Here is a 72089-nt window from a genome sequence, read left to right as displayed (position 1 = left end):
CCAAAAATGAAGGGAGAAGGATGTGTAATAATCATATCTTACAACTAAACCATAGCTTTAGGTTCAGTACTTACGTTTCTTTATAGCAATGCTTCTAAAAACCATAGAAGTGGCTAACAAGTTTTCTGGCAACCCTGTTTATCGCATGGAGAAATTACACAAAACGATTAAGTAAGTGGCTTGTTCAGAGAGACTTAGTAATACACTCTAGGCTTTCATGAAGATGAGCTCATGGATAAATTTGGTGGTGTGCTCATTCTGAATGAAAGTGGTTCAGCTCGGCCAGATGTTTCACTGAGTGCCACAGAGCCTGTGCAGTTACACCCAAGAGAGCTACAAGATGCGTTTGTTTCGTGAGAGACGGGCACTGGAGCTTGTTTTGTTATCTCCGAGAGAAACAGTGACCTCAGAGCCTGGGCATACACAACCTGGCCACTAGTTCTGTCCATTGCAGACTTCTCCCCCTCGACCTTTGCCAGCTGGGCTTCCATCCAGATCATCCACTGACCCCGCTCCTACCCAGGTCACCAATACCCATCTCCAACAGTCACTCCTGGTTTTCATCTCACCTACTCTCTCAGCAGCAGCAGCCGACTAGTCTCTCTTTCTTGAGAGGTTTACTTCTCTTGGCTTCTACGGCACCACATTTTCCTGGTTTTCTAACTACTATGTAGGCTGCTGTTGCTCAGTCTTCTCTGACAGCTTCCTTGCCATCCATCTGACCTCTTAAAGATGGAGGGCCCTATGGCCCACGGAGATTTCACCCAGTATCTAGCTCACAGCTCTCCAGGCCCTCTTGCTGTTTCCATACCAGCTTTGAACTGGCTCTGCCTAGAACACTCTTCTTCCAGGGATCCACAGCCCTAACTCCTCACTTCTTGGAAATCTTAAAGTTCACCTTGTCAATGAGGCCTCCCCGACTTCCCTATTTAAAAATCACAAACCAGCTCCACCCTCACAATCCTAATCCTCCTTATCCTTCCCTTTTTTATAACACTTGTCACCTTCTAAGATAATTATGTATAAAATCTAAACCCTAACCACCGTCTAGACGGTCTTTCACAAAATGTCCCTCCCCGCAGCCTACCTCTCTGACCTTCTCTCCTACCATTCTCCCATCACTCCTCCAGTTCTGTTCCTTACAACAAACTAAATTCATTCCCACCACAAAGCCTAGACCTCTGCGGTCCTCCATACCTGTAAAGCTCTTCTCTCAGATCTTCAAATGGCTCGGACCTCATTAGGCAGGTCTCAGTCCAAGGTCACTCCACCAAGAGGCCTCCTCTGACCACCCAGTCTAAAGAGGCTCCCCAGTTACTCTGTTATATTTGTTTCATAACATTTAGCACTCTTTGAAATCATCATATTATTTATGCTCATTTATTCATTGTTGATTACTTACTGTCTGCCCTTTTACCCAATATGAATTTCATAAGATCAAAGACTATGGCTGTTTTGCTCATCATTGTATTCTCAAAGCTTGGCACAGTGTCTGTTATGCAATAGGCGCTCAGTTTATATGTCTTGATTGAATAAATGCTGAATGAGGTTGAAGTAATGGAAAGGCAAGAAGAGGGGAGGGGAGGAAGGCAGAATTTTATTCTATTATTCTACTGTTCTAAATCTTAAAACTATTGGGAACTTTGATAGAGAAAAGAGAAGAAGGAGTGAGCAAAAACACAAATAATGATCAATTCCCCAGGTCAGATTTTCTCCTAGCCATGGCTCTCTTCCTGTTTAGTCCTCATTTGCCACTTAATCAACATTCTCTTGTTCCTGAATTCACAACAATTCCTGTGTTGTGATATGATATGACCCCACCTCTTGACCACTCAGCGTGGGTGCTTTAGTTGCTGATAAAACCTTGTATCAAGAGGAAAAGCAAGGGCGCCTGACTGGCTCCCTTGGTTGAGTAAGTGACTCTTGTTCTCGGGATTGTGAGTTTGAGCCCCATGTTGGGTGTGGAGATTACTTAAAAATTTTTAAATCTTAAAAAGAAAAAAAAAAAGAGGAAAAGCAAGGATTCCCTGCACATTAGGATTGTGTACCCTACCTTCACATTCTTGAAATTTATGAATAAGACATTTAAAAAAATTAGACATTAGAGGGAGGCCAATCCAAAGCTAATTCCTATGGCATAGTAACAGCCCTAGGTTTCCTGACTGTACTCACTACTCTAAGCTGTAACTGAAATGCCAAAATAATTAACTGATAGTTATTACCCAATTTACCACTAAAGAGGATGGGAAGTATTTTAGAACCAATTACACTCTAGGACAATACAAATGATATTTCATTTAATCCTCAAAATAACTCTAAGAGGTATACATTATTACCATGTGACGTGGGTTGGAAACTGAGGCTCAATCAAATTACAACCTTTGCTCAGGGTCATGCTGTCAATGAGTAGGGAAGGGAAGTGTCTGAGGCCCAGGGCTACATTTTCCTCTCTACCCAGACTGCCTCCCAAGCAAACATCCAGATTTGACATATCCTGTGAATGCGAATGACTACCCTGGTGAGCAGGGTATGTGGGTGGAAAGAAAGGGTAATAGAGTAGTCCCCAGTTATCTGTAGGGGATCTGTTCCAGTAATCCTGGTGGGTGCCTGAAACCGTGGTTGTATCAGACCCTATATATACTAAGCCTTTTCCTCTATACACATACCTATGATAGTGTTTAATTTATAAAGCAGGCACAATAAGAGATTGACAATAACTAATAATAAAATGGAACAAGTATGACAGTGTACTGTAATAAAGTAATGGGGAACATGGTGCCTCTTCTCTCTCAAAACATCTTATTCGCTGTACTCACCCTTCTTCTTGTGATGATGTGAATAACAAAAGGCCCAGGATGAGATGAAGCGAGGTGGATGAGTCAGGCTACTCTTGACCTTCTGCTGATTCCTCGGAAGGAAGATCATCTGCTTCCGGAGCAGGATTGACCACAGGTAACTGAAGCCGAAGAAGATGAAACTGTGTGAGCAGGGACTACTGAGCTGAAGAATGAGAAGGGGTCTGGAACTTATGATTTGGGACCGGATTGGAGTTGGGGGAATCGAAATTCACAATATATTTTCCCATGTACTCGGTATTAATTTTAAAATATATTTCAAGTTCAGGGGTGCCTGGGTGGCTCAGTCGTTAAGCGTCTGCCTTTGGCTCAGGGCGTGATCCCGGTGGGATCGAGCCCCACATTGGGCTCCATGCTCCACTGGGCGCCTGCTTCTTCCTCTCCCACTCCCCCTGCTTGTGTTCCCTCTCTCACTGGCTGTCTGTCAAATAAATAAATAAAATCTTAAATATATATACATATACACACACACATATATATATTTCAAGTTCAAATATTTGACTTAAAAAAAAGGTTTTTCACACATAAGCCATTAGAAATATAGGGCTATGGTCTATGCCAATTCTAAAAAAATAGAAAACAAAACCAAAACACTAATTTTCCTGTAATGATGTGTATCTTGAATTTTTAAATCTATCAACTTATTTAACTTCTCTGAGGCAGTTGTCCATCCCATAAAGTGGAGATGTATTTCACATGAGTGCTGGGAGACAGATGAGTGTGAATATGTATGACTAAAGGGCTGGACAAGTATTAATTTCTCTTCCTACTACTTACAGTAATCACAAAAACAGTTAAAGTAAGTTGACAAAACGTTGAGCAAAAAAATCTTTTTATCCAGAGAGAGCTGTTTGTGTTGAATTTAGAAACTGACAGCTGTGGGGCACCTGGGTGGCTCAGTCAGTGAAGCGTTTGCCTCCGGCTCAGGTCATGATCCCGGGGTCCTAGGATCGAGTCCTGCGTGGGGATCACTGCTCGGGGAGCCTGCTTCTCCCTCTGCCAGCTGCTCCCCCTGCTTGTGTTCTCTCTCCCTCTTTCTGACAAATAAATAAAAAAATCTTAAAAAAAAAAAAAAAGAAAAAGAAACTGCCAGTTGTGATACTCTGAAGTCTCTGATCCCTTTAGCTGAATCTGATCAGTTGTCAAAGGAAGAAAAAGACATTAAAACAATCCTAAGTAATTTAAAACTACTCTAAATATACTGTTATTGAGGAATGGCCCAAAAGAAAATAAAAATATTCTTATTTGGTATTAGGGAAAAAAGATATTCTACATATCTGTACTTTTACATTTTCTCTTGGAACTATTTACTTATTGATGGTTGAGACCTGGTTTCTCACAGTAAACAAAAAGTCATATTTTAAATTCAATTTCTAGATTTCTTCATAACCACAATATTCTATAAATGAACAAATGTCTATTTGAGTGGTTCTGAATGTGAAGTTTAGGTAAGTTCACAAAAGTTAACAACAGGTTGAGAAAATGAAAATTTTTCTTTTCTTTTCTTTCCTTTCTTTTTTTTTTAGAAAATGATTTTTTTTCAAAAAGGAAGCTCAACAACAAACAAAATCGTAAAAAACAAACTATAGGACTACATTCACAAGGACCAAAAGTTAACTTTACTTCTTTAAAAATGAATCCCTTGCAATCATTGTTGACCATTTATTGATTACTTATTAGGCAAACGACCTTGTCTTGTTAACATATCTCCTAGAGGTAACCTACTTTGCAATTTTATGGTTCTTCTTTCCCCCTTTGAAAGCAGTTTCACTTCTATTATCTTACTTCATAAGCTCTGAAGACTAGAGTAACGAATTGAATTTTAGATTGTCTTTAGCTTAAAAACAATTAAAAGTTAACAAGAACAAAAAGGAAGATTATGAACTGATTGTTTACAAAGACTACTTACAAGGACAATTCTTTTGATTGTGCAGATTGATAAAGGGTGGTGGGGCTGCCTCCCGAGTAATCCTTACTTTCTGTCTCTGGTGGGTGTGTTGAACCAACTGTAGTGCCATTAGAAAGACGTTAATTGTCAGGAAGAGCAAAACTGAATTGTTCCTTTAAGCTTCTACAAGGTGCTAGAGCAAATCCAGAGGAGAAACTTTGCTGTGGAGGGGAGAAGGATTTGTGTCCCGGGTAAGTGAGGTTTAAGATGTCTGCCCTCTGGTGCCCAAGAGGTGAAGGACAGGGTGACAATTTATACATAACCAGTTCGTAAATGTGAAACTAGTTGAAAGACTTCAATTGCCTGATTCGGTGTAAAGAAGAGGTAATGGAAGAGGATATTCATATTTGAAGGTAAAGACATAAAAATTCAAACATTTGGAAGGTCTGACTTAAGTGGAGATTTAGGAAGACTGTAGTAATTTGTGAGTATTCAGACCTTTTCTAAGCGTTGATGTTTCTCTACAGGATTTTATATCACTGTTAATAAAACAAGTAACATTATTATTTTTTTTTTAAGATTTTACTTATTTATTTGACAGAGATAGAGACAGCCAGCGAGAGAGGGAACACAAGCAGGGGGAGTGGGAGAGGAAGAAGCAGGCTTATAGCAGAGGAGCCTGATGTGGGGCTCGATCCCATAACGCCGAGATCACGCCCTGAGCCGAAGGCAGACGCTTAACCGCTGTGCCACCCAGGCGCCCCGTAACATTATTTTTTAAAGATTTTATTTATTTATTTGAGAGGGAGAGAGAGAGGGAGAGCATGGGGGAGGGGCAGAGGGAGAAGCAGACTCCCTGTTGAGCAAGGAGCCCAATATGGGGCTCGACCTGAGCCAAACGCAGACCCTTAATTGACTGAGCTACCCAGACGCCCCAACAAGTAACATTATTACCCTCATTTTTGAAAGAACAGAAACTGTCATATCATGAAGGCTGGATTTATATGGAAAAACAAATGAACAACAGGGGGAATTATACAAAATTCTATCCCTAAAATGCCTATTCAGAAAAACTGGACCATCAACCCAAAAATATCATATAATTGTTTACTCTTTTACACGATGCCTCTGTATCAATATCATTAAGTTACTAGGCCCCAGAGATTTTTTTAAGTCTATGTGACTGTCAGAAAATTGAAGTACTTTCCATTAGTAACATCACACTTTTTTTTTCCATAATCATCACATCAAACTTGGCATTTAAGATCTCAAGAAAGTGGGTTATTCTCTCAGAAAGGCAGAGCAGAAAAAAGGAATTGAGGAAGAAAAGGAAGCAGATGGTGGGGAGATCATTACCAACCACTCAGCCACAGGGTGACATGGGCCATTCACCTCTGCTCTCAGACAAACTAAAGGCTCTCAGGGACTTTTTCTCAGGGTCTTCTTGCTATCTCATCTGGGGCCCTTTATTTAATTTTTTTCTCTATTTTTTTTTTGATTGTGGTAAAATAAACATAACATAAAATTTATTATCTTAACCATTTTTTAAAAAAGATTTTATTTATTTATTTATTCAACAGAGATAGAGACAGCCAGCGAGAGAGGGAACACAAGCAGTGGGAGAGGAAGAAGCAGGCTCCCAGTGGAGCATGGAGCCGGATGTGGGGCTCGATCCAAGGACCCTGGGATCATGACCTAAGCTGAAGGCAAAGGCTTAATGGCTGAGGCACCCAGGCGCCCCTATCCTAACCATTTTTAAGTGGTATTAAGTACCATTTTGTTTTTAAGTGGTATGAAGTACCGTATTGTTGTGCAACCATCATTTACCATCCATCTCCTGAACCCTCTCCATGTTGCAAAACCAAAACTCCACTCTCCATTCCTCCCTGCCCCTAACCCCTGGTGACCACCATTCTGCTTTCTGTCTCTATTATTTTTCTGCTCTCTATTTTGTTTATTTCTGCTCTGATCTTTATTATTCCCTTCCTTCTTCTAGCTTTGGGTTTAGAGTGCTCTCTTATTTCTAGTTCCTTAAGTTGTAAATGAGGTTGTTGATTTGAGATATTTTTTTTAAAAAAATATTTGAGAGAGATGCATGCATGTGCATGCTCGTGTACAATGAGTTGGGGGAGGGGCAGAGGGAGAGAGAATCTCAAGCAGACTCCGCCTGAGCATAGAGCCTGACATGGGGCTGGACCTCATGACCCTGAATTCATGACCTGACCGAAAATCAAGAGTTGGATGTTAAACCAACTGAGCCACCCAGACGCCCTGAGATATTTCGTATTTTTTAATGTAAGCATTTATAGACATAAATTTCCCCCTTAGCACTGTTTTCACTGTATTCTGTAAGTTTTGGTATGTTGTGTATTTGTTTTCATCCATCTCTAAGTGTTTCCTAATTTCTTATGTGAGTTCTTGTTTAATTTCCACAAATTTGTGAATTTTCCAAAATTCTTACTGAGTTCCAGCCATTATTTCTTCAAATATTCTCTCTGCTCTTTTCTCTCTTCTCCTTCTGGTACTTCCACAATGTGTACTTTGGTCCACTGATGGTGTCCCACAAACTTTGTTTCCTTCTATCTTTTTTCTTTGTTCTTCAGATGCTGTAATTTTTATTGTCCTCACCTCAAGTTCACGGACTCTTCTACCTGTTTGAATCTGCCTTTGGATCCATCTAACAAATTTTTAATTTCAGTTATTGTACTTTTTAGCTACAGATTTTTTGTTTCTTTAAGATGTCTATCTCTTTATTTATGTTTCCATTTTGTTCATATATCATGTTCTTGATTTTCTCCACATCTTCTTTTAGTCTTTGAGCATCTTTAAAACAGTACTTATAAAGTCTTTGTCTACTAAATTCCTATCAGATACTTTTCAGGGACAGTTTCTGCTGGTTGTTTTTTCTCTTTGAATGGGCCATACTTTCCTATTTCTTTGTATGACTTGTGATTTTGTTGATGCTGTTGAAAATGGGACATTTGAATCTGATAATGTGATACCTCTGAAAATCAGATTCTCCCCCTTCCCCAAGGCTTGCTGTTTTTTGTTTTCATTTTTGTTGTAGGCTGTCTCTGTGCCAAGGATCAGCCTGAGGTATAAGCTTAAGGTCTTCTCAGGTTTTTTTATGAGCCTGTGCCTTCCCCTGAGCATGTGTGGTGACTTTCTAATTTCCCCTTATATGCAATTACTTTTGAATGTCCTAGTTTTCAATGCCTGGCTCCCAAAAGGGAGAAAAGAAAAACTGAAGGGTGGGAGGAAGGTGCCAGCCTTCTAAATCCCTTGGAAGTCACTTCAGCCAGAGGGGTAGGGGCTTGCAACAAGGACGGGTGTTACAACAATGGCTGCCTGCCTCTTTGTCTTGCACCTCTGTGATCAGAAACAGCAATCTACAATCAGAGCACAGATCCTTGGTATTTGGAGGACAGAGTCCTTTATTCCCATCCTGGCTCCTAGAGACTGTGTTCAAACTGCTCCAGAAACACGCTGGGCAGCCTGTCAAGGGGCTGAGGGTGGGAGATGAGTAGCTGCTACTCTATTCAGAGCTGAAATTGATCAAAATTAACCTCAATTTACCATCCAGCCCTTCTCCTGGAATTTGCAAGCCTTCCATAGACTTGACAGTTCTAACATACTTACATCAGACCAATTCTGCTAGTGCAGTTGTTGTCTAGGTAGAAAGATAGATTTCCGGTGCTTCCTACTATGGCATCTTCCCAGAATCCTCTCTGGGGTGCTTTATTTTAAAAAAAAAAGTTTTATTGTGGAAAATTTCAAACCTAATTAATCCCTGTGTACCCTCATGCAGTTTCAACAATTACCAACTACCTGCTCTAGCACCTTGAATTTCCATCTATGGTTTCTTATCCACTTCTCTGCCTTTCCCCCCATGGCAGGCTTCAAACGATGTGATTACCTGCCTTCTGCTCCAGTTTCAAGAACCAATGGGATCCCTCCAGATAGCTGACTAAATCAATATGACCTCTTTTCTATTTTCTTAACTTGAAGATTTTATTTCTTCATTTGTCAGAGAGAGAGAGAGAAAGAGAGAGAGAGGGCACAAGCAGGGGGAGTAGAGGCAGAGGGAGAAGCAGACTCTCCACTGAGCAGGAGCCGAGTGTGGGACTCGATCCCAGGACCCTGGGATCATGACCTGAGCGGAAGGCAGATGCTTAACCAACTGAGCCGCCACATGGTCTGTATCTTCCTAACTTGAATAATTTTTATACCATTCATCTCTACCCTCCAGACTCTTATTTTTTTTTAATTTTTTGGAAAGATTTTATTTATTTACTTGACAGAGAGAGAGCACAGCAGGGGGAGTAGCAGACGGAGAGTGAGAAGCAGGCTCCCTGGTGAGCAGGGAACCCGATGCAGGGCTCGATCCTAGGACCCTGGGATCATGACCTGAGCTGAAGGTAGATGCTTCACCGACTGAGCCACCCAGGTGCCCCTCCAGACTCTTTTAAAAAATTAAGTAAGGAAAAAGGAAAAAGAAAGCAGTATTTAATCCTTTCCAATGGTTTGAAATTTTGATAAAAGCCTTGGACCATTTCTCCAGAACAAAAGGGCACATACACAATTTTTTATGCACTTTCAGGAGGTTCATGGATACGCTGAAGCTCTCCAAAGACTGCAGGTTGAGAAGCCCAGTTTAGTTTACTCTATAAGGTAAACTCCACTTCCTAGGCCTCATGTGCCTTCTTACATGGTTCTCTTTCACAGACACACAGAGCTCTTTTTTGTTGTGCTATTGAGGCAACTAGACATGAAGAACTAATGTGCTAGCCCCAAATCCTGGAGAGTGAGCAACAGAACTAGAGGCTTCACCAACATTTTTCACACTAACCATATGCTACCTCCGTTTGAATATTTTCCTGCCCCTTTGAAGTGAAGAACAACTCCGAAGTAATCCTAAAACCCACTCTAAAAATATCTCCTTTAGCATAGCCTATTCTCTCTTCTCCTTTCTGTTTATTCCTGCATTGTATTTTCATGAAATGCAAGGGGAAAAAAAAGTACTAATAGACTCAAAAGCCAGAACAGATTAATTAAAAAATTAATTCAAAATAATTTCTTAACAAATATATTTTAGCTACAAGCGTGTCCGTGCTTCTTTGTCAAGATTCAGTTTATGTTTGGCTCTGCTATTTGCTCATCTGTGGGGAATCTTCGGGATGGACCAGTCAACTAATGCCTACTCACATTGTGTAGAAGTTTGGCTTGAGTCCTCTAGGGGTGTCCCCTGTATATTCTCTCCAGTTCTTCTAATGCAGGACCTCAACTGTGGCTGTACGTCAGGATCACCTGCAGAATTTTGGATAAGAAAAGAGGTGGGCTCACATGAGCCTACTACTGCAGGCTTACTGATATTGGGGCCAGGCTGCAGGTGGGGGCCAGGGATGAGAACCCTGATCCAAGGCCGCATGCAAGGAATTAACATCATTACTAGTGGTGTAAGCCTGGGGGAATGCTAAAATTGTTCCACAGCTTGTAGTTCAGTAATAGATATTTTTTTCCTCTTTTGTTTAAAAAAAAAGGAGGGGGGTGGAATTTCAGAAGGAAAATTTAGAAGGAACTTGGCAAATGTAAACCACCCTGGGGTAATATTTAAAATATGCCATTTTTCTCCCTTATTTAATTCCTAATGTAGCATAAACTTCTGGGCTCAGCTGCAAAATGGTTTTAGGTAATATATATATTTTAAATATACATTTCTTAGTTAATTTATATTATAAAAGTAATATATATATTTTATAAACTTTTTTTTTTAATGTATAGAAGAATACAAAGTGAAATCCCAAAGGGAACCCTGTTAACAGTTTCCTTTTTTTAAGTAGGCTCCACACCAAGCATGGAGCCCAATGTGGGGCTTGAACTTACAACCCTGAGATCAAGACCTAAACCAAGATCAAGAATTGGATGCTTACCAGACTGAGCCATCCAGGTGCCCCCGCACTGCCACCCCCCTCCCTCAGGTAACAGTTTCTTATGTAACCTACAAATTTGCTATCCACATCGACTATGTATATGACATGTTAATATTTATTTATCTCTGGTAGGCTCAGGACTCACAGGTCATACTTCTTTACTTCCATCCTACCCATGGGGTAACAGGAATTCCAATCCAGTTTTCTTCAGGTTCACCTCCCTAATAACCCTGAGAATCCTTAGGAATATCCCACTGTCCCATAGGACCATCATGGTCATCATTGCATTTGGCTTTGAGGGGTGAGGGACGGACCTCTGTGCAAATGCCTCCTGAAATGTCAGGACTGGTCTCTCATGGCAAGTTGTGCTACTATTGTACTGATTTGTCCTATGTGTGTACCCAACCTCTTTTCTTAATTTAACACCAGCCTGGTGAAACCAGAACATAACTTTTAATATGACTTTGTTGAAGATGCAGAGATTATAGAAGGAAAATACAACACAGAAGACCACCTACAATTCTTATTAGATGTGGCCTCCATCAGAATGTTTAGCCTATGATCCTAGACCTTCTCTGCCTAACTCCCAGCCAGGCTGAAAAACGCAAGGGCCAGGTCTCCTGCCTCTTACAGGTGGCCCTCTAGCCTGTTTCTCCAAGCCCTCAAATTCCCTCAGCCCGTGAAAGAAAGGCATGTGTGTTAACATCATTCAAAGCCCACTGTGGCTATCCAACTCCAAATGACAATGGGAATGTCTACTCCCTTCAGGGAATGCCTTTACCTTTTCACTTAGGGAACTGTGGTTTTGACTCAAAAGGTGGTCAGGACTCAGGATATATTTTCCACAGTCTGGAATCTTCAGTGGTAGAACAAAACCGCGTTTGGCAGCAGGAGTCTCCCATGGCCCACCGTCCTGAGTCAAACCCAAGCCAGTTCCCTAAGACTGAAGGTGAGGACATGGCCTGTGCACCTTTCCTGAAGTGCTCAGACTTGCTCTTGATTTCCTGTGGTCAACCGCTTAAATAACAGCACACCTTACACTCCACCAAGAACAAGTGAAATTTTACTGGGATAATGCAGCCAAATCCCATACTTAGCAAGGATACATTACTGTAAGGGAATCGTAATCTGAAGAAATGTAAGTCTCCTAATTACAGTGACCATTTTCATATTACCATCCAAAACAAGTTAACTTTCTGACAAAAAAAAATCTCCATCTCAGAAACGATGTCTGAGATTTGATTCAAAATTATGTGGGAGTAGAAGTGGGTGCCAGAGAGCAAAGCGGGTGGGGTTTCAAGGAAACAAAATTGGCCATGAGTTCATTGTTACGAAAATTCGGTGATAGGCGTATAAGGAGGGTTCATTATACTACTCTATCTTCTTTTGTGAATGTTTGAAATCTTCTGTAGCTAAAAACAACTGCATCTCTGCAGAGGCTTGCCCATGATGTTTTATCACCGTAAGACCATCAACGTGTTTTAAAGAAGAGCAGAACTTGAAGCCCTGCAGATGAATTTGGTCTCCACCTCTTGCAAATAAGCTTCTTTTCTCCCTCCACAGATGATTCCAGAGATTTTATGGCCAATATTTACTCTGTGCTCACATTCTAGCTACTCTTTCAGGGAACTTCTAGGTTGATGATGACACTGGAAGGTCTTGTTATCTCTTCACTATGTCGAGGGATGTGTGCTATCTTGCTAGGTATACACAGAATTCAGGCACTGCATTTCTAAATGGTAAAAAAAAAAAAAACAAAAAAAAAAAACTCTACCTGTGCTATTTTATGCTTCTCTTTTACAAGGATTTTACTGATACAATTTGAACAGAAAAGAGTCTGGTGAGGGTGGCTTGAATGACTGGCCACCAGGACAGGATAACATCTCTGGTCTTAGTAAAGTTTTTGTTCTGGAATGTGGTCTTCAGTTTTATAAACTCAGAAATTTAAATGTTAGCACACGTAGACACAATGTGTGGTGTCTAAGGTCTGATGAACACCAATGAATTAACTTGCAATGGGAAATATAACTATAAGCAGACTCCAAATCCATGTGTGCTGGTTAGCACATTTTCTGTCTATGGGAAACTTTTTATACAAAGCCACATTATAATTAGAAGGATATTTGGTGAGAGTAAGCTCTAGAACAGTAAGTTTCCAACTAGGGAGAGTTAGCATCCCCGGGGGAAGAGGCAGAGGGAGGAGAGCTTTTTAGGGAATTTGGGTGTGTGTGTGTGTGGTGTTATTTTCTTATTTAGCATGTGTCATTAAGAATGGCATACCCAATATTATAATTCAATAATATATTTCAGGGGGAAATTTAAACCCTACCACTTTCATAATGAAAATTTATAAAAAGCAAAATTCAATAGAATCTTTTTGGCTGGTAACACTCAGCTTAGAGGGTGGGAATCCACAAATCAGACACTCTGGAGGGTCTAAGATTTTTTTGTTTTTGTTTTTCAAAATGAGGCAAAAAAAAAAAAAAACCATTGTTCACTGAGGCACTAAGCAAACCCCATATATGAGGCAACTTACACTTGCAGGATCCAAATAAAATTTTCTGTTCTTAAGTTCTTTCTCACTAAATGGTTTTGTATTGAATATAATCATATCTAGTTTATTAGTAGTCACTAACTGTAGAAATTGATGTGGAAACATATCTATGTTACTTATCTTTTTGAGTTATTTTTTGTTTCTGAAATACAAATGATCTATGTTACTTATACTATGTACTTTATAGTATATAGTATAATACTATAAAATACTACTATGGTTTTGTGAACAAATTCTGCAGGTAGGCCAAACCACTGTGGAGTTATAGCAGACATTTATTTGGTAGTCTCAGCATTGATTTTTCTCCCCTCCTCCTTCCCAAAAGACCTTCTAATTGTTTGGGAATTGGTATGATTCCTGGTAAGAAAACTCCACTCTTGTTCTAGCACATTCCAATCCGTTGAACACAGCCACTGGTTTGTAACCTAAGCCAGTCCAATCAGAGTGAATCTAAAACCTTTCTCTAATAATTATACTGGGACAAAGATGGGTTCACCTTCCAGGTGCCATTGGCAGTCATCTTTGGCCATGAGGAGGGCCTAAATTAGGAGAAAGCCAACACCAAGACAGGTAAGAGAAACAAAAAGACATGGGGTCTCTGGGGCCATCACTGGGCCACTGGATCGAGTTTGCCTGAAACCAACACTTCCTCTGGACTTGACAGTTATGCGTCCCAACAAATTCTTTTTACTGTTTCAGCCATTTTTAATTGCAGTTGAAGCACCAGGGAGTGGATCAGGGCACTGTTGAATCTGGATTGTCTGAATTTCTTGTTCTCCCACTGGCTCAAATATCAGTCAGTGAAGCACGTCACAAAGAAAAAAGTCCAGTACCAGAAAGAAGTCACGTTCTTAACTTCTGCTATAGATCAGAATCGTGCGGAGAGCTTTTACAAATCTCAGTCCAATTAAATGACAATCTACAAAGATGGGACTCAGGAAACAGAATATTTAAAAATTCCCCAAGTGATTCCAAAGGACAGCCTACGCTGAAAACCATTGGTCTAAGTAAATATCTGGTTTTGTCCATTCAATAGAATCTGAAGACTAAATGTTCTAAATATGTCTTTCTACTAAAGGAAAAAAAAAATGCTGATATATAACTTGTATTGTGAGATTAATGCAAACCATACTTGTATGACAGAAAAGCAAAGTTTGTTTGGAGCCTTGTTTTACCTCTAAAATGTGTGCAGATTTTGTTCTGTACTCCATTTTATATTCGTTTCTCTCTCTTTTCAACATTTAATAGGAGCTTAACATGTACCAGTCATAGTGACAGACACCAGTGATGCAGAGAAAAACCAGAAAAACACAGTTCCTACAATCTAGAAAAAAATGGTAATTAACCTAGTAATTATACCAAAATTTGTTAAATCTATGATAAGAACAGCACAGGGTACAATGTAAACAGAACAGCTCTCCTAACCTCCTGGAGGAAATGACGTTTAAGCTGAAACCAGAGGAATGCATATGAGTTACCCTGGTAACTGATGGAAGAGGATCCAGACAGTGGAAGTGAAGGAAATGAAAGAATATAGCATGGGAAGATAAGAATGTGAGAGAAATGAGACTGGAGCTAAAGGCAGGAGCTGAGGCTTTATCCCAAAAGCAATGCAAATCAAGTGAGGGATTTTAAGAAGTCAAAGGATGTGATTTCTATTTTGGAAGATAATTCTGGCTGCTGTGTAGGGAATGCATGGGGTGAGGAGAATGGGGAGCTTAATAAGAGGGAATCAAAGGACCAGTTAACTGGAGACAGAGAAGGTAGCCCAAGCATGAGCAGGGAGGCCATGGGAATGGAGAGAAGTAGACTAATCTACTTATTTAAGTAAGGTGATATTTAAGAAGGTGGAATTGATAGGACTTGGTAATGGATCATTTGTGGTGAGTGAAAGGGAAAGAAAGAAGCCAAGAGTGACACACATATGTCTGATTTGAGCAACTGGGTAGGTAGCAATGCTATTTCTTGCATAAAGAATACTGGAAGAGCAAGTTTGTAAAAGATAAGTTGAATTTTGTTCATCTTGAGTTTGAAGTACCTGTTAGACATCTAAGCACAGACGGGTAAGTAGTTACATGTGTCTCGAATTCAGGAGAGCAATAAGGGCTAGAGATCTAAAGTGGATAATCATCAGCAAACTGATGGTAATTAAAGCCAAAGAAATGAACCAAATTACCTGGCATATGTCAGTAGAAAGAAATGGCTAAGGACAAAGCTCTGGGGGAAAATGTACAACTAAGAGGACAGTCTTGCAAAGATTGAGAACACATTGCTAGACATGTAGAGGGTAAAACGGAACTGAGTGTTTGACATCCCTCCCCCTCCAAAAAGTATATTTTTTAGAAAGAGTGATCAATCATGTCAAATGTTGCTGTATCATCTAGTAAGATGAGGATGTACATTAGATTAGCAACATGAAAGGTCCTGGAAATGTTACCAGGAGTGGCTTGGGAAAGGAAGGTGAACTTTTTCAGAAGTTACTGAAATGGAGAAGAGAGAGTGTGTGGTAACTGGAGAGGGATGTAGGTCAAGGGATATTAAGATGAGATAGATTGGAAATGGTTTTTTTTTTTAATAAGAAGAAATCAGGAAGATGGATAAATAGAAAATATGAAAGTGGCAAGATAATTGGAAAAAACAATCCAGAAACATGAAGGATGCTTCTTCTACTTCTGCGTTCTGCACACAGAACAGTGAGGATTTTAAATCTGTTGGTCAGAAGTGGAGAAAATTCCTATCTGATCACTTCTATTTGTTCTGTGAGGAAGGACATAGTCATTGATGGAAAACGAGAAGGGGTGGTGAGTGGGTCAGAGGCTTAAGGGGAGCAGAGAAAGCTTGAGATAGTTGTTAAAAATGAGAAAGTTGACTAGGGAACAGTGGGCTAGTCAGGCAGTGTTAAAGGCTTGAGATTAATGACCATTAATATAGAAGCTTGATAGTCTGGGTGGTTTCTGCATATTCTCTCCCATAGGTCTCAGCAGCCCATAAACTGGCAAGAAAAAAAAAGATGGACAATTGAATTCATATATGGGAGACAAGATAGGTGCAATGCAAGGTACAACAGAAAGGATTTGGAATATTGGTGGTGATGGGTTGTGAATCCAAGCTGGATAAGGAGGGAAATATAGATAGCCAGAGGCTTCTAAATAGAGAGTAAGGCAAGGGAATTGAAGGTCCATCTGAAGCTGAAGAACCAGGTGTTGGAAGTCATATTGACCAATGAGTGGGATCAGTTTCAGAGGATGGAATGTCTGAAACTAATTTCAGAAACAGAACAGTTCAGGTGGGGATAAGGTCCAGAGGGCAGCAGTGGAAGCAAGTGGCTGAAAGAAACAGGGGACACCTTGGGGAATGAGACCAAAGAAATGAGAAGCTGGACACCTGGGTGGCTCAGTCGGTTAAGCATCTGCCTTCCACTGAGGTCATGATCTCAGGGTCCTGGGATCAAGCCCCACATCAGGCTCCCGGCTCAGTGGGAAGTCTGCTTTTCCCTCTCCCTCTTCCCGCCCCCCCCCGCAAGTCGTGTGCAAGCTCTCTTTCAAATAAATAAATAAAGTCTTTGAAAAAAAAAAAAAGAAAGAAAGAAATGAGAATCCAAGATGTTGGATGGATCATCCACATACCCAGTTTGATGGAAGGACTTGGGCCAGAAAAAAACATGGAAGCTAAAGTCCCCGTAGCTTGCTGCTGCCCACTCCTCTGATTACTTCTATCCTCACTTAACTCCAACCACACCAACCTCTTTGCACTCCCTTAAACATACCAAGCTCATTCTCACCTCAGAGCATTTACATACTTTTCCTGCTGCCTTGAATGCTCTTCTTCCAAATAATCCACTGCGTACTCCCTCACTTCAGGTTTCTGCTCCAACATCACCTCCTCAGAGCTTTTTCTGACCAGTCTACCTAAAAGAGCAGCTCTCAATTCTGACCCTTAATCTGTTTTTATTTTTCTTCAGAGCAGTTAGCACAACCTGAAATTATAGTTCACATTTATTTTCTCTATTATCCGTCACCCCACTAGAACATAAGCTCAATGAGAACAGTCATATTCTCTTGTTCCCAGTGTATTCCAAGCACCTAAAACAGACCCAGGAACTTATCTGCTCAAATCCTGCCCTTCTCTCAACAACTCAGAAACATTTTTCTGACCACTCCAAGCTGCAGTGCTTTTTCCCTACTCTGAAGTTCCACAGAGCATATTGTATATACTGTTCACTCATCACTCTCATTTACTCATTGATTTGTTCATTAACTACTATGCGCCAGCAACTAATATAGGCATTGTTTCATTTGATTAATTACTGTTTTATGTTTTCATCTTACTTCTACAAGAAAACTTGCAATATACTAACTAAAAGGATTACAGTGAAACCAGATTTTATAAATTCTAAGGAAGCAGTTTACAGCCACAATAGAGAAGATACATAAAGCAAATAAAAAGAATAGTAGTAGAGCATTAAAAGGAAAACGCTAATTAAGATTGTTTTAAATCTTGTCTCAGTAATCAGACTGTGAGATCCTAACATTAGTTTGTTACAGTCAACCTACATCCTAAAATAATGTCTTCTAGGTGCATGACAATATGCAAAGCTATTTTACAAAAATCCCACTTTGTGAAATAAAGTATGCAATTTTACAAAATTAATCTAATTGTATTGCTATCCTCTGTAACACTTCAGGTTCTTTAGATCCTAACTTTAACAGAGAATAAATTAATTGGACATATTAGGTACCCTACAGAATAAAAGGACAGCTCTGAGACCAGGTCCTTAAAGGACAGGAACATTTTTATGAGGCTATGTAACAGGTCTCAAGTATCTTGCAAGGCTGCCACTAAAATGAGTTTGTGGGGTGCCTGAGTGACTCAGTTGCTTAAGCGTCAAACTCTTGATTTCAGCTCACGTCATGCATGATCTCAGGATGAGCCCTGAGTCAAGCTCCACATTCAGTAGGGAGTCTGCTTGAGATTCTTTCTCCCTCTCCCTCTGCCCCTCTTGCCCCCTAAAATAATAAATAAATCTTAAAAAATAAAAAATAAAATGAATTTGTGCAAACCAGTCTCTCTGACTCCTCAGGTTTCAAAGTCCCAGGAGAGACGTACAGGCTCGGCATGAAGAGCGGAAGGCGTGGACTCTTTTCTGACAGTCCCACCAAACAATATCCAATTGGGATGCAATTACCAAAAGAACAAAAATGATCAAGGGAAAAAAAGTACCAACCTGATGCCCCTAGTGAGAACTACTCTCTCCCTCCCTTACATATGCAGAGCTCCTTGGCTGTTGTATCTTTTCCTATGCCTCATCACACTCCGAATAAAGGTTTCTGTACCTTTCCATTTCGTCCATTAGCTTATGAGCCCAGAAGGCAAGTGGCTGCAGCAGCTTCATTATCCAGAGAATGGTATCCTAGAGATCCCCCAAAATTAGCTTAGAAATATTCTGAGGAGTAAATTTAAGCAAAAGTAAATGCCTTTTTTCTCTATTCTATTATAGACAATTTTTATAAATTTTTAATAGTTTTACCTAATATGAAAATACACAAAACGAATAAATCCTCCTTAGTTCCTTTCCTATCTTCTCTATATAAAATGCTCACAGAACATTCCTCATTTTAGTTAGAAATCTTTTGTATTAAAATAAAAAGGTATAATATTAATCAATTTTCTCTGGAGCTGATATCAGCTAAAAGTCTCTTCAACAATTTAATTGTTGGTATAACATCAGTATAACTTTTGAATAAGGCTAAAAACAAAACATTCTGTTCACTGGAGAATAACTCTACTAAAAACTGGCTAGGACGAAATTGTTCTCTGACTTCTCTAACTTGTATTTGGGAAGGTAATTCTAGAAAACCATCATTGTAGAAAATTCATGACTAAATCTGTCAGAGTCTCTCTTATAAACACTATAAAATAAAATGGCAATAGATTAATTCCATAGTAAGACCAAGAATAAGACTCAACTACTGTAAAAGTCAAATATTGAATATCCATACAACGGAATATAATTCAGCCATAAAAAAGGTATGAAGTAATGATATATGCTACGACATGAAGCTTGAAAACATTATGCTAAGAAGCCAGACACAAAAAAGTCATATATTATATAATTCTACTTATACAAAATGTCCCGAAGAGGCAAATCTACAGAAAGTAGATTAGTGGTTGCCAGCGGAGGCAGGGGTGGAGGGCGGGAGCGGGGGTGCGGGGGGGTGGGGGCAGGCAGCGGGAGGGAGGGGTAATGGAAAGTGTCCATGGATGAATGTGGATTTCTTTTTGGAGTGATGAGAAGGTTCTGTAATCAGATACTGGGGATGGTTGCACAACTCTGTCAACATACTAAAAACCACCAAATTGTACACTTTGAAAGGGTGAATTTTATGTGAATTATTTCACACAAAAAATTTTTTTTAAGGGAGGGAGGAGGTTTAATGAGATTTGGCATGAAAAGAAATTGTTGTAAAGGCCTAAGAAGGGCATGGTATTTGGTATTTATATCCAGGCAAAGACAAAGAGTGGAAGAAAAAAAGCATAGAAAAGAATACCCAATAATTACATCCTTAAGAGTTTAAACATTAAAAATAAAGGTTTTAATTACACTGCTCATATCATGAGACAAGTCATTTTCTCCTTTTGGGAAAGTATATGGCGACTTGCTCATATATATTTTTTTAAGGTACTAACAAATTACCAGCAGCTTCTTAGTTCTTTTAGGCTATGAATTGTGCAACAGTCTCAGCTGCAAATTAAGCAACTTTATGATGTTGTAGCACTTAAACTCACTTGAGCTTTGTAAGAACTTTTTATTTGCAATAAAAGCATACAGTTTGTACCCCATGCCAGGAAATCATATCCTACCCATCTATACTTGCCCCAGTGAAACTCAAAGACTTCCCTGGATTTTCTTTTCCTCATTCTTTGAATTTTAATCTGTGTGTTTTTAGTCTTTGAGTTAACTGAGAAGCCTTTTCGTTCTGTGAACTAAGCACATTCCTTCAAAACCACAGGCATCCACTTCTCATTGGATTTATGACAATCACAACATTGGCATGCAGGTAAAAAAAAGAATTCAATTTGCTTTTCCCATCACACCTCCGGTTACCTCAGGGAACCCCACTTTAATAGGAAAGAAGTAAGGACAATTTCTGCCATCCTAACCATGTCCGAGTGTTCCACAATGTTCCTCAGTGGTCTGTCCTTTCCTCTGCACACTTCTAGAGCTCTAGCTATTGAATCATTAGAGTTTTGCCTTTCAGAAAAAGGGGGCGTTTCAAGGAAAAGGGATTCTAACAGACAGCAGCCCAGAGGAACTTCCCTTCTTCAGAATAGCCTCTTTAGGAAATTCCTTTCTAAATCTAATAAGTTTATGGATTAAACTACTTTCGAGGATGGAATGGCCTGAGAGCATTCTAAACTGAGATTAGGACTTTATCCTTTGTTCGACACACAACATGGATCACTCAAAGCACTTAATAAATATTTAACAGAATTGAGTCAGTAACATTCTAAAAGAGTTAGAAAAGGCTTTAAAATTTGCTTTGTTTTTTTCTATCAACACAATGACAAACATAAGTGGATGGATCATAGCTCAATGTAAGAGAATAAAGAGTGAGGTAAAACACCTCATACGGTTTGTAAGAAAGGGCAAACACCCTACTTGTGTTGCTCTTTTTAGCTGGTTGTTGGGCAGACGGCTTTGCAAGAGAAAATGTGATAACCATAGAGAGGAAAATGAAAATCGTAGTCTTTCCAACTAAAAAGGGTGAATTCAGTCTCAAGAACAATAAAAGAGCATGGCCTCCCACACTGATGGCTATATAATTAGTAATATTTCCTGTGATAATTTACGCTATAATTATTTAAAAATTCATCCTACAAGAAGTTGCTTGAGTTTAAAACAACAACCTTAGTACAACAACCTAAGAGTACACCGAAGCAGCTATCTGTATTCCTGATGCTCCTTTGTACTTTAAGCCCCTTAAGAACAGAAAATTATTCTTCCTAGATTTTCCCATATGTTAAGTAGGATCTTACGGATTTGTGGCTATCAGGCAGAATTAAGTCACTTGAGTTCCTGGGCAGAGAGGAGTGGAGCTATATAAACATGGGGAAAAGAGCCATTATTATTCAGTGATCAAACCATTAAATACATATTTTTTTGCCATAAAGTGTATCATTGTTTTCTTACCTCCACAGTATACTGTTTTTGCAAAGCTGAGAAATAATGGGCTTATTCTGCTTTTATAATTAAAACATCACTTTCAAAGTTTGTAAAGCTCACTGAACTTACCACAGTAATGGTGGAGTTGGGCTTATTTTGTTTTTAAGGGAAGTGTTTCAGTTTGAATGCAACAGTCATGGTGGTTTTAAAAGTAAATATACTAAAATTAGAAGCAATGTAGTATGATACCCTTTTCACCAAAATATTTCCTACCATTTGTGAAATAAAGGAAAAGAGATGAGAATAACCTATGATTATGTAAACTGTGGAAGGGTAAGTTAAGGAGGGACTTAATCAAATATATATTTTAAAAATACAGAGAAGAGTACTCTAGAAACCAATATTGCACTGTATGTTAACTAATAAAATTTAAATAAAATTTAAAAAAAGGAAAAATACAGAGAAGAGTGAGTACATTATAGTAGGAAGACTTTAATAACAGCAGCTGACAGAACTTCCTGACTATAAGGGTGGTGAAAAACTAAAAGTACTATGTGTTTTCCTACGGAAATTTAAAAACACAAATAATTCTCCTTAAATGTAATATTATATAGAAAAGAGAACTGGTTTAGTTAATGTCTTGAGAGTCTCATTTTTTTTTCCATTAGTATGAAGGTAAAAAAAGACAGAAAAAAGGGACTTTGGGCCAAGCCCATAGGTACAACTCTCAGCCTGTCTGAGTTCTTTAGGGACTGAGTAGTTTTGAATAGCTTGAGTTTTCTGGAGAGCTATGTGTATATCATCCCAAGAATTTAAAAAAAATTTTTTTTAAGATTTTATTTATTTATTTGACAGAGAGAGGGACAGCCAGAGAGAGAGAGAACACAAGCAGGGGGAGTGGGAGAGGAAGAAGCGGGCTCCCAGCAAAGCAGGGAGCCAGATGCAGGGCTCGATCCCAGGACCCTGGGATCACGCCCTGAGCCAAAGGCAGACGCTTAACAACTGAGACGCCCGGGTGCCCCAAGAATTAAAATTTTGAATGAAAATATTACTAAAATTATATTTAAATTCCATGATCTTTATTCTTCCCTTCAGACTTCAAAGGCTTTTTAAAAATACTATGTGAGTCATTGAAACTTATAGAAATTAAAAAGGAAAAGAAACGGCTATAATCTTACCACCCAGAAACCACCAGGAGGTACACAGAAAGTAATTCAAGGCTGTAAAACAATGAGATCCTCAAATCTACATGAGTATTTTCTAAAGCCTGTTACTATGCTATCTGTATGTTACTATGCTAAATTCAAACCCTTTTTGTCTAGCTCCAAAGACTAACCTCTTAACCTTCTCCAAGGCTTGTACCCTAAAAGGCTGCACATTGTTGTAAATTTTAAGAGCTCCCTCACATGCATCCTTGCCACACTATGATTTTTCAGATTTTCCTTAGCATCAGATTCTCATTTTTCAGTTTTCAAAGGTATATTTTCTTTTTATCATATCCCCACCATCTTTCCAATTTGCTTTTTTAAATTTGCTTATGCTTGGAAACATCAATAACAAAACAATCTCACTGAAATCTTGTGAAACACAAGAAAAGACTTCCAATGGGTGAAGTCAATATAGACTTTGTGATATATATATTGGGTCACTCTGCACTCATAGCTCTGTTCTGAGAAAAGAAATATTACCATTCTGGCTTTGAGACATGAAGGATATGATATTTAAGTCTAAACACGCATACTTATAATCCAAAAATGACTTAATAAAAATTTAGATAGTTATAGACGGAAAGGCATATTACCCAGTCAAGAAACCTGCTCATACAGCAGAGTGGAGCAGTGACTACATCTCAGAAAATATGTTCAAAAAACAAGCTACAAAAAAATCAAATATGCCATCAAACAAAGCTGGCAGAGGAGTCCCTAAGGATAAGGAATGTTTAAACAAGAAAAGAAAGGCTCATTCAATGCCTTGTACTAAAAACTGAGCCTCGGGTTCAAAAAGAAGTTTGGAGACTGCTCCCAACTCATTCTGGCCCAAAAAGGTGAAGAAGGCAAACATCAGAAAGAATAATGGAGTACAGCAAGGAGGCCAGGGGAGTTTGACACAAATAAAGACTAACAGCCGCTTTCTTGTTTTGATTAGGGGAAGACCAGTGGATACAGAAGAAAGGCTGCCTCGAGTGCCCACAGTGCTATTATTTCAATCTTGGCTGGGGTCAGCCCTGCTTATCTTTCACCAAATGTGGATAAATAAAAAGCTTCATAGAGCTGTTTTTATCATATAAGCTTGGCAGGCATGTTGCTTTTAAACCTGATGACATGCTATGTGTGTGTATGATTTCAGGTAACACATATTCTTTTTGTTTGTAAGGTTAACATAACAGCTTCCTTAGTCGAGTCCTCATGATCATTAAAATTTACTTGATTAGAGTTTAACTAATATGTAATATTAGTTATTTTGCAACTATGGAGTATATACCTATGGGAAAGGGTGGCCCAATTGCTTGCAGTGGCAATTAAATGGGTGGCAATTAAACTTGTGCTTTCCTTCCCTGCTAGGCTCTCATGTAAGAGAGAAGAAACAAGATGTCACTCTGACCCAAAAATCTCTAATTCTTAGGATGGAAGGTATTGACAGAACCTACAGTGCAGCTTAAGAGTCTGATGGTTCTAAAGGCATTCCTGAGTTGCTCCATGGGGATTAGGCTCTCAGAATAAGACCATGGATGCATATTTAAGACTGAAACCCCATTTCCACCCTTCCGTGATTTTTCTCCTTAAGTCTGCCACTCAAGTCTCCTTGTCCCCCTAAGTCTCCCTGTGTCCTTGTACTCTATTAGGCTGACTCGACACATCAACATCTGAGTTTTTCAAGCCAATCGCTTACAGTTACTTACTAAAAAACAAAAAAAAATCAAGTTTGCAAAGAAGGGATACTTACATGTAGTAAACATGGCCTCCCTTTGCCCTCTTTATACTTTATTCAAATAAAATGATAAAAAGTGACTAATTTAGGGGCGCCTGGGTGGTACAGTGGTTAAGCGTCTGCCTTTGGCTCAGGGCGTGGTCCCAGCGTTCTGGAATCGAGCCCCACGTCAGGCTCCTCCGCTATGAGCCTGCTTCTTCCTCTCCCACTCCCCCTGCTTGTGTTCCCTCTCTCGCTGGCTGTCTCTATCTCTGTCGAATAAATAAATAAAATCTTTAAAAAAAAAAAAAGTGACTAATTTATATTCAGATAATTAAGAAGTGATTATATTACTCCTGCATCCATTACGCATAAATGCATAATGACAATGCTTCTTAGATGCTTTGGGTACTAGGGGAAGAAAGTAGTCCTTGATAAAATGCAACATATGATCACACAAATTTGAGTGCTATGTAAGCAACCAGCCATTACAACTCAAACTTAAGCAACATGCGTAAGTACTTATTACCTTCACTAGCAAGGAAAAATGCATGAACTGCCTAAACAATGCAGCATTTTAAAAAATTCATATTTACTTCCAGCTATTCTGTGGCTATTAACATTGTGGGTAATTTTAAAGGTCAAAAACAATGAACTGTCTAAAAATATTCTGAATAGCAATGGTATTACATTGTGAATTTTATTTCAAATTTTGGTCAATAAAGAAGAAAATAATCAAGTTAAGCAATCAAGAGAAGTACCAAAAAAAGACATTCATATACACAGAAGATATGAACAGTAGAGATTCACTTCCAGTTGATTCAATTCTACTTACACATTTAAAATATAAAATACATCTTAATTTGTCAAGAAACCGACCACATTTAGCACCAGGAAAGGAACTTCACTTTAGCTTTTGATCATGACTTCAATAACTTGTCATAGGAAAAGAAATTTCACAGAAAGTATATGTATTTATCACTGTCAATTAATAAAATAATTAATTTTGAAAAGTAACCACTGCATATCATCGATTCACGAGTGATTCAAAGGGAATAAATCCTTAAAACTGGAACTACTTGATATTGCGCACAACTCTCCTACAGTGGTTTGTTTTCATCTCCTCCAATGCTTGTTCCAATTGCTGAACCAAATGCAGCAGAGTGGCTGGGTCTGTCTGCAGAACTTTGGTGCTGTGATCTCCGTTCTGATTAAGGTGTAGCTTTATAGTCACTGATGGTTTAATCTGTTGCCTGAGGCTTCTGCTTGCAAGCTTCATTTTAAATGGAATAAGAGCATAGTAACTATTTAATAATCACGCTGAACATACAGTATTTATAATTACTTTATATCATATACAAAAATAAAGTTTTACATGAATCATACACTTCAAAATGAAAAATAAAGTTAAAAAGCTTTGGAAAGAAAAAAGAAGAGAATATATACACAACCTTGCCATACAGGATTTCTTAAACATGATATAAAAGACATAAACCATAAAGAAAAAAACCGATAAACTGAAATACATTAAAAGTATTACATTTTCTACTAAAGGATGCCTAAAGAAGGTGGAAAAACAAACCACAAGCTGAGAGAAGATATTTTGTAACATATATAACCAAAAAAAAAAAAAAATTAGTATCCAGATTGTATGAAAAACTGTTCTGATTAAAAAACAACAAAACAAAAACAAAAAAACCCCAAAAGACCATGAGAAAAATGTGCATTAGACCTAAGTAAGCACTTCACAAAAGAAGTAACACAAATAGATAAACCCAGGAAAACATGTTCAACTTTATTAGAAATCAGGAAAATGGCCAATAAAACCATAGAGTTCTGTTTTACACATATCAGACTGGCAAGAATTAAAAACCTATCCGAATGAAGGCACTATAAGCAACAGTCATGGGAACTCTCTTCCACTGTTGGTGACAGTGAAGAGAATCACTTTGGAAAACAATATACAATACCATCAATTCCACTCCTATGTATATATCTTGAATTCTTACATGTATACGTTATATTCATAATAGTAATTGTTTTTGTTTCTAAGAGTCAAAAATTAGAAACTTCTCAAATCTTCTTTAATAATAGAATGGATACATCGAGAATACTCATACAATAAAATACTAAATGGCAATGAAAAGAAACAAACTATAGCAACATAAATTGTTATGGATAAACCAAAAAAATGTTAATCAAAAAGCAAGTTGCAGAAGAATACATAAAAACTAAAGTTTAACGAAAAAATGTGTGAAAAAAAGAACTTTAAGAAAGGATTAACAGAAAATTCAGGATGATGGTTACCTCCAGAGGAGTGGGAGGGGTTGTAACTGGGGGAGGTCACACGTGGTTTTGTTGTATTTCTTAAGGGTGGCAGTGGGTACTTATCTTATTATTATTCTTTAAACTGAATATCTATAATCTTTTGTAAGATATATTCTGATAAAAAAAAAAAGTACTATTGACATATTTTTAAAAGAAAAAAAAATCCAAATACTAGAAACAATGGCTAACTTGGAAGTGATAGCATTTTGTTCTCTAAAGACCGTTCTTCCTTAAAACGAACCAGGACTTCCTTAAAGGAATAGCTGATTTGAGTCTGGAACAACAACTGTACAAGATGACTCTGAAACATCTTGTTATACAAGAAAGCAAGACTGTTACCTAAAACTATTGGAATCATGGCAAAAGGACAAGAAGCCAAACTGAAGAGACTTCCAGTGAGTAAAGAATCTAAACCTGAGATTTCAGGATTAATTTCATACCACAACACAGAATATTCTGACTAATAATAACTTCTTGCAATTAATTCTAGGTGATCAGTCTTCCAGAAGAACCTAATAAGATACTGATCCAAGGCTGAAATTTAATGTGGAAAAATAATTCGGAAACAACAGATCAATCACCCTTGAGTGAGCCAGTGCCCAAACATAATATAGGTACTTGTGTAAGTTAAAGTATCTCTTTAGATCATTTCTGTAGTACAGAAAATTATAGGTATGAAAGATAGGTAAACTATTAAGTATGACGACTGAAAAGACTACTTATTAATTCACTTATGCATTGTTTATACTTCTTTTTTCTCTATATCTGCATTGACAGATAGGGACCAAATGTATCTAGGTGTGTAATTAAGCCATCAACTTTTTGTTTAGAGACCTAAGGTCACTCAGTCTATCCTCAAATTTTTAGACAACATAATATCTAAATTAATATCCTTTACAAATAAGTATCCATACCATTCTTTAAAATTTCTAAATAAAGATTACATAACATCCCTAACAAACACCTAGTAAGATATAATCAGACTTAATTTTTTCTGGGAAAGAAATTTCAATGACAATACATGATAAAGAACAGTAGGCCACAAAGTTCTTGATATGGACTTATTTTTTAATACAGAGGAAATTTTGTCCTTCTTGTAAAAATAACAACAGCAATTTAAATGGATCAGTCCTAAAGGTAAATCTTCCCACACCAATCTCAGATGCATTCAATTTATTGATGCTATTAAATGCATTAATTGTGTTGGCAATTTATGAAGAGAAACTAAACTATGATGATTAATGAATTTCTCATAAGCAACTGCACAATTAGATGGTAATTGTCCATTCACTACCAGTGTTCATGAGACAAATCAGCTACTCAAAGATGAAAGGTCCTATATCCTGTTAGTTTCCCAGCCGTTTAGCTGATCTTCAACTGACAAGTCTTCCTCCCATGAGCAGAAGAATCTACTGCAGTTAAAATCCTTGTAATAATTTCAACTAGTGAGCTCAGAAAATCAATTCGTTCTTTAAGTAGGTTTTTAGCCTTAAAGGCATTTCACCACATGAAGGACTATTCATTCAGTATACCCTCAACTCTAAACTGTATTAGTCCTTGCAATAACACAGCTATACAAACCCATTTCACTGGAAAAATGAGTTCTCCCAAGTTTTAGAAAATTCAATTGCTTAAGTTTCTAATTTCTAAAAATGTCTTCACAATGGAAAAACTCAAATCACAAAGCCAAAAAAATAACTTCTAAGAACCCAAAAGTCAGAAAGAGGTAAAGATGTACAAGATTAATTACTGCTGAATCTCATGAACATGACCATCCCCACACCTCCTGGTTATTATGAGAGGACTGAAACATAAAAGCTTAGTAAAAGTATCTCCTCCTCCCCGGGAACCCCACAGGATTTGCTTCTTATGGTGTCTCTAAGACCATAAACTGTGTCTGGTTCTTTGTGAATTCACACCACCTAGCACATGATAACTGGACAAGAAATATTTGATAAATAACTTAAGAAGCTACTTACCCTCCCCCATCCCTTTTTTAATATTCAGCACTGAATGCCTGTTTTGTACCAGGCACTGTGCTGGGGACAGAGTAGTGAACAAGACACAGTACCTGCCCTCATGGAGCCTATAATCTGGTTTATAACATATCTGTGTTTATACCTATTCAAGCACTCATCACATTAGCTTATACTTGCCAAACCATTTAACTGAATTTCTGTAATCTGTTTGGACCATCTTACCACCATTCAAATCAAGAAAAATCCACTATAACAATGGTTTACAAACTGCAAGCTAGAATTTCGCAGATAACAAGGTTTAGAAAAATCCTGATGCCAAGTCCAAACCCCATAACAATAAATCAGAATCTCTGGCGGTAGAACACAGACATGAAAATATTTTAAAACTACCCAGGCCATTTCAATATGCAGTCAAGTTGGGGACTAGTGCGCTATACCACATATTCAATGCTCGTTCCCGTACCCATGTGGGCCTTTACAACTTAGCTGTCTCCTCTTCCAAGAATATTAACACGGGTTTTCTCTATTCATTCATCCTTCTGAAATTTCACCTCCTTTTGTTGATGCTTTTCTGGACTGTGCAAGCAAACACTAAACTACCTAAGCTATAGGTTTTTGAAATAATAGTACTCAATTGTACCTCCATTTATACAATTATATTTTCCCCCTCCAGAAATTTACAACTATCTTCAATTACTAGTTATTTTGAGAACATCTAATATCCCTAACTAGGTGATAACATCTTTTCCATCTGAGAAAATGTCTTACACTTCTTTTGTGTCTCAAAGCATTTAGCACAGCTCTCATCAACAACTGGATGACATTCCATAAACATCTATTAACTTATCTGTCACTGCTTGATAAAGGGCTACATGCAAGAGTCTGAGAACTCCCTTTCGGTTATCTGTGTGGCTTTGCAAACAACTGAATCTTTCAAACAGAATGTGTAAAAGAAGCCAGACACAAAAGAATATTTACTGAATCATTCCATATATGGAAAGTTAACAGGCAAAAGTAATCCACGTATTTGAAGGCAGGACGCTGTTTATCTTTGGAAAGGAAAGAAGGGGAAGTAATTGGTAGGAGGCAAAGAGAATGCTTCTGGGGTGCTTCTGGGCAAGTGTTGGTTTCATGGGTGTTTTCATCATGTGATAATCCACTGAGCTTTACAATGACCTGTGCACTTTAATATATGTGTGTTTTGTTTAAACGTAAAAGTTTCATAAAATCAAATATGACTTTAAAAATCTGCATGACCATATCTTTTCCAAAATAACCTATTTCTTACAAACTTTGCAAATTAAACTAATCTTAACACATTAAGCATGTAAGAAAATGAACTATTTGTGAAATGGTTTCAAAATTAACATTTAAAAAAAATTAGTCTTAAACCAAAGGTTAAGGTGGTAAAGAATACAATAAGCTTAAGTACATGGAACTAAAATTAATCTTATATTCTATGTCAGGTGGGAGGAGAAAAAAAAAGCCATACCTGTACATCTAGTCTCCATTCAAGGCTGTGGTAACTTGGAAGGTCTGGTGCCAATTCACTCAGAATAGTTCTGATCTCTTTTCTGTTGTCCAGATAAAGCTGAAGCAATAATTTGTTCAGTTCTTCAGAGAATCCCAGAACAAAAACAGAGTCTTGGAAATCCAGTTCAGAAATCTGAAAGTGATTCAGGTTTAACAGAACATTAAATTTGTCTAGTAAATGCTAAAATATTTGATATACACAAAAGAATATGATATCCCCTAATTCTTTTCTGCCTGGTAAAAGAAACAACATCCTTTATACTTAAAGGTAACTCTTGCCCAAATTCTAAAATCTGAGTCTCTGATACAGAAAAATACTTTTATTAAAACATAAAAAGAATTGATAAAATGGCCAGTTTCTCTCCTATTCTCCATCAAGCTGGATATTGCTAATATGCAAAAAAAATAAAATAAAATAAAAAAGTCATTTAATTCTCCCTCCTCCTAGGATACATACTATTGTATATGGTTTAATAACATGAAGAATTAGAAGTAATTCTAATTTATACTAGCAAGAGGCATTCATACCAGCAGATCACATTATTGTCATACCGTTTAGGCATGGCTTCACTAAGTCAATTATAAACCATTAAGAACATTACTGAAATAAGCAGGTGCCTGCCAGGGCTATGATGTAGAGTATACTGGACCTTTTTAAGGTCAAAGAAATACGAAACAGTCCACAGAAGCCCTTACCATAAGCTTTGAGCTTTCAGTGAGGAGGTATGTTAATCCTTCCACACCATGCTGGACAGTGTCACTGCTCACACTGAGTTTTCCTGGGAAAATGGAAAAATAAGTCAATAAATTATTGTCTGATACTTATCCTTAATTCAAATTCATATTCAGGCATAAACATTATCCATTATTCCATATTTTCAGGCACTGTAATGAAAAATAATGAGTTGGTAACAGCCTCCTGTTCATTCTCCACTGCCAGACAGATGCCTTCTGTATTTTGCGCCATGCAACCTTCTTCACAAAATGTAGACCCATGGAGACTAATATCAGCCCTACAGTCCTTCTCTTGAATGTCCAGCTATTTCAAGTCTGGCAGAAGAGGAACTCCAAGGACTGACAATCTCTGAAACCACCCCCCGTCCAGCAGGGAAAAAAAAATACTGCAGCAAAAGCGGATCTCTGAACTAAGTATAACCAAATACTTGCAGGATATTAACGCCTCACTCAGCTATTCCACACACTTGGGTGCACTTAAGCATCATAGTATCTCTGGCAGATGGTATTATGTGCTTTTTACGCACGACAAAACCGACTCAGTGGAAGCTTTAAAAATCTCAAAGCTACTCAGGGGACGGGCAGGATTTGAGCCCAGAAGAGCCTTTCTGCTTTTATTCTACCACAATGAGAGTAAGACCCTCGGGGCTGCAAAAACCCCTTCCTCTCCAGGGTGCCAAAGAATGGCCCGCACTTCCCCCGCGCAGCAACTCGCCCCATCTTACTGGCGGCGCCTTCGTAGATCTTGGGGTTCGAGCCTCGCCTCAGGAACTCCACCGCAATCCGCCCAAACTCCGCGACCACTGCAACGGAAGCCAGGAGACCATGAACGCCGGGCGCACCCCTTGACTCCCAGGCCACAGAACACCACCCTCCGCTGCCGCGCCCCCTGACCCGTGCTGTCCACTTGCGGCAAAAAGGCCAGGTGCTCCTTATGCTCCTCCGACAGGTCGAGCAGCATCTTCACTAGGCGGAGGATTTCACTCGGTAGCGTTGACCCCGCCCTTGCCACTTCCGGGGCCAGAGTCCAAGCGCAAAGAGGCTCCGGCTCCTCAACATCCCCAGCTTTTGGGTTCCGCTCTATCCCGGTCCTACACGGAAACGCCGGCGGGTGGTGTAGTCTGGGGTCAGAAGATTCCTCCGTTCGCAATTCGTTTTGAAAAGATGTAGCCTGGTGGTGCACGGTACTATGCTCTGTGGAAGATGAAAAGATGTTTAAAATTCGACAGGCCCCCTTCTGGAGCTTACATTAATAATATCAATAGCTAGCATTTATTAAGCACTGTGTCAGGAAATGTTCTTACATTTATTTACTTAGAGTTCAAAAAATTCCATGAGGTAGGTACCATTATTGTTCCCATTAGAGATAAGGAAACAGGTCAGGCAACTGAAACTAACTTTTATAGAGCTACTAGTTTACAGGGAGCTTTTGTATATCTTATCTGATTGACCTTATTTAATTCGCTCAATAGCTATGACCTCGTTTTTACAGATGAAGAGTCAGAGCTCCAAAGATTACATAATAAACCAGAGTCAGAGCTGGAAAGAGAGGGTCAGATCCCTTGACGACCTGCTCCAAAGCCCATCATTCTACTCAGCAGGCTGAAAACTGAAGGTTTGTAACAAGTTCTGTGAATGATTATGAGTTGGGATAAAGATGGTGATGACGACGACAATGACTGATGCTTGCAGGGTTCAGAACGATATCTTTATTTTAATGTGTTGAGAGTAGGGTGAAAATTTGGCTCCTTTCCCAGCTTTCTCTTCTCACCTGCTGTGGTTCAAATATCAGAGTACAGAATTGCTAATTGATAGGAATATGACTCTCCAAATCTCAACCTCTTGGTTGCGGGAGTTGGTGGGGGAGAAGGGAAGAGGGTGGGAGAGAGACATCATACCTATTGTTATATCTAAGGATTGAGATAACCCTTTCTATGCTCTGATTTTCTTGGGCAGAAATGAAAATTGGAAGTTTTTCAGCTCTGTTCACTGTGTGTACCTTGTTCTTCACATTGAAATTGTTTGTTTCCTCCACTGGTGAACAGAAAGGCATGTCTTTAAACTTGTTAGTTAGGTCATGAAACAGCATTTGCAGAGAGAGCACAATTTTTTCTTTAACTCTAAGTTGCAGATCAGGAACAATGGCATCGTTTCCTGAGGAAGCTTTTATTCATACATTATTGAAATGTCCATAATTTAAGAATAATTTTCAGAAAAGGTAAAACCATGATTCTTTTTTAAAAAAGATTTTATTTATTTATTTGACAGAGAGAGACAGTGAGAGAGGGAACACAAGCAGGGGGAGTGGGAGAGGGAGAAGCAGGCTTCCTGTTGAGCAGAGAGCCCGCTACAGGGCTCCATCCAAGGACCCTGGGATGGTGACCTGCCAAAGGCAAATGCTTAATGACTGAGGCACCCAGGGGCCCCAAAACCATGATTCTTTTACAAATATATAATGAATACATGTCAAAGATTGTGTTGGACCCATGGGTTAATGAGGGGATCAGTAAGATTACAGTAAGAACCAGTTTTAACTGGCACAAAGGAGATAATTCAAAAACCATACATCCATAGGGAATAAGGAATGATGAAATGAATCTACAAATAGATATAATACTATGCCAATATGGAATAGTCTTTCTTTCCTGTGATCTCAGGGACTGAAAATGGGAGCTGGGGAGGGAGGTAGGGAATAGGAGAAACAAAGTGGGTGGTCAAAGACGGTGGTCAAGAAGCCAAGTTATAGCTGGGGGAAAACAGCCTGGGAGTTAAACTCTCTGGGATAATTTGCAGGGCAACTTTTTGTTACCTAATGTCATAGTTGTTTAGAGGAAATTACCTGAATGAAAAATCAAAAGTCTAGATTCCAGATCTGGCTCTCATACCTACTCATACCTGTAAGGCTCCAACAAGTTCTTTTTATATGTTATAAACTTGGCCTCTTTGTTTGTAAATGGGTTTTTTTTTTTTTAAGATTTTATTTATTTGACAGAGAGAGAGAGAACATGAGCACAAGCAGGGGGAGTGGCAGGCAGAGGGAGAGGGATAAGCAGGCTCCCCGCAGAGCAGGGGGAGCCCCATGTGGGACTCTATCCCAGGACCCCAGGATCATGACCTGAGCCAAAGGCAGTCACTTAACCAACTGAGCCACCCAGGTGCCTGTAAATGGGTGTTTTGATGATGATTGCCTTTCTGTGCCATGCAGGGCTGTTATCATACCTAGATGAACTAATAAATTCACATTAAGAAATTGATTTTAGGGGCACTTGGGTGGCTCAGTTAGTTAAGCATCTGTCTTCAGCTCGGGTCATGACCCTGGGTCCTGGGATCCATACCCACATCATGCTCCCTGCTCTGTGGGGAGTCTGCTTCTCCCTTTCCCTCTGCCCCCACCTTGTGCTCTCTCTCACGCTATCTCAAATAAATAGATAAAATTAAAAAAAAAAGAAATTGATTTTAATGATCAAATGAAATAAATTAGTCTTAAGCACTTGAAAGATTGGTAAACTAAAGCATTTATGTATTTTATAGAAGATTTTATGTGTCCAAATCATTGAGAATTCCATGTGCGTAGTCATCCTAAAATCCATTCATTTAATGCAACAAATATTTATAGAGCAATTACTCAAAGGTTCAAGCATATGCTATGCCTTGGCAATTTGCAGATGAATAAAACAATGTCCTTTCCTCTAGGAGATGACAATAAAGTGAGGGAGGCAATCAAGTGAAGTCAATACAGTATGACGAGTGATAATACTTGAGGATTGAACAAAATGATATGGAACCACAGAGAAGGTAGCAGTTGACTCTGATTCCAGTAAGATTCAGGTTTAGAGTAAATGTCCCAGGGTATGCCTGTGCGTGCTAATACTAATGCTTTACAATTGTATAACATTGTAAATATAGAAGGTCGGAAAGTCACTTCATGCTATTTTACTTCTGGAGCTAAAGTGAAGAAAGAATAGATACTCAGTATTTTTTCTGTTGATTCTGGCAAGGAACAAGGCTTCATATCAATTGTCCTCTCACATTCTCTCCTTATCTTTCTATCTCCCTCCACCTCCTCCACTTTCCTTTTCCTTTAGATTTCCCCATACTCCTTTTTCCTTCTTACGCATCCCAGCCCCAGAATCTTTGCACCAGCATTTCCTTGGCTGTGTTTCAATGTTACATAAAATATTATCATTCCCTGCAAGGAACTGCAGTTCAATTCAGCGTGAGGGGGATAAAAGCGTGGTGTTGCCATCACCCACATGAATTGCCCTCTCATGAATTTGAGGCAAGCACAAAATGCATGAATTAGATCCTTAGATTTTTAAAGAATTGTTTTGGTTTATTTGTTTATTTAATTATTTGAAAGAGGGAGAGAGTGCGAGTGAGCATGAGCAAGGGGGAGGGGCAGAGGAGAAGCAGTCCATGCTGAGCAGAGAGCCAGACAGATAGACCAACGGATAGCTGGGTCTCAGGACCTTAGATCATGCATGACCTGAGCCTAGGGCAGACGCTAAACCAGTTGAGACACCCAGGCACCCCTAAAAAATTATTTTAGTTCATTTTTTTCAGTTGGATTATAAAATACAAACAGAACCTGGGAAAGATAAAAAATACTTTTTGTTGAATTTCCTCAAATTGAGCACACCTAGTAACCCAGATCGAGAAATAGAATGTTACCAGTACCCCAGAACCTCTGCAGTGCCCTCTTCCAGTTACTCTCCCTCCTTATTGTCTCTACAGTGAACTAATATCTATACACGTGCTGCTTTACAACATCTCTTTGACATCATCTTTGTATTTGCTTTTACATTAACCTTCTATGTGTTCCAATCCCATAGTATCTAATGAGAAATTTAAAAGTATTTTTAAAAATGAGCTTTAGGTTTTAGGTGCTTTTGACTATTGTAACAAAGCCTGTCTTAGAAATCTTCCTAGCAAATACTATCAGAAAATATAAAATATTTAAGAAAAATTAATAAAAGGTTTGTAAGACCCCTCCCCTAAAAACTAAAAAACATTGATGAGAGAAATAAAGGAAGATTTAAATAAATGGTGACATATACCATGGACAGAGAAATATATCATGGGTTGTAAGATTCAACATTATTAAGATATTATTTGTGCTTTTTTATAGAGAATGACAAGTTTATTTAAAAATCTATATGAAAATGCAAACGACTGAGAATAACTGAAACAAACTTGGAAAAGGAAGAATAAAGCCAGAGTAGACATACTATCTGATTTCAAAACCCACTGTAAAGCTATAGTAATTAAGACAGTGTGGTATTAGTATAATCACAAGTAAATAGATCAATGGAACAAAATAGAGAGTCTGGAAATAGATCCATACATATGTTGTAAATTAGATTTTTGAAAAAGATACCAATGTAATTCAATGAGAGAAAAGAAAGTTTTTTCAACAACTGGTATTAGAACAATTTGATAAACCTTAGGGAAAAAAATGAATCCTGACCCTCACCTGGTATCACATACAAAAATAATTCAAGATGGATTACAGACCTAACGTAAAAACTAAAACATGAAACTTCTAGAAGAAAACATATGAGTTATCTTCAAGACTTTGGAACAGGCAGAGAGTTCCCAAAGAGGAAACAGAACCGTAAAAGAAAAAAAAAAACAAAATGATAAATTGTACTTCATCAGAGTTAAAAACTTTCATTCATCAAAAGGCACCATTAATAAAATGGAAAAGTGAACCACAGACTGGGAAAAAATATTTGCAATACATATATCTGACAGAAAATTTGTATTGTGAATATATAAAAATCTCCAATAAACCAATAATTAAAAGATAAATAACCCAACATTTTACATGGGCAAAACTCTTGAGTTGATACTTCACAAAAAAAAAAAAAAAAATACACAAATGACCAAGCACATGAAAAAGCATTCAGTATCATTAATCATCAAGGAAATGCAAATTAATACCACAATGAGATGTCATTTCAAACCCACTAGAAAAACAAAATCAAAAACACTGATGACACCAAATTTTGACAAGTATGTGGAGCAACCAGAACCTTTGTACATTGTTAATGGGAGTATAAAATCATAAAGCCACTGTTTTGAATTTCTTGTAATGTTAAATGTACATTTACCCTCTTATCCAACAATTCCACTCCTAAGTATTTGCCCAAGAGAGATGAAAGCATACCCAGGAAAAGACCTTTAGAATAATGTTCATAGCAGTTTATTCACAATAATTAAATTGGAGGCAACCCAAATATATGTACAGTTGCACAGATAAATTATGGTGTGTCCATACGATGGAATATGCTAGGTAATAAAAAAAAGTCAAAGAAAGATCTGAATGAAGGAAGTACAGATATTGGAGTTATTAGATCTGGACTCCAAAATAACTATGAATAGTATATCCGAAACATTAGATGACAGATGAGAAATTTAATCAGAGACGTAGAAACTGTAAAAGAAGAAAAAAGAAAAGAAAAAAGAAATTAATAAATAAGAAAGCAAATATACAATAGAAAGAATTAAAAGTAATAGTTCACTGTAGAAAACAGAAATCAGAGTAGTGGATGCCTCTAGGGGATTGGGATGGACTTAGTTATAAGAGTATGAAGGGATTTTCTGGCGTAATGGAAATATTTACATCTTGATTGGGGTGTTGGTTACACTGATGTATATATTTGTCAAAGCCATTAAATCTTACATTAAAGATTTGTGCACTTCACTGTATGTATCAATTTTTAAAAGTTAATAAAGAGTGATATTTTAGCAGAAGTTCAAAAGATGTCCGAGACTAGTATTTGACCTAAATGGTATTTGTAACTCTCCTAGGGACTTTCCCTATAGAGAGTTTTAAAATTAATTTTTTTTACTATGTACTACATTCATATGGTTTAAAAAACAAAAAGCATTAAAAATAAACCCAGGAAAACACAAACAGAGAAAGAAATAGTAAAAATTCTCACCCTCCCCCGGTCCTGTTTCCCGTCCTTCCAGTTTTCCTATCCTGTAAGCGACTACTCCTCTCAGTTTCTTAAGAATTCTTCAATAAACTATGTAAAAACACGTGCCTGAAATGTTCACTTACAGTGATGGAGTTCAAGAAAAAGTGATGTTAAACATTAAGTATCCTGTTAACAGTTGTGTAGCGTTAGAACTGTTATTGGAAATTACAGCATTAGTTACTTGAAATGTTAACATTAGAGCTAAAGGTTCTGTTTGACCAGGTCTTTGTCCAAACTGGGGTTGTCATGACTTTTCAAAGCACAATTTCTGGAGCATTTTCCCATGCTGTTAGGCCTCCTTGTGTAGTCAGGTTAGAAATGCTCTTTTTGGCTAGAACACTTGCTATTCCTAACTGCTGAAGCCATCGTTTCTCTTTTAAGGCACTGAAAGAAAACAAGACAAATAATGTGTGAGGAAGTCCAGTCTTGTCCCTATTTATTGCTGAAATGATAGAAATCTCTAGGTTGATTGTGTAGCTGTTGCTAGCTTATTTTGTCACACAAGATAGGTTGTAAAAATCTAAAAGAGAAATCTTTCTCAAACCAGTTCCTTGTGAAGCAGTGGAAGTGATATTTCACCAAGGCAATACTAGAAATTTAGCACCCACACCTAGAAACAGAAAACCACTCAGCGTTATACAGAATTCTCTAGATTGAAAGTTTTTCTGTCTGTTCCCCCAGGCATCCTTACATGTCATATATTCCCTGATGTGTTTCCCTTCTCCTCCTTTTCCCCCACCACAAAACACATTTTTTTTCATTGATAAGATATTAAATAGCCATTTACCAAAATGCAATGAAACTTAATGTTTTATGGTAGCTATTCTCTGGCTATGTACTAATAAACACTTGCAGATTTGAATATGATTACTCCTACTTTGTAGGGTATAAATGTGATTTACTACAAAGGGGTCCTCTGAGATTCTATCCTTTGTCTTCCTCTCTCTCTGCACCCTCATCCTGGGAGGCCTTATTTACTAATTGCTTCAACTCACATATCCGTGACTCCTAAATCCTCATTCTTCCAATTTCCACATCTTTTATTTTCTTCCTAAACCTGCCCCCCTTCAGTATCTCTGCTCTAACACAGCGACTTTGCTATCTCTTCACCATCTCTACATCCGGAAACAAACCTCAATTCCTCCTTCTCTCTCTACTTCACATCTAATTAGTGATCTAGTTTTGCAGATCATTCCTCAGAAATATCTGTCATATCTGGCTTTTCCCCTCTTCCCTAGTCCAGGTCTGTATCATTCCTTGCTTCTCTTATTACAGCCTCCTAAATCTATTGTAGGCCTTCCATAGCTTCAGTAAGACTTCTTCCCAGTGACTCTTCCATACATCTCCACCAGATTTGTCTTCAAAAATAAACACAAACTGATGTGACTTGCCTGATTTAAAAAAAAAAAAAAAAAAAAAAAAAAAAGAACTTCTGTGATCTTCCTACCTACTTCCTAATAAGCAGACTCTCCACTTGGGCACACAAGTTGCTTCTCAGTGTAGGTGCAATTTATCTTGCCAGTTTCATCTTCAGCCAGTTTCTCCCTGTCCCCTAAAATGCCTTTAGCAGATCCACTTACTTCTTTGAAAACTAAATTTCTCTCTGACTCCTTCACAAAGCAGTGCCCTTGACCATGTTGCCACCTCTACCTGGCTCCTTTTGTCTGACAAAGTCCTTTAAATTTAAAGGGCTTTCATTAAATCTATGAGAAGCAATCCTGCATAAAAGTACCTTAGTGTTTCAAATATTTGAACTGTGTCCAAGTTGGTCTAATTCATCATTAATGTTCTGGATTAACTCCTTGCTTTACCTTTGCATGTTTGCATTCTGCCTAGCACTTCACTGTGACATAATAAGCACTTTAGAATGTTTTTATTTTATTTTTATTTTTTATTTTTTTTAAAGATTTTATTTATTTATTCGACTGAGATAGAGACAGCCAGCGAGAGAGGGAACACAAGCAGGGGGAGTGGGAGAGGAAGAAGCAGGCTCACAGCAGAGGAGCCTGATGTGGGGCTCGATCCCATAACGCCGGGATCACGCCCTGAGCCGAAGGCAGACGCTTAACCGCTGTGCCACCCAGGCGCCCCTAGAATGTTTTTAAAGTGCATCTTTTGATTTCTAATGTGCATCTGTTGATAAAACTAATCAGTGTTTCCTTTCTAATGTTTACGGCCTGACTTTAAGATGGCTATATAATTTTTTCAACTACTCATTTTCCAGTCTTTTTCTAGAATTTTAGAATATCTCTTTTTATATATTCTAGTCAGAGATATCTCATAAATTACAAATATTGAAGTTGTTAAGCAGTTTCTTCATCTTCTGTCAACCTCATTGTGCAGTCCCCGAATTTTGCGTTTTAGAGCTCAAATTACTCTGACCACTAGGTGGCAACAGCTTAGCTGAAATAAAGTGGAGCTGAACTAAAGACCAATAGGGAAAGGCAATGAAAACAATTTAGCCTTGTTTTGTTCTTTCCTTAAAATCTATATTTCTACTGTAATATTAGCACCCAATAATACCTCATAAGTAATGGATGGGACCTGAGATCTGATCAGAGTTGTGTTTTCAGTGAAATCTGATGACCAATATGCAAAATTTTATCTTATGAAATAAACATGCCTGAAAAGTCCACTCCTGATACACTTGTTTTTGTCTTTAAATGTGACAGTGTCTTTAAATGTGACTTTTTAAACTGACCAAAAATATTAATATCAACTCTGTCACACTGTCCACTATATATCCTCCCCAACCAGTATGTCTTACCCCGTAAGTCAACTGAAGTCTTTGTGGTTATTCCTTCTCTCCTTCCACTTGCATCACCATCCAGTCTTCCCTGACACTTTTGATGCCTCCCTCCCACATTTCAAGTTTCCTCCCCCCTTTAATTATAATTAACAATTTCTTATTAGTTTAAAAAAAAAAGAACAAGCAAGGGACCTTGTTATTTGATACAACTCTTTGCACTGTCTCTTTTCTTTCTGAAAGCTTGAGGAGTCGGGTACTACATAGACTGGATTGGCCAGTCAGATGGGTTCATTTGGTCCTAGATGCAAGGCTCAGATGAGGTCCTTGAAGCTGGATACTGATGCATTGGAACAGTCTGTGTTACATTATATGGCATGGTGGGGCCTTATAGACCATTCCCTGCCCTTGACGTGCCCTATTAAAGGTTTGCCCTTGCGTGTTTAAAGAGAAAAACATTACCTGGCCACGGCTAAGCAGTAGATGGCGTTCTCCCTTCGAGTCTTACCACTGTGCTCCGAGAAACACGCAAAGGAGGATTTGAGTAAAAAGTGAGCTTTGGGCGTTGCCTAGTAAAAAGATGGGTGTGGATAGCCCATTCTGGAAACTGGGGGGAGGGGGATTTGGGGGAGATCGGTATTTTTGATGAGCTTTTCTTTTTTACTAGCTGTGGCAGTAAATTTTTTCTGATGCTGTTGTTGATGTCTTTGTAATTCAGAGAGTGTATTTGCATCTACCAGCACGGCAATTTCAAGGTTTGTTGTCTTCTGTCCCACTGTGAAATTGCCAAAGGATTGATGGGTTTCCTGCGTGCAGTTTCTTCCCTGAGAGATGGTAGCTTGCCCACAGTGCTTTGTGAGTCCTTGAACCTAGCCTTATACCAGCTCTTGGAGGTCATTTTTGGTGTGGTGAAACCATCCACCATCACAGTGTCTCCAGCTTTTGCCCCAAAGACCCTTGCTCCGCAAAGCTGGCTTTTATTAAGGTTGTGACTCTGAGCTCTGAGGATCCATTGTTTTATTTTAATATAAATCCTCATGGGGACTGAAATTTTCAGAAAAGAAACTGTGGACCACATTTTACTCAATAAATATAATACACAGTCTTTATGCTTGTGTTTAAAGGCGACGGTCAGGGGAATTCGTCCCGCTGCAGTTTTACATTCCAGGCACAGCACGCTGCAGTTGACAAAGGCCTTCAGAATCAACAGTTGGCCGGCTTCTGCAGCTGCATGAATGGGGCATTTAGAGACGTCTGCATGAAGGGCTTCATGGCACCATGCTGACAGGGGTGAACACCGACAGCCCCTTCTGGCCGCACACCCTGCTTCAGGGCCCACTCAGTGAGTTCAATGTACCCATAAAAGGCAGCGATATACAGGGCTACCTTTTTCTGATACCTGCATGAATGAAATCAGTAGGAGTGGGTATTTAGTAAGTCAGCAAACTGATAAATGTAGTTACACTAAATACCCACAAAATATACTAGCTAAAATGTTTATTTCTTCCTCTTACATAAAATGTTTTCAGAAAACACATATAGTAATATATAGATTAAACTGCACAGGTCCTGGGGTGCCTGGGTGGCTCAGTTGTTTAAGCATCTGCCTTTGGCTCAGGTCATGATCTCAGAGTCCTGGGATCGAGCCCCCTGCTCAGCGGAAGTCTGCTTCTCCCTCTCCCTCTGACTCTGCCCCTCCCCTCCACTCGTGTTCTCTCTCTCTCTCTCAAATAAATAAATAAAGTCTTAAAAAAAATAAACTGCACAGATCCTGCTTATCCACATTATCCTACTATGCACAGGTAAATGGTTCAAAGTGGTTATCTTAGGGTGGTTTTCTTTCCTATGAAACTCAGATGCTCAGGAAAAATATCAAGAGAAAGAGGGAGAGAGAGGGAGAAGGGGTGGGTTGGGGAGAGAGAGAGAGAATCTTAAGCCCAGCACAGAGCCTGACACAGGACCTGATCTCAAAACCCTGAGATCATGACCTGAGCCGAAATCAAGAGTCGGATCCCGAACTGACTGAGCCACCCAGGCATCTCTCAAGCTTTATATTAACTGGGAAAATTTTGGAAGAAATCCAGCACGTTTTACAAATTTGAAAGTTTTGTATGTTTGTTTTTCTGTCTTTTCTAACAACAGTCCTTATTTTCTGGCTTCTCAAAGTCTCTAGTGCTATTTTCATCTAAACCACTAGGTTGCGCCCCCACCAGTGTCGTAGTCTCCTACTTGGAGCTCCTCTTATTCCCTTCTAGAAGCTTCCCGCTGCAATTGAAATCCTAACTCCTCACCTCGCCTTAAAAGGCCTCTCACAATCTGGCTCCTGCCCCACTTCCCACACCCCCCCTTCCCTGTCACTGCTCTAGAGCCACACTGGCCTTCCTACTGTCCCTTAAGGCATAAGTTGAATGACTGGTGCAGGCCGTTCGGAGAAATAAGGATTAGGGAGGCAAACCTAGACAGGGTCCCACTAGGTATATAGTGATATATAGACCGGATATATTTGGGCAGGGCTATCTGACCCCTCACAGAGTTGGAGGCAAGCTCGCCTGCTATCATCCAAAATCTACTGCATATAACTGACTCTCCTCTCTCTGATTACATGCTCACCACACCATCTTTTGATGTGTATGTGGCTTCCTGTGTAAGGAAGATGACCTGCCCAGAACATGTGGGTCTCTAGGACCCACAGTTAGATTATAACCGCGGTGGTTAGATTATAACTAATTAGAGCAATTACATTAATACACTGGCATTTTGGTTCACACATCAGTTTTTTCAAAATTCATTAATGCAAATCAGCATCTCTGAATGTGATCAGTTTTCTTGATTTGGGGAGAATAACTCCTCTTGGATGGACTAACTGGCCTTTGCTTTCATCCTTAGCACCCATGTTATGGGAGCTAGAGGCACTCTTGTGACTGAGACTAACTGATTCTCTTTCCTAAATGTATCTTTTCACAGTTTGTTTTCTTAGCCCCGCCTCTACTGTCATAAGCCTAGTTCAGGCCACTGTTACCTCTTCACTGTCACCCTGTCCCCTGCCTGCTTCTATTCCTCACACTCAACCAGGGCCAACGTTCTAAAACTCAGATCTCATCCTGGCTTTTCTCTACCTTCAGTACCTTCCCAACACTTAAAATATAAAGTCCAAATTCCTTTACATTCCTATGGGTACCTGTAAGAGCTGGCCTCTTCTTATCCTTCTAGCCTCTGGCCACTAGCTCCCTCTCACTCTATGGTCTACCATGTAGAACTTGTTTCAGTTCCTTGAATCTATTCTCTTGTCCCCCCTGGGGCTTTGTACATGTGGTTCTATCTGTTTTGGAATATCTTTTTTTTCTTTTCCCTACTGTTCACCTAAGTACCAACCCTTTAGATCTCATCAATTGCCTTTTTCAGGATGCTTCCCCTGAATCCCTAAGTCTAGTTAGTTGCCCATACTATACATTCCCATATCATCTTGCACTATGTCCGTGTCCTAACACTTTCACACTGAATGGTAACAGCAACGACACCCAACATTTATGTCCTGCTTACCATGTGCCAGCCCCCCCTTCTAAATTCCTATGATTACTTGGTCATGCAATCTCTAAAACAGTTCTAGGAGATAGATGCAATTATTGTTCTCTTTTTAGCAAAGAGAAAACTGAGACACAGGGTGATTATATAACTTGCCCAAGTTTACACAACTAAATACTTAGGGGTGGGGCTTTGAACCTAGGTAGAAGGGCACTGGAGTTTGTGCCCCTAACCATTTTGCAGTTCGGCCTCTGCAGGAATTGGTTACTTGTTTTCTGTTTCTCTGCAGGACTGCAAGATTGCTGAAGGCAGGGGCAGTATCTTGTTTATTGCTGTATTCCTAGGATCTTGCATAGTACGTGCTCAATAGGTATTTGCTGATTGCATGGCAGAATAAAAAGAGCTTTTTAGTTTGTTCGTGTGTATTTTCTGAGCTGTTAGATATATTTTCCCTCTTTTTCCCCTCCTCCCTTTGTGCCTCTGTCCATTCTGTGTGTTTGTGTGTGTGTGTGTGTGTGTGTGTGTGTGTGTGTGTGTTTAAGCATGATGAGAAATACAGATAGTGTGGGCAGGAGCTTTCAGGCTGGGAACTGATCACCAGAGCCGATAAGGCCTGGAGCACAGTGAGCACGTGGGCCCAGCTGCGTCAGCTGGGCTGTGTGCACGTGTGCATGTTGGGGACAGGGCCCAAACCAGGCATGTGGGCACACCCCTGCTGCTCACCCTCCTTAGATTTTATCTAAAGGTTAAGTTGACTGGAATGGTTAAGCATCTGAGCATTAGAGTTAAATTGTTGGGATTCCATATCCAGTTGTGACCTGGCTAGCCGTGTCACATTGGGCAGATTTCTTAATATCAGTTTCCTCATTTTGTAAAACATGATAAAAGAGTATCTACCTTGTAAAATTGTCATAAGATTAGGTAACACATGTAACAGAGTGTTATGTTAAAAAGTACTCAATAAATATGCACTATTAAAAGTAACGATGCAACACAGCAATTTCTTTGGACTTATAGCATGAAAAAAGGAAATTGTCACTATCCCCAAAATAGAAATTACTTTAAAATATTGAATGTTATGTAAAATCACAAAAGCTGGTTTTCTAATCTGTCACTTCTTAGAGCCCTTAGAGCTCTCGGTGAGTGTGTGGCCTTCTGTAAGGCATGATTAAATCCCCAGGAGGGAGCACTGTCCGAAAATACCACTGAATTAAAACCTAAAGAGTAATGCAGCTTACACGTATGAGACGCTGCTGACCGCAGAGATACCCTAAAATGACCACCTGCTTCTCTGAGCCTCCTGCCCACTGCCCCAGCCACACGTGTATGGCAAAAGTATGTACAAAAGGCTTGTAATAGGGATGCCTGGGTGGCTCAGTTGGTTAAGCATCTGCCTTCAGCTCAGGTCATGATCCCAGGGTCCTGGGATCAAGTCCTAGATCGGGCTCCTTGCTCAGCAGGGAGCCTGCTTCTCCTTCTGCCCCTCCCCCTGCTCGTGCTCTCTCTCTCTGTCTCTGACAAATAAATAAATAAAATCTTTTTTTTTTTTTAAAGGCTTGTAATAAAAGCAGTTTGAAAAATTACTTGGGAGCTTAGGAAGAGGGAGCCAGAATTTTCAGCCAATCAGTTAGCAGTTAGTGCTTTTTAGAATAATTGAATATGAAGGTGACAAGGTACTTACTCTGATAGGTTTTAAAAGTGCTGTGAATAGTCTGATTTCCAGACCAAACTGAAGTCACTCATTTAAATAGTTAGCATTTCTTGAGGAAAGTCTACCTGAATTGCAATCCGTCACCAAAGGCTGTCAGCCTTGGTGACATGCCCACTATCTTATCCCAGCAAATATCTCAATAATAACATCTGGTTGAGACATGCTCAGTGGAACTGACATGGTGCAGCAACCTGGCTACAGACTGAATTGCAGACTCAACGCCTTATGGAAGTTTGGTAAAAATTACTTAATTTAGCATTTGCTTTATCTCTGTACTTGAGTACTGGTCCTTCATTTGATAAACAGCATTGGACTTTTAAGTTTTTGTCCCAGAAGACAACCCATCAGAAATTCCTTCCATCCATCCCAGATGTCCAAACGAAGTGTCGTGCCTGTGGATCAAGAGAGGCCGTTAATGGTTCCAGTCCATCACTGTGGTTTGGCAGTCCATAAAACTTCTAAGGATAGCTTTTTCCAAGCAGAGGCATAAGCTAGACGCAAACTGAAAAGTCACCTTGGAATAAGTAGATAGGGAAGCTATTTTCAGCTTAGGCCTGCATCGACTTGAAAAGCCATTTAGTTTCTGTGCACTTCCATTTTCTCATCTGCATGGTGATTGCATATAACGCTGAAATATTTGCTGCAGTTATCTTAAAACAGTCCTGTGGACAATGATTCCATGCTGATAGATACATCACCATGTAAACTAAAACCATTACGTTGAAAGAGGAAACTAAAGAAACTGTGGCAGGAGTAATGGGCTTTTGGGGCCTTTAGCTCACAAGCGGACTGTAGGTGGAGTTGAATGATCCTATCATGTTTTGTTTTGTTTTTTTAAAGATGTTATTTATTTATTTGACAGAGAGAGAGAGAGAGCACGTGCATGAACAGGGGGAGCTGCAGGCAGAGGGAGAGGGAGAAGCAGGCTCCCTGCAGGGAGCCCGATGTGGGACTCGATCCCAGGACCCCAGGATCATGACCTGAGCCGAAGCAGACACTTAACCAATTGAGCCACCCAGGCGCCCCTGATCCTTTCGTTTTATCCATTGCAAAATAGCCATTCTGTGTAATTACACAAAAGTAATATGTTCATTGCTACTGGAGAACGTATCAGTTACCCTCTCCTGGTCTGCTCTCTGTGGCACCACATTCCCTTTGTTCTTCAGGGTGGTGTTTTCAGAAGTCTTCTTTACACAACCTTCTCTTCTTTCTTTACACATTCCCTCAGGATAAAGCCCGATCTCCTTCCTATCTAGCCTGCCCTCACCTCTCACCTCCCTCCCGCCTGCCTCACTCACTCCATTCTAGCCACTCTGACCTTTCACCTGTCTTTCAGATACACCAACTTCACTCCCATCTCAAGACTTAAGGACATAATTTCTTTTGCTTCAAAGGGTCTTCATCCAGATTTTCACAGAACAGTGTCCTTCTTATTCAGTTTTCAATTCAACCATCATGTCCTTACAGAGGACCCTCTCGGCCACCACTGCCTCCCTCCACTCCATTACCCTTTATCCTATGACTTTACTTTAACTTCTTCATAGCTCCTGTCATCAGTACTTCAAATCATTTTTCTTGTTTGGAGATTTTTTTTTTTCATGTCCCCACTAAAAAGAAAGCTCCTTCAAGACTTGCCGCACACCCCGGTACTTGGTGAGTGCTCCTTAAATACTTGTTGGCTGCCCAACAGGCAATCTCGGTGACCCTGCTGGCTTCACTGAGCAGCCACATGGCACTCATTCCCAAGTGCAAACCTCCACGCCAGGCCTCTGCTCCAGCTCCAGATTCCCCCTGCTGGGGACATCACCATCTAAGGGACTGCACTATGACCCCATTGTTCTGAAAGACAACTCATCATCTTTCATCTCAGTTTGTGGCACCACTATCTTCCTTGTTATCTCAGCTAGACATTTAGGAGTTGGTCCTCGTCCTTCCCTTTCTCGTGCCCTACATCTGTACAATAGCTAAGGCCTGTAAAGTTTATCTTGTGAAGGTTTAAGAACCATTTCCTTGCCTCCATCTTACCAGTTCCACCCTATTTCAGGCCCCCATGATCTTTCACCTAAATCAACTTCTGGAAGCTCCCACCAGCTTCCCCATCTCTTTATTTCGGTCTCCGCTCAAATGTCACCATCTAAAATAGCCTCCCCCCACATTACTACGTAACTCTCTGTTACCATATCCTGTTTTCTTTTTACTTTAGAGTTCTTATTTCTATTTAAAATTCACTATTTTTCTGTTTCCTTAATGATGCTTATGTTTCCCACTGAACGGCAAGCTTCAAGAGGGTAGGAAATCGTATTACCCTTGCTCACAGCATTATGCCCACTTTCCTCAATGGTGCTGGCTCATGGTGGGTAATCAATAAATATTTGTTGAATGAAATTCTACCCTATTCCCCAAATCCATTTTGGCCATGTACTGCCCTCCTAACCCTTAGCAGCCCAACAGGCTGTCCTGCACTTCCACGTGCACACCAGGCTATCTCTGGCCTTGGGGCTTCTGCTTTTGCTGCTCTTTTGGTGTCTGAATTCTTGTGATCTTCCACACACCCTCCTACCAATAGTTTGTGATGCAACATAAACTGGTATCACCTCCTCCGGGAAGCTCTTCTTAAGTATGTTACTGTCTCACCTCTGCAATAGTTAGAAGGATCCCTCAACTGGTTACCATAATGTATGTTGAAACTCTTTATCACTGAAAATACATTACTGGGGGTGCCTGGGTGGCTCAGTCCCTTAAGCATCTGCCTTCGGCTGAGGTCATGATCCCCGGGTCCTGGGATAGAGCCCAGCATCTGGCTCCCTGCTCAGTGGGAAGCCTGCTTCTCCCTCTCCCTCTGCTGGCTGCTCCCCTGCTTGTGTTCTCTCTCTCTCTCTCTCTGTGTCAAATAACCAAATAAAATCTTTAAAAAAAGAAAATACATTTCGGCTTTGGAATTTTTAGTTTGTAAACGCTGATGGAGAACTCTCTGAGCCCAAGCATCATGTCTCATCCAGTCTGTGGGCTCTGTCCTAGTTATGCTTTTGGGTTGCAAGGAGACCCTCAGGAATATGGGGTTTATTATACTGAGACAATGGCCAGATTAGCTATACATCAGGAACAAAGGCACCTCTCAAGGTGGGCCACTCCCCATCTTGCCCATGGGCTCCAGGATCTCTCTCCCTCTCAAGCCCTCTGTATCTCTTTGTGTCTTCTCACTTTCTCTGCTGACAGGCTGCCTTGCTGCTCCCTTACAGTTTCCGTCCTACCGTAACTGAGGTCGGCATGCAACATCGCTTTGCCACGACCCAACCTTTCTTCATGGCACCATGCATTTTCTGCCCATACTGGTAACCAGTTTTGTCTCTCTGTATTTCCCAGTTTGAATTCACAAGACTAATAATAATTAATAATAATAATATATTGAATATCAATAGCTACTATTCACTGAATGCTTATTACATGCTCTACGTTATTCTAAGTACTTTACATGAATAAGCTAATTTAAAATTTACGACGATCCTAAGTGTGGTTTGTATTATTGTCTCCGTTTGACAGTTGGGGAAACTAAGGCACTATGAGATTAAGTTACTTGCCCGGGTTTTACATACCCAGTAAGTAGTGAAATCAAGAGTTGTACCTAGGCAATCTGGCTCTTGTGCCTACATTCCTGTCCTCTATGTAATCTTTGTCTCCAAGCAAGAATTTAATTGGCTGATGTCATTGGACAATCTGTAGATTGGCTGGCTGCCTCTGAATCAATATGATGGCATTGGCAGTAGGACCTGGGGGTATATGCATGACTTTGCTTATCCATACATATCCTCAGGCTCAGACACATAGTGGGTTCATAATAAATACTTGCTGGTATTTATCATCCTTGACACCATAGATTTAGTTTCTCTAAAGCTTCTTGCTGTACTTAATTTTCTTATTTAAAGGTTTGATTTCTGGGTAACATTGGAAACAAGGGACTTTAAACACTGTTCAAATTGCATTTATTTCATCTTCTGACTTAAATGATTTGCTATGTTTGTAGTTTACTATAAAAATAAATTAGTATTGAAAACCTTGCTTGGCATTGTACCCCAGCCTCTTTGGTCATCCACAGCTGAGGCCACACAGCGTCCGTTTTGAAGAACCAGCCAAGCGTTAGGCCCTGAGAATAATCTTAATTCCAGTAAGAGGGAATATGTTAAGATTCCAGGCTCAGGTGGGAAGTTGGTGTTCCTGTTCATCCTGCTCAGATATTGTCTCAGTTCTAGTAACTTGCTCTATTCCTCCTGAACAAGCCCTCACTTTGTGCCCCAGGGCGTGAGTGCCTGTATCCTACCCTACCTTTTGGGTTTCAGAACTGAGGTCCATCTGTTCTCTGAGCCTGGAACTGAAGTTCCTACTCTGAACCCCCATTTCTGGGGTTAGATTTCTGTTACATGTTGTCAGAGCCTCTGATGTCAACAACCAGCTTGTCTAGTTTTTCACCTCTTATGTCATTCATTTATTTATTTATCTGCTACCTTGATGCTATGCTGTGATTCACCCACCAGGTCCCTGCTGTATCTCCCTGAGGTCAGCCTCTGCCTTCCTGCATCTAGTTGCAGACTGATCTGCCTGCCTATCCCAGGGCTCCCACCAGCAGGACTTATTTGAGACTAACTTCCCTCTTCCTGGCCCATCTGCCCTTCCCTAAGTGGTTATCCAGCCTCGGGATCTCAGCTCTTCCTAGCTCAACCTGTCTACTGTTGATGAACTCTGTTTCTGAAAACTACAGAGAAGCCTATACGATTTAAATCCTCATCAGCAGTAGGGCACCTCCATCGAGCCCTGTATTTTATTCTGCTTAAATTTCCTATCTAGGAGCAATTGTAACAGGTGTTGTAACTATCAATTTCAGTTCCTTGCAATGAAGCAGTCTAAGTTCTCAAAGAACAAAGGTAATGATGGCTGGTTTTTCTCTTAATGTTCAACTTTTGAATATCCAGAGAACTTCTAAGCAAGTTAACCAGCACCATTTATTGGATAATCTTTCCGTCCCAATTGTTTTGTAATGCCTTTTTTGGTCACATGTAAAATTCCTTCGTAAGCTTAGGAATTCTGTTGGAAAATAGAAATTTACTTGAAAAATGCTACATTGCTCCAGGAAATACAACTTAACTATATCTATATTAACTATATCTATAACCGAGATGAAAGTAAAACTAATGAGACGTAAGCTTCAGGGCCTCTCACTACATGAATTTTTGAATTCTCTATTCTTAATTTTGTTTTTTTTAAAGAAGTCCCCAAGATTGTATATATTTACAAAACCTGGATCTGCTCACTCTCTACTTGCAAACCCATCACCGTGCCAAGCCACGCAGGAAAGTGGGTATGAGCAACAGAGTCCATTCTAGGGACTTGTCTCCAACCTCTCCCCATGTGGTCCCTGTATCCCTGGGGGAGAGGGGGATACTACTTTGAGGTCAATATCTGCCTATTTGATTTGAGATTTTTTCTTCCTGAATATGGAAATCATTTCTCTGGTATGGGTTTCCCCTAATGGGAAACAAAACAAAACATTGATCAGAACTTAAAGAGTACCAATAAAAGTAGATATCGATAAAAACATTCTAGGTTGGCAGTATAAATTGTTGGAAAGAACCCAATTCTGAGTGTGTGATTACCATTTCTTGGCAGTATGACCTTGAGCAAGTCATTTAACTTCTATGAGTCTGTTTTCTCACTTGTAAAAGGAGTTAAAATAGCATGGTAAATCTCCAAGGGGCCTAAGCGCTGGTAGAGGGGCCTTGGAGCTAGCTGAGATGTCAGGGTCTGAACTGCAAGGACTGGAACAGTCTCTCAGATGTGATTGCTCATTCTGGCCATGAATACGTGCCATGAGGCATTTACCATTGGCATATACCAATGGCAGCATTCTGTAAAGGAAAGGCATTTATTCATTCACTCATTTGTTAGGTACAAAGGCTTGTTCCAGAAAGGATTCATGTCAGTTTTTAAGCATATAGAAAATATAGACAGAGTAACTAGCAGACAGTCATGTAGATAAGCAAGAGGAAAGCAAAAGTCAGGATGGAGATTTAAGAACTAGAAATGAGGGGGTGCCTGGGTGGCTCAGTCGTTAAGCATCTGCCTTCAGCTCAGGGCGTGATCCCAGAGTTCTGGGATCGAGCCCCGCATCGAGCTCCCTGCTCGCTGGGAGCCTGCTTCTTCCTCTCCTACTCCCCCGTCCCCGCCCCGCTTGTGTAACGTCTCTAGCTGGCTGTCTCTCTCTCTGTCAAATAAATAAATAAAATCCTTAAAAAAAAAAAAGACCTAGAAATGAGGCTAAAATGAACATTTGTCCCATATACGGTGATACAAGAAAAGGGGTGTGTGTGTGTTGGACCTATATGATGTGCCACTAAGCCTCAAGTCATAAAATCACATATATTAAGGAATGTTATTTTTTTTTAAATTCTTGAAAAGTTAATCATTAAATATTCTACCACCAAAAAATCCCTTTATCCTCTTATTACTGATCTTAATCCCTGCAATCTTTCTGTCTCCACCCACGTTATTAAAACTGCTCTATCTGGGTTCACCAATGAACTTTAAGCCAAATCAAAAGATTTTTCTCAGATATTGTCTTTGGTCTTTTACCAGCGTCCTAAAAACAGTCTCTTCTTTGTCATCTGTGACAATGCAAAGTTCCACTTTTCCTCCCACCTCTCACAGCTTTGCCTGTCTCATTTTCCGACTCCTGTCTACTTGCCCTAACTTCAACATGCCCTCACTATTGGCCCTTGGCCCTTGGCATGTTTCTCTCTGTATATACTCTCTAAGGAAAGCACGTCTCACAGGGCTTAGTCCCTGACTCCATGGCAGGGTGCCTACAGCAACATCTGCTAACGGAACCCACCACTAAGCTTTTGCTCCATGTTTGTCGTGGAAGAGAATCAGAAGACGTCAGTTGGACTTACAGCTTTGCCACTAATTAGCAGAGTAACTTTTAGGGAAAAAACTTACTCTCTGCGTTTCTTTATATCTAAAGTTTAGGACCCAAAGCATAAACTCCTTTCCCAATTTCACCACCGCAGTCCTAGTGTCAGAGCCTTGGTCTTCCCTCTTCTTAAATGTGATTCACCTTGACATCCTTTCCCTACTTTCTGGGTTTCTCAGATTCGTCTCTCTTGTCCATTGCTAGTGGAATTAGTTAATACTGGGATTCTCAAAAGTGCCTGTTGGCATATCACCTTGCTTCTCCCCTCAGTCTTTTTTATATTTCATGCTGCTTGCTACCAGATTAAACTTCTGTTAAAACGCTTCTGTTCCAGAATGTACATGGCTCTGGTTGCAAACATATGAAGCCTGTGCTCTGTCGCCTCCCCTAAGACCCTTCTCAATCTGACCTCAGTTGTGTTTCTGATTGGTCTCAGTGAGGCGCCTCCACTTTTCGGAAATTTCCTGATATTTGTCTTCACTGGATTAAGCCCATATTCATGAACCTGTGGCTTGTGTTTTTCTCTGGTTTAGAAGCCCAGAATGTCTTCCCTTTCAGATGATCCATATTTCTCACATCTTTGTGTGAGCACGCCCACATTCTCCAGAATGCCCTTCAGCCTACGTTGAGCTGACTTACTGCTGTAACTAAGTATATTTGCATGTCTTATTTCTACCACTTTATTATGAATGCTCCGAGTGAAGAGGCAGTTCTGTGTGTTTTTATATGAGCTGATATGTCCAGTGACTAACTGAGCTACATAAGTCCTTGATTTTCAACATGAACTTGACTGCTTCTCAGAGACCTTCTGATTTTCCACTGCCTTTGGAAAGGGGTCAAGGTTCAACTCCTGATCGCATCAGGGATGACTCATTGACTGGGAAGAGGAGAACTGGAAGATAGGCTGATCAAGAACTTCTTTACCCTCTAGTTAAAAAACGTGGGCTGGGGTGCCTGGGTGGCTCAGTAGGTTAAGCATCTGCCTTCTGCTCAGGTCATGATCTCAGGGTCCTGGGATGGAGCCCTGTGTCAGGATCCCTGCTCAGCAGAGGGGGTGGGGTCTCTTCTCCCTCTCCCTCCCCACACTCACTCTCTTTCTCTCTCTCTCTCTCAAATGAAAAAAAAATGAATAAAATCTTTAAAAAAAAAAAGGTGGGCTGGCTGCTTGAGGAATGCTATGGATACTTTCGCTGAAGATATGAAGCCAACCAAAGACTTTTCCTCTCTTCTCTTTGAGGCTCTTCTTTCCTTGCCTCTCCTCCTATGCCCTGTGTTCTCATGGTGGCCAAAGAATTCTACTCTGGTCATGCTTGAGCCCCTAACCTGACATTTGAAAACCCTCATTCCCAGAGGGTTATTTTAGGAGGCCTGTGTGTTGTCCTTCACACACCCTTAACCATCTGGAACATTTTTGCTTTCTTTAAATCTGTAAAAATTTGGGTTTGGTCCAAGCCATTTCTAAAGTCTCTTCTAGCCCTAGTTCTAAACTGTTACATCATGGTCTGAGCAGCATAGGCCTAAAGAGCAGTCACCCTAATTTTTTTTATGTATCCTTTTGTGTTTCATTAAATAACTAGATCATAAATTACTTGGAGACAAATGTCTCTTATGTGTCCTTACTCATGTAAGCCCCACCATGTTCTGGGCAGGGCTGATCCCCTGGCAAGCATGCAAAGCAGTATGTGCTTTACTGTGAGGGACTCTGGGGACAAATCCTAGAACATCACTTCCTTTGATCGAAAACAGGGATGATAAATGATGTCAAAGTTTTGAAAGCCTCAATTAAAAATATCATGAAAGAATAAGCAAATATAATAGTCAGGAGAAGTAACAATAAATGCAAATTTAGCAGTTGTAAAAAGCAAAACTGCTTAATTCAACAATGTTTACAAAGCCCTACTATAAATTGGGAGAACTCAAATCCCATTGCAACAAATGTGACAGCACAACATTACCTGAAGTTCTGCTGATTGTCAGCAAAGATTCATTCACTTCAAGCAAGATTTTCTATAAGGTCTGAACCATTTTCCAATAGGGTTAAAATAATCTGACAGTCCTTTGAATTTGTTTTAATGGTATATGGCTATTGCAGACACAACCTGGAAGTATAATATTTAGAGAAAGGTTGTAATCTGTCCATCAGGGATGAATGCCAGCTCACTAATCTATCCATCAGGGATACTGCACAGTATCTGCTTCACACTATTTAAAATATTAATATAACCAACAGTATTTTAAAATGAGATTGCATAAAGCAAGCTCAGGACAGTGTTTATCATACGCTACCACTGTGTTAAAAGGAAGAAAAAGAATGTGTACTTGAACTTGCTTCTATGTATTCTTGAAATATATTTTGAAAGAGAAAAATATAAACTGGTCTGAGTCTTGCTTCTCTAGCCTGAGGATATTTATAAGTTATCCTGCTTTGAGTAAAGAGAACAAGACATGGCAGGTCTGTGGGACATTTCTAATTTTTTAGTCTACAGACCCAGATACCAGAGAGGGGTGTTGATAATTTCCATCCCCACTGAGGTTACAGAAGTTTTAGTTTGGAAAGAACTCCTCCATTTGTTGCCAGTCTGGTATCAAAGAACCAGAGTGCTGAGCAGTAGCTGGTATTGAATATTGTGGGAGTACCGATGTCTGTTTGGTAGTCCCTGAGGGTGTTGCAGTCATGCATCTCCAGTCCCTCTGGGGTCCAGAGACAGAAGACACAGGGAAGCCACATCTCAGAGCTATTAGTGTTCTCAGATCAGACACTTTTTTACCAAGAAGGGAAGTGTTCTCCATCACTGGCATTGTCTCTTGGGTCACAGCATTAAACACATAGAGAGTTGGCTTGTCTTCTTCCTAAGGGAAAAGAAAAGGAGGAAACTCAGGAATAAGCACCGTCTGGGGGTTGGAACGAGGGAAAAATATTTTGGAGGGTGGCTCTGAGTGCCTCTAACTTCCATGACATGGGTGCTAAGGATGAAAGCAAAGGCCAGTTAAGTTCCCTGATTTCTGGTCTGACTCCTGTTCTTCTGTCCTGAGACTGTTAAGGAGTCCTCCTGCTTTGAGTGAAATGAAGGAGACTTGGCAGGGTTTTGCGACCCTTCTTCTTAGTCTACAGACCCAGAAACACAAGAACAGTGTTGATAATTATATCCAAGCTGCACTTACGGAGGCGTTAGTTGAGAAACAACTCTACCATCATGTTGTGCTTTGATTTGGAAGTGCTATGGTTTCTAAACCTTCAGTCAATTTTTAAAATCCTTTCTGAGAGGTTATTTCTGGGGAATGGAACTGAGTTCAAGGTGGGGGGATGTTTTGCTTATCATTTTATGTTTTTCATTGTGTGGTTTGACTTAAAAATGTGTATTTACTTTTACTGTTTAAAAAGGGAAGTTCTAAATATAAGTGACAAAAAGTTTCCTTTTTTTTTTTCTTTTGCAATCTAAATAGGAAAGCAAGTGGAACTGATAGCTCTCAAGTCGAGTTAAGATGGAAAGTTTGGGAAAAATATAAATCCTCCTGTTAACAACAGGCGAATCAAGCCAAACCCAAACTAATAACACAGCAAATCCAGCATAATGGGAAGGGGGCAGAGAGGAGAGGACTATTAACATTTCCAGTTTTTGAACCAAAAAAATGAAACTGGCGTTACTTCCTCTTTATTGGTTTCAGGACAATCATGTTTGTCCTCGGTGGCCCCTTGTGGGCTTGACAGATAGGAGTGCACGGTGCTGCCACTGGAACATGGGAGTCTTAGAGAGGAGTCTTAAGCAAAACTGACAAGTGGGCATTAGGGCTCCAGGTTTGTCAAGGGGACTCCAGCCAGTTATTTCTCTCTTGTTCAGCCCTGTTCAGTCCTCCCCCTTTCTCCTATCAAAGTTTGTCTCCAGATTCCCCAGGAGCCCCTCCCTGCTTCAGGCTTATAATACATTACATTCATTCCCCTCCTCCCAGATCACACATTGCCATAGCGTAATCAACATGCGGATCTCTTTGAAAGAGCCTTTAAAGAGCAATGAATGTTACTGCTGAACGTTTAGGCTACAGTGCTTTGATCTGGGGCCCATTTCAGTGACTCAAATCACCAAAAGCAGGTTCCGGCCCTCTGCTTCCTGAGTCTAAAGTGCTTAGGACAGTTTTTCTCAACAGCTTCTCGTAAACACGCTCAATAAAAATTGAAAGGACATAGAATTCACCCTTTCCCTTTCAACATGCTTATTGCTCTCCTATGGCTCCATTAAATATCCATGTGATATTTATAGGCAGGAAGAAATTTCTATGAAAACTATAAAAAGGTGGAAAGAGAGACAAATTATATTTTAGGCAATAGGTTTTCCTTATTTCTTTTATGGTTACTCTGATTTCTTGTTAGCCCTCGGTATGGATACTAATTTATACTTAAAATTAAATGTGTAATGTGCAAACAAAGTAGCAAAGGCCCAAGTCACTCTTCATAGCGAACTAGCAACTACATGATATTAGAAAAGTAAGTTAAAAAGGAGCTTCTCAGAATATGAATAAACATAAGCATCTATAACCTAGGTATACATAAAGCTCTGAAACAAGTAATAAGGGAGAATTGCAAAATATATGGGAATGTTTAGATGAAAATCGGAAGTTCAAATAAGAAAATATATTAGTTACTAATGAAGCTAGGTTCTTAAATTACAAGAAATTAGCACCTACAGTTTGTTCTGGGGTTTTTTTGTTTTTGTTTGTTTGTTTGTTTGTTGCCCCCGGGAACTTCCCAGGCCCATTTAATTCATGGTGTATCTGGAACATAGTTCTCTTTCTACTATTTTAACTCTATTTACCCACCATTTTATAGACCTTATTTTTGTGAGAAAACTCATTTTAAGTACTAATGAGGCACACCAGTTGGAGACACTTCTTCATGTTGGTTATTTGGAAACAGAGCAGAGGGATGTGGATTAACAGCAACTTGTCACCTCACCTTATGTACAAAAGAAAAGATATCTGTCTATCTATATGCTATCCCTCCTCAAATATTCCAAATAAGGAACACTGGTAGTTACACTCAAGGAAGTCAGATGTTATCAAATAAACAATACCATCACAAGTCATTGTTGAACAGATGTAAAATTAGATGTTCCCCTTTACAACTAAACCAAGATATCATGGTAGGAGGTACATGTCGTACTTTTCTCTTTCTTTCTTTCTTTCTTTCTTTCTTTCTTTCTTTCTTTCTTTTTTTGCTTGTGAATGAATTGTATTGTTTGAGCACAGTTTATTTCTGAGGGTTTTTTAAAAAAATTATTAACATATAATGTATTATTTGTTTCAGGGGTATAGGTCTGTGATTCATCAGTCTTACACAACACACAGAGCTCACCATAACACATACCCTCCCCAATATCCATCACCCAGTTACCCCATCCCTCCATCTTCCTCCCCTCCAAAAACCTTCAATTTGTTTCCTGAGATTAAGAGTCTCTTATGGTTTGTCTCCCTCTCTGGTTTTGTCTTGTTTCATTTTTTCCTCTCTTCCCTTATGATCCTCTGCTTTGTTTCTTTTTTTTTTTTTTAAGATTTTATTTATTTATTTGACAGAGATAGAGACAGCCAGCGAGAGAGGGAACACGAGCAGGGGGAGTGGGAGAGGAAGAAGCAGGCTCATAGCAGAGGAGCCTGATGTGGGGCTCGATCCCAGAACGCTGGGATCACGCCCTGAGCCGAAGGCAGATGCCCAACCACTGTGCCACCCAGGCGCCCCTCTCTGCTTTGTTTCTTAAATTCCATGTAGCAGTGATATTGTATGATAATTATCTTTCTCTGATTGACTTATTTCGCTGAGCACCATACCCTCTAGTTCCATCCACATCGTTGCAAATGGCAAGATTTCATTTTTTTGCTGGCTGAGTAATATTCCATTGTGTATATGTTACCACATCTTCTTTATCCATTCATCTGTTGATGGACATCTGGGCTCTTTCCATAGTCTGGCTATTGTGGACATTACTGCTATAAACATTGGGGTGCAGGTGCCCCTTAGGATCACCACATTTGTATCTTTGGGGTAAATACCCAGTAGTGCAATTGCTGGGTCATAGGGTAGTTCTATTTTCAACTTTTTAAGGAAACTCCATACTGTTTTCCAGAGTGGCTGCCCCACCAACATTGCATTCCCACCAGCAGTGTAAGAGGGTTCCCCTTTCTCCACATCCTCGCCAACATCTGTCATTTCCTGACTTGTTAATTTTAGCCATTCTGACTGGTGTGCGGTGGTATCTCATTGTGGTTTTGATTTGTATTTCCCTGATGCCGATGTTGAGCACTTTGTCATGTGTCTGTTGGCCATTCAGATGTCTTCTTTGCTGAAATGTCTGTTCATCTCTTCTGCCCATTTCTTGATTGTATTATTTGTTCTTTGGGTGTGGAGTTTGAGAAGTTCTTTATAGAGATGGATACTAGCCCTTTATCTGATATGTCATTTGCAAATATCTTCTCCCATTCTTTTGGTTGTCTTTGGTTTTGTTGACTGTTTCCTTTGCTGTGCAAAAGCTTTTTATCTTGATGAAATCCCAATAGTTCATTTTTGCCTTTGTTTCCCTTACCTTTGGCGATGTGTCTAGAAAGAAGTTGCTGCGACAGAGGTGGAAGAGGTTGCTGCCTGTGTTCTCCTCAAGGATTTTGATGGTTTCCTGTCTCACATTTAGGTCATTCATCCATTTTGAGTCTATTTTTATGTATGGTGTAAGGAAATGGTCCAGTTTCATTCTTCTGTATTTGGCTCTCCGGTTTTCCCAGCACCATTTGTTGAAGAGACTGTCTTTTTTCCATTGGATATTCTTTCCTGCTTTGTCAAAGATTAGTTGACCACAGAGTTGAGGGTCCATTTCTGGGCTCTCTGTTCTGTTCCATTGATCTATTTGTCTGTTTTTGTGCCAGTACCAAACTGTCTTGATGATTACAGCTTTGTAATAGAGCTTGAAGTCTGGAATTGTGATGCCACCAGCTTTGTTTTTCTTTTTCAACATTCCTTTGGCTATTTGGGATCTTTTCTGGTTCCATACAAATTTTGGGATTATTTTTTCCAGTTTCTTGAAGAAAGTTGATGGTATTTTAATAGGGATTCATTGAATGCATAGATTGATCCAGGTAGCATAGACATTTTAACAATATTTGTTCTTCCAATACATGGGCATGGAATATTTTTCCATTTCTTAGTGTTTTTCTCAATTTCTTTCATGAATATTCTGTAGTTTTCTGAGTACAGATTCTTTGCCTCTTTGGTTAGGTTTATTTCTGGGTATCTTACGTTTTTAGGTGCAATTATAAATGGGATCAACCCCTTAATTTCTCTTTCTTCTGTCTCACTGGTGTATGTAAATGCAACTGATTTCTGTGCATTGATTTTATATCCTGCCACTTTACTGATTTCCTGTATGAGTTCTAGCAGATTTGGGGTGGAGTCTTTTGGGTTTTCCACATAAAGTATCATATCATCTGCAAAGAGTGAGAGTTTGACTTCCTCTTTGCTGATTCGAATGCCTTTTATTTCTTTTTGTTGTCTGATTGCTGAGGCTAGGACTTCTAGTACTATGTTGAACAACAGTGGTGATAGTGGACATCCCTGCCATGTTTCTGACCTTAGGGGAAAAGCTCTCAGTTTTTCCCCATTGAGAATGATATTTGCTGTGGGTTTTTCATAGATGGCTTTTATGATTTTGAGGTATGTACCCTCTATCCCTATGCTGTGAAGAGTTTTAATCAAGAAAGGATGCTGTACTTTGTCAAATGCTTTTTCTGCATCTATTGAGAGGATCATATGGTTCTTTTATTAATGTAGTATATCACATTGATTCATTTGCAGATGTTGAACCAAACTTGCAGCCCAGAAATAAATCCCATTTGGTCCTGATTAATAATCCTTTTAATGTACTGTTGGATCCTATTGGCTAGTATTTTGGTGAGAATTTTTGCATCCATGTTCATCAGGGATACTGGTCTGTAATTTTCCTTTTTGGTGGGGTCTTTGTCTGGTTTTGGGATCAAGGTAACGCTGGCCTCATAAAAAGAGTTGGGAAGTTTTCCTTCTGATTTTATTTTTTGGAACCGTTTCAGAAGAATAGGTATTAATTCTTATTTAAATGTTTGGTAGAATTCCCCTGGGAAGCCATCTGGCCCTGAGCTCTTGTTTGTTGGGAGATTTTTGATTACTGCTTTGATTTCCTTGCTGGTTATGGGTCTGTTCAGGTTTTCTATTTCTTTCTGGTTCAGTTGTGGTAGTTTATATGTCTCTAGGAACGCATCCATTTCTTCCAGATTGTCTAGTTTTTGTGTATATATTGCTCATAATATGTTCTTATAATTGTTTGTATTTCTTCGGTGTCGGTTGTGTTCTCTCCTCTTTCATTCATGGTTTTATTTGTTTGGGTTCTTTCTCTTTTCTTTTTGATAAATCTGGCCAGGGGTTTATCAATCTCATTAATTCTTTCGAAGACCCAACTCCTAGTTTCGTTGATCTGTTCTACTGTTCTTTTGGTTTCTATTTCACTGATTTCTGCTCTGATCTTTATTATTTCTCTTCTCCTGCTGGGTTTAGGCTTTTGCTGTTCTTTCTCCAGCTCCTTTAGGTGTAGGGTTAGGTTATGTATTTGAGACCTTTCTTGTTTCTTGAGAAAGACTTGTATTGCTATATACTTCCCTCTTAGGACCGCCTTTGCTGCATTCCAAAGATTTTGAACAGTTATATTTTCATTTTCATTTGTTTCCATGAATTTTTAAAATTCTTCTTTAATTTCCTGGTTGACCCATTCATTCTTTAGTTGGATGCTCTTTAACCTCCATGTATTTGAGTTCTTTCTAACTTTCCTCTTGTGATTGAGTTCAAGTTTCGAAGAATTGTGGTCTGAAAATATGCAGGGAATGATCCCAATCTTTTGGTACCAGTTGAGACCTGATTTGTGAACCAGGATGTGATCTATTCTGGAGAATGTTCCATGTGCACTAGAATGTTCCATGTATTCTATTCTTTGGATTGGAATGTTCTGAGTATATCTGTGAAGTCCATCTGGTCCAGTGTGTCATTCAAAGCTCTTATTTCCTTGTTGATCTTTTGCTTAGATGATCTGTCCATTGCAGTGAGAGGGGCGTTAACGTCCCCTACTATTATTGTATTACTATTGATGTGTTTCTTTGATTTTGTTGTTAATTGGCTTATATAATTGGCTGTTCCCATGTTAGGGGCATAAATATTTACCATTGTTAGGTCTTCTTATTGGATAGACCCTTTAATTATGATATAGTGTCCTTCCTCATCTCTTATTACTGTCTTTGATTTAAAGTCTAATTTGTCTGATATAAGGATTGCCACCCCAGCTTTCTTTTGATGTTCATTAGCATGATAAATTGTTTTCTGCCCCCTCACTTTAAATCTGGAGGCGTCTTTGGGTCTAAAATGAGTCTCTTGCAGATAGCATATCAATGGGTCTTGCTTTTTTATCCAATCTGATACCCTGTGTCTTTTGATTGGGGCATTTAGCCCATTTACATTCAGGGTAACTATTGAAAGTTATGAATTTAGTGTCATTGTATTGCCTGTAAGGTGACTGTTACTGTATGTTGTCTCTGTTCCTTTCTGGTCTATGTTACTTTTGGGCTCTCTCTTTGCTTAGAGGACCCCTTTCAATATTTCTTGGAGGGCTATTTTGGTGATCACAAATTCTTTTAGTGTCTGTTTGTCCTGGAAGCTTTTTATCACTCCTTCTATTTTCAATGACAGCCTAGCTGGATAAAGTATTCTTGGCTGCATATTTTTCTCATTTAGTACCCTTCATGTCTTCTCAATAAAAACAAATACGTAAGTCTATTTCATGGTAAGAATTCCACTTTTGTCTTAAAAACCATGTGCAAACTCACTGTAAATACATATGTGTGAACTAACAATAAAATAGGAGGGGTGCCTGGGTGCCTCAATTGGTTAAGCATCTGCCTTCAGCTCAGGTCATGATCCCATGATTGAGCCCCACATGGGACTCCCTGCTCAGTGGGGAGTCTGCTTCTCCCCCTACCCTTCCCACCTGCTTGTGATCTCTCTCTCTCTTGCTCTCTCTCTCTCAAAAAAATACAGAAAGTCTTTTAAAAATTAAAAAAAAAATAATAAAATAGGAAAAGTTAAAGAGAAACAGATGGAAAGAAAACAGAAGTTAATGCAAGTTTTGAACACTGCTGTACAATTTTCACAAGTTCTGTTTTTTTATATTTTGCTGTTTGGGAGTTGCAGCACTAAATAAGCAGAAACTTGTCCCAATTATTCCGGAGTAGATGAAAAGAGGAAATAATATTTGCTTTTGTTAAACTGAATGAATTCAAGTTGAGATGTCTTCATAAACTTCTTGACCTCATCAACTTCTTTTGTATTAAGTCATTCTGGAGAGGTTACACTTAGATTCTAGGATATTGAATTCAGACACCTTTCTTTACACACTATTCTTTATGGTTTATCTTAGAAAAGATAGCCATGTTTTTAGAAACATGTTTTCATTTGTAAATTATACATTGTTTTTAAGTTAAAATTTTTTTTAAATTTAAGTTATCTCTACACCCCACATGGGGCTTGAACTCAGGACCCCCAGGATCAAGAGTCACTTGCTCCTCCGACTGAGCCAGCCAAGCATCCCTTATTTGTAAATTATACATTTTTCTTTTTTTCCTTTCTTTTTTGAGAGAGACAGCATACATGAGTGGTAGGAGGAGGTGCAGTAGGAAAAGGAGAGAGAGAATCCCAAGCATGCTCCATACCTAGCACTGAGCCCAATTCGGGGCTTGATCTCACAACCCTGAGATCATGACCTGAGCTGAAATCAAGAGTCAGATGCCCAACCAACTGAGCCACTGAGGCGCCACTAAATTATACATTTGTAAGAAACATATTTATACATTTTTTGGTGTGTGTATAAAATATATTTAAAATCTAAAGTCACATATTATGTATCTCCTGGACTTTGGTAGTTATGCATTAACGGTGCCTTTCAAAAGCTAAAGGTATATTATTTTGAATCAATTTTAGACCTTCTAATATTGTTTAAGTGTCTACAACTTGTCTGATAGACACCTACTTAATACTACCACAGGGGAACCTGGGTGTTTCAATTGATTAAGATTCTGCCTTTGGTTCTGGCCATGAATCCAGGGTCCTGGGATCGAACCCCACGTTGGGCTCCATGCTCAGCGGGGAGCCCACTTTTCCCTCTCCCTCTGCCCCCCTACCCAGCTGCTGGTGCTCTCACTCTGCTGTCTCTCACTCTGTTGTCTCTCTCTCAAATAAATAAATAAATAAATCTTAAAAAAATACTACCCCTAACTCAATCTCTCACAATAAAACAACATTCCAAAGATGCCAGAGAGGATTAACTAAAATTTAACCCCAGTCCTTGGTTGGTGGAAATATGGTGAAAGAAGGAGGCAGGGAACCCAGAAAGAGTGTTAGAGAGACTGAGCCCACCTCATACTTTATTTTATTTTATTATTATATTTTTTTAAGAGAGAGAGAGAGATGAGAGAAAGATAGCAGAGGGGCAGAGGAAGAGGGATGGAAAGAATCCCAAGCAGACTCCACACCTAGCACAGAGCCCCATACAGGGCTCAATCTCATGACCCTGAGATCATGAGCCGAAATTAAGAGTCAGACATTTAACTGACTGAGCCGCTCAGGCGTCCTCCACCTCACACTTTGGAAGGCATAACCTGTTAAAGAGTTGCTTGTTAGCTCCCTTTGCAGCACAGCCTGGACATGTGACCAGAGTGTTCCCAGTCAGGCCTACCCACCAGCCCTACTTTGAATTAGGAGTCAGTAAGGCAGAGAAGCAGCAGACACAGGGCATCGTCACTGGCAGTGGAAGATCTGAAGCATTGCTGGTCTGGGGGCAGGGCTGGTGGCAGTGTCCAATGCCAGCTGTAAGGGCTCAGAGATGGCTGCAGTGGTGGCCTTCCTGGACTAGTTCTGGGGCATGCTTAAGACATTGTTTCTGGCTGCAGACTCTCTGAATCTGATTCTCTAGTCTTCCTGTCAAGACTGTGAACTACTTTCAATACGTTTATTTTCTGCTTCAATTGTCCAGGGTTTGTTTCTGCTGCTGGAAAGGAAAAAGGGCAAGGACGCAGGAACACCTCGCCTTGAGGGTACAGAGGGAGGAGAAATGCCACGATAAGGGAGGGAATCCAAATGCTGAAATGTATCTCAATACCTTGCTATGACATTTCTGATAACAATCATACCTGTTGTTAATTTTCAAACTTTACCTCTCAAGGCCTTTGTCAACATATTTATTCATCACATTTTTATGGAGAGCCTACTATATGCCAGGTCGTATTTTAGGCACTGGGTGCCAACAGTGAACAAAAGTCAAGCAATAGTTTCCACAATAACACCGGTTAGAATGAAGGAGGCAAATGAGATAGTACTTCTGCATGCCCGGCAATGACCTAGGCCTTTCCACTGCATCATGTCATGGTTTATAGGAAACAGCGTCTGCAGCGGCAGCAATGAATGGGCAGGATTGACTCCTGGGTTAATAGAACTTGGATATATATCCTATAGAAGATATTTCTTATGGTTTCTATAGAACTTTTTCCCCTGAGAAGGAAAAATTAATACAATATTCTTTCCCCACTATTCTCATATTGCTCCCCCATTCACTTTTCCAAGTGTGTCTACATTACTATTAAAGGAGAAGGTATAATACACATGGAAACTGGAAAATATATTGACTATTTAAAAAATGTATTTAGGAGCAGATCACCTCTTAATTTTCTTACGTCTTTCCCTCTTTTCACACAAGCAAAACCTTGTAATTCACACAAAATATAAGCACGCTAAAGAAACCAAGTATTTTGGATTTATTTCACATCACATAATGTATACTTCTATTTTTTTTAAGATTTTATTTATTTATTTGAGAGAGAGAGAGAGAGAGAGGAACATGTATGCGCGTGAGCTGGGGGGTTAAAGGGTGAGAGAGAGAAGCAGACTCCACACTGAGCAGGGAGCTTGATGCGGAGCTCCATCCCAGGACCCTGGGATCATGACTTGAGCTGAAGGCAGACGCTTAACAAACTGAGCCCCCCGGGCGTTCCTCTACTTGTGTTTTTTTTTTTTTTTTAAAGAAAATTGCTTACTTGGCAAATTTTTAAACTTTGCAGAAGCATTTGGTTTACATCTTGATATATCTAAGTTGTACCAAAATAAATGAAGAGACTAGCTTTCCAAGATTCTCAGAAGGTAGAACTACTTGCATTAAATAGCATAGTTAAATAGGAAAGGTACTACTTAAATTTGTATATATCTAATTATTCAATAAAGCAACAACATGACTTAGAATGCAGCTTTTTGTTACCTAAAATAGATTAGACAGCTTAGAACTGGTTGGACTGCATTCTCTGAGGCATGGGATATTTTCATGAAGTATTTTTGTTCTTGTAAGCCCGTTTGGGCTTTTATTATCCATAGATACACAGTAAATAGTGTGGACTTTTTAAATAGGCCTCTTCTATCGTCTAATCTAAACAGTAATTAAGTCAGGATGAAACCCAATATTTATGGTCTTTGCAGGTAATTCTCTTCCTTCAGATTCAAGGTACTATTTTTCTTCCCGAAACCACTGGAGAAGGTGAAGATTAGGATCAGTAAAATTTCCATAGATCTTGAGAGTTTTTATTTAAACCCTACACGTTGGCCAGTCCTGTGATGCATAATTATATTCTGCCTCTCTTGAGTAAACCCATTTTACCTCTATACTCTATTTTTTTCCATTAGGAGTTTAAACTCCAGGGAATGGTTAGAGTTCAGTGCAAAGACAGCTTGCACCACTGTGATATATGAGGCTTTATTGGCAGAATTTATGAAATATTTTTATAAGTAAAACTGTGAAATAGGTTGTCTCTGGGGAGGAAAACTGGGGGCCAGAGGTGGGAGAAGACTTTTTACTGCATATGCTTTTTATATCTTTCGTATCTATGTGAATGTACAACCTAGTTAAAAATAAATAAAAGTTAGAATTTTTTAATTAAGGAAAATAAAGCCAGTGCTGAGTTAAATAATAGTATCCTATTCATGCTCTCAACACACATTATCTACATCCCTGAATAGCTGTGGTTCAATCCCATCCCTCCAGCAGCTCAAATATTAGTAGTAAACTTATGCCACTCTCTCCAAGTAAGCAAACAACAAAGTCTCGAACATCATTATTGGCATTGGAAAATTCCAGGATATTTTAGAAGATTTATCCTATATAGTACCAAAAACATAGTATATAAATATATTTAAAGACATAAAGAAAGACATTTAAGAAACGAGATGAAAAAAAAAAAAAGAAATGAGATGGAATTTAGTGTGCCTAAAAGAGTATTATACTATAATTTTCTTAGTGTCAGAAGGAGAAAAGAAGAAATCAGAGTTGTTTTTATTTACCTTTTTGATAATTAAACATTCTTCAAGAATATAACAATAATACACAAATAAATGCTCATAAACCATTACAAACACATGTACAAATATGTTATTTTTGTTTATTTATGTAGGATCACACAATGCTAATTTTTCTGTGTCCTGTTTTTATTAGTTAGTAATAAATATTTTAGATTTTCTTGAAACATAGACTTCCCACTTAGTCAATCAATGAAATATATTAAAAAACAAAAAAGTTAGCTTTGGTTATCATAAAAAAATTTTAAGTGCTAAATATGAGAAAATTAGTGCCCCATTTAGCAGAGAATGTGTACCTAGTTGCTTGATTCCTTGACGCTCATGTTTTCATATAGGATAAAGAATTAGTATTGAATAACATTTCTTCCCTAGAGATCAGCTCTTAAACTCTTTAGGCCACTTGTCTCGAAGAAATTGTTAGAAATTAAGGATCCTCCACCCAGAATATCTCTAGGCACATAATTTTGCATATTTTGTAATTTTAGGGTTTTGTAAAGCTCTTAAAGCCCATCCATGGACCCCCAATTAAGCGCCACTAATTAAGGACACTATAAATGGAAAAGGCTATAGGTGTACGTATGTACACCTAATTCATGAATGGCTACTTTGGCTGGATTTGGATGTAGAAATTGCCCTTTCATTCTTATTGTTACTGTTTCTTCCCTCTCCTCACTCCCCTGCCCTAATCCATTGTGGATCCAAGGAAGTGATCAAATTTTCCTTCTAAATCAATATTTCAGATCCACCCCTTGCCCTCATTCCAATATTGGTTTGTGGGATGTTCTAGGATGACTGGGGCAGCAACAAGGGGGATAGAGGAGGGAAGGCAGATAAAGAGTAAACAAGGGGAACACCATCCAGTCTCTACACCTTATTTCCCTGTACAACAGAAATCGTGCATAAGACCAGTTAAATAAATAGAAGAGAGGAGAAGGCAAGAAGAGAAAACTTCTTCCTAAGTTATGAAATGACTTTTGTTGAGTTATCCACAACTTTATTCAAAATGAGGTAGGTATCTGGGACAATTGTTATTCTGATCATCATACCTTAACAAAGCATTTGAGAGTTGAACCAAAAGATATTCCAACATCAGCAAGACTCCAGCTGTCCTTTAGGGCTGCTCCAGCATACATCAGCTCCAGATACCACCTGCCCTGTTCATCTTCAGAGAGAGGAATGTGGAAATGATTCTTAAAAATCAATAGCATATTATGAAAACAGTGTATCTCAACATTACTAGACCAGTAATATAATCTCTTCTCTTTTACATTTTTTTTTCCACTGAGTATTGTAAGATTGTTTTGGTCAGATGAAAAGTACAAGACAGGAGTTCTTAACTTAGAGCCTATACACCTCTCCAGAAGTTTATGGATAGAGTTTAGATGGGAAAAAACTATATTTTGTTTTTATTAACTCTAAATGAAACTGAGATTTTCTTTCAATTATGTATGTAGGCAACAAACTAAAGAAGCGGTTGTTGGCTATACCTATGACTTTGTCACCAATAGAAATCACAGATACTTTCATATCACATTATAGTTGTTGCAGAAATCTCAAAATATTATACTGATCACTACTTTGAAATTACAATAGTTATTAGATACATTGCTAAATTCAAAAATGTGTTAATAAAGAAGCCCACATGTTACTATATGACAAATTTGTTTTTTAATGTTTGAAAATTGTATTTCAATATAGCTGGTTTCCTTTTCTTTGTATGTATTTTACTGTATGCATTTGAAGACATTCTGAGGAGTCCATAGGTTTCACCAGACTGCCAAAGGGATTCATGATATAGAAAGGTTAAGAGCCTCTGTGTTAGAAGATCTGGATTTCAGTAATCACAGTAATCACAGTATCACAAATATCATGTAACTGTGATTCAGTAAATGTGCCTTAGCAAATGGGAATGATCATCTCCAAGTTAAATACCATCTGATGGTCAAGACCTAAATATTTGCCTTAATTTCCCATTGTGGAGGGAATATTTCTAAAAATGTATAAGAAAGCTACTGAATCCAAAGAATTTCTTTTTCTGGTTCTGTAACCATACGTAAGATGATCAACCTTTCTGAGCTTCAGTTTCCCTGGATGCAAAAGAGGCTGTAGCTCAGAAGTTGTTGAAAGTCCTCTCCACCTCCAAAATCCTTTGTATTCTTATAGTTTTTTCTCACCAAATGTGCCATCTGACAACTGGCATGCTCTACTTATATAGTTTAGGGTTAATGTCCTATTTTTGTCCTTTGATGAAGAATTGCAGTAATACTCCGGCTAGTGCACAACCCACACATTTCATAAAGAGAAGTCAAACTTTTTTTCTTTTTCCTGAGAATTTACTGACTCAGTTTGTTTCCTGTCTAACACCTCCATAGTTACTATCTTCTTATCAAACTGTTGTGTAAGCAAATAATGATGTTTTCAAATAGTTTTAGTTCCCTGTTTGCTGAAATGTACCTAATAGTATCTCTACCCCATGTACAGTTTAAAGCCACTGCATGGTTGAAATTAGTGTACATCTTAGTGGCTTAGATACAAAGTACATACCTTTATCATCAGCTTGACAGCCTCCACAGTTCCATCTGCTGAAACATCAAATGGTTCAAAAGATCCCTCAAACTGGGGATGTACTGTATGGTGACTAACATAATATAATAAAAAATCATTAATAAAAATCCCTCAAAGGCTATGAAAATTCTCATTCTCTCAACAAACAAAACAAAACAAAGCAAGCAAACAAACAAACAAACAAACAAAAAACCCAACCCTGCAACTTTTTTCAAAGAATTGGCTAGCTGGAAAAATTCCAATTCACAATTATGGACAAAAAAGATGGCCAGAGGCAGCTGTTACTATCTAGCTTGAAAGTTGAGCTGAGAGAATGGGAAGAGACAAGTCCTGCTGTATGAGTACTGGGCAACACAGATAGCAGCTGTGTTGGAGGAAATGTTTCCCCGCCAATGGCAGGCAACAGCCACCTTGTTCCTGTAGCACAGAAGCCAGCAAACTCGACAATGGTTGGGGCAAGTGTGAACAAGCTCCAAACATGTATTGCAGAAATGCCACACATAAATTAGACTTTTGTGATGTGACCACCATCCGGGGACTCTTGAATCCAAATTCACTCCATGCAGCTGATCAAAGGACCCTTCAAAATAGATATGTGATTGGAATGTACTGGCACACAGTGAAGCAAAACAGATTTGATTTTATTGAATGTGATAATCCTGAAAGTTCTCCGTAAATAACTCTGAGCTGAAGCATTCTGGTTTCCATAACAACTTTGTGTACTTGTTCCCTGGCGGTATTTCTAATCCTGCCATGGGCTACAGAACAATGTCCACTTGCACCAGGGAGATGAATGTGTGGCCAAATGTCTGTGGTTTTCCCTTTCCAGCTCTGGGTAATAGAATCTGACCAATAACAACGTATAGTTGGCATGTCTGTTAGTCCTTACCTTTATGTTATTTACAACAATTTACCATTATTATCTTCTTCAACTTCCCTTAGCATTGGTGGAAAATATTTCAAACTCCACTCAATAAATGAGGAAAGATATTAAGCACCATTACTCAAGTTAATAGAGTAAGCATTGTACTGGAACTTAATTCTAAGACTCTCCCCATATGATATACTTGGTTTAGTGCCGTAATGTCTGAGTATTCGCTTGCGTATGTAAATCTTGTCTTCTTCCTCAAATTCCTCCTGATCTATGACAGAATCCTCATTTTGCATTTCTTTTTTTTTTTTAATTTTATTTATTTATGTGACAGAGAGACAGCCAGCGAGAGAGGGAGCACAGCAGGGGAGTGGGAGAGGAAGAAGCAGGCTCCCAGCAGAGGAGCCCGAAACACCGGGATCACGCCCTGAGCCGAAGGCAGACGCTTAACAACTGCGCTACCCAGGCGCCCCTCTTTTTATTCTTAACAGCACTTAGCACAATGTGAGTCACATGGTAGGTGCTCAGTAAATGTTAACCTGTTGGTTGATTCTGTTCCGATTTCCAACTTGAGTTCCAACCACAAGAAATTTGAAAAGACGGAAAACATAAAAAGGGCAGAGGATTTCCTTGTAGATCTAACTCTTTTTGTATTATATTTTCAAGCGTTGCAACATCATGATATCTCCCTATGTTGTCAACGTTTTGATAGAAAGTTTATTAACATAAGGTGTAGTCGATGCTGTTTTGGTGTCTCCCCACAAGCTGCTGTGATTGTTGACTAGTGAAAGCTTATAGCTACAGCTCCTTCTCCAAGGAATTTCCCTCAGTTGATGGGACCTGCCTTGACAAAAAAGCTGGGCATCCCCCTCAGTAAGTGATGGCCGAGGGACTACAAAAGGCCTGACTTCTCATCTGAAGGAGTGAAAACTCTGCAAAGGATTCTTGTAGATCAGGCCATGGCTGGACTTTACCTGAGACTACATTCTTTTCCACTTTTTCTTCTTCCCAACTCTGCTGAACTCTCTCCTTGACTAGTTTTTCTTGTGCACTCCCTCAGTAATTGATATGCATCTCAATCCCTGTCTCAGGCTCTGCTTCCAGAGAAACCAACCTACGGCAGAGGATCTTAAAGAAGCTCATATGCTTTGAGAAATCACAACCAACTGCTTTGTAGCTTCCTGAAATACATGTTTATTTATACATGTGTATTTTTGTATGCTGTAGTAGACTTGCCTTTAGAGTGAATGGCCAGCTCAAAATTATGTCATTAAGGACTTGTTCCTTACCTCTGTCTCCAGCAGTGATGTTTGTAGTGTGACCCTTTTCTCATCATCACAGTTATTTGGACCAGAATGGAACTGTCAGAATCCTTTCTTTTTGGACTGAAGGAGAATGTGACTGTGGTTTGATC

At 39.2% G+C, this 72089-nt stretch overlaps 2 protein-coding genes and 1 long non-coding RNA gene across 3 annotated transcripts in view; all 3 read right to left on the bottom strand.

Moving 5' to 3' along the window:
- LOC103677994 overlaps positions 1–10059 on the bottom strand; it is a 19888-nt gene extending 9829 nt beyond the window's left edge. The window contains exons 1-2 of the long non-coding RNA XR_572582.2: positions 9949–10059; positions 2817–2956 (exon numbers count right to left, since the gene is read on the bottom strand). This is a non-coding gene — a long non-coding RNA (uncharacterized LOC103677994). The remainder of the gene's footprint in view (positions 1–2816; positions 2957–9948) is intronic.
- Positions 10060–24984: 14925 nt separating this feature from the next.
- COMMD2 (COMM domain containing 2) lies at positions 24985–31913 on the bottom strand. The gene is made up of 5 exons (XM_008707251.2): positions 31768–31913; positions 31599–31676; positions 30835–30917; positions 30098–30271; positions 24985–25571 (listed from the first exon to the last, which is right to left on the bottom strand). The coding sequence occupies exons 1-5, from the start codon at positions 31832–31834 to the stop codon at positions 25374–25376; spliced, it is 600 nt and encodes a 199-aa protein (XP_008705473.1). The 5' UTR covers positions 31835–31913; the 3' UTR covers positions 24985–25373.
- A 4881-nt stretch (positions 31914–36794) lies between these two features.
- ANKUB1 (ankyrin repeat and ubiquitin domain containing 1) lies at positions 36795–70971 on the bottom strand. Its single transcript, XM_008711014.2, is given in 11 exon segments — positions 36795–38243; positions 41068–41350; positions 41353–41892; positions 41895–42004; positions 46115–46158; positions 46160–46230; positions 55437–55508; positions 55511–55649; positions 68286–68429; positions 69784–69866; positions 70872–70971. Coding segments are annotated over 11 exon segments (1716 nt in total). The 3' UTR covers positions 36795–38113.
- Between the last annotated feature and the right edge of the window lie 1118 nt (positions 70972–72089).

This window comes from Ursus maritimus, unplaced genomic scaffold, assembly GCF_017311325.1.
Source record: "Ursus maritimus isolate PB19 unplaced genomic scaffold, ASM1731132v1 scaffold_20, whole genome shotgun sequence".
NCBI classification, from domain to species: Eukaryota; Metazoa; Chordata; class Mammalia; order Carnivora; family Ursidae; genus Ursus; species Ursus maritimus.
The sequence above is the reverse complement of the archived record's forward strand: the minus strand, read 5'-3'. Positions and strand labels throughout refer to the sequence as shown.

Excerpts from the sequence above, each read along its gene's own strand:
- COMMD2 (XM_008707251.2), bottom strand. The coding sequence starts at position 31,834 with ATGCTGCTCGACCTGTCGGAGGAGCATAAGGAGCACCTGGCCTTTTTG. Across the intron at positions 30,918-31,598 it reads GATCTACGAAGGCGCCGCCA|GAAAACTCAGTGTGAGCAGT; the intron begins GTAAGATGGGGC and ends CCATTTTCCCAG. Across the intron at positions 25,572-30,097 it reads AATGGAGACTAGATGTACAG|CTTGCAAGCAGAAGCCTCAG; the intron begins GTATGGCTTTTT and ends TTTAAAATGAAG.